At 46.1% G+C, this 72,089-nt stretch overlaps 1 protein-coding gene and 1 long non-coding RNA gene across 2 annotated transcripts; both read left to right on the top strand.

Moving 5' to 3' along the window:
• Nucleotides 1–13,613: 13,613 nt before the first annotated feature.
• On the top strand, nucleotides 13,614–22,429 carry LOC103635743 (uncharacterized). Its single transcript, XM_008658120.4, has 2 exons — nucleotides 13,614–14,640; nucleotides 22,171–22,429. The coding sequence occupies exons 1-2, from the start codon at nucleotides 13,889–13,891 to the stop codon at nucleotides 22,208–22,210; spliced, it is 792 nt and encodes a 263-aa protein (XP_008656342.1). The 5' UTR covers nucleotides 13,614–13,888; the 3' UTR covers nucleotides 22,211–22,429.
• A 1,206-nt stretch (nucleotides 22,430–23,635) lies between these two features.
• Nucleotides 23,636–30,200, top strand: LOC100193899 (uncharacterized). Its single transcript, NR_157245.1, has 7 exons — nucleotides 23,636–24,109; nucleotides 24,355–24,416; nucleotides 26,291–26,357; nucleotides 26,436–26,506; nucleotides 26,627–26,729; nucleotides 28,861–28,984; nucleotides 29,198–30,200. It is a non-coding gene; the product is annotated as an uncharacterized lncRNA (long non-coding RNA).
• The last annotated feature ends 41,889 nt before the right edge of the window (nucleotides 30,201–72,089 follow it).

The raw sequence follows: 72,089 nt of genomic DNA on the forward strand, positions 1-72,089 counted from the left end.
GTTTCCTTGAAAAAGGGTTCACCCCTGCGTGCAGCAGTTACCCTTTCGCATTCTCTTCCAATCGACTGCGCCCTTTCGCCTTCGTGCTCCTTCGTTCCACGCCTGCGCCGCCGGCTGTGCCCTTTTGCCTTCGCGCTCCTTAGTTTCACTCCTGCGCCGCCGCACACGCCATGGCTTCGCTTGGTCACCCCGACCGCTTCCAGTCCGAGGGGGAGCTCAACCTGGTGCGCAGCCTGCTTGGGTGGAGCACGCCAGGGCTCGTCGGAAGGATTCGCGCCGGCGCGGCTCCCCTTGGCGACCTTGCCATCGGGGAGTTCGTGCTATTCCTCTCCTACATCTCCTGCGGGTTGGCGCTGCCGATCTCGCCATTCTTCCTGCTGCTGCTGGAGGAGTTCGGGCTTCAGCTTCAGCACCTTACGCCCCACTCCATCCTCCAAGCGGCCATCTTCGTCCACCTCTGCGAGATGTTCGTAGGGGTGGCCCCCTGTACTTCCCTCTTCCGCCACTTCTTCGTGCTGGTCAAGTCTGGGAAGGCAAGGGACCATCTTGGTGCCTATTACTTTTAGACGAGTATGGATTCGGCTGTAGCCTACATCTCCACCTTCGGCGGCGTGAGGTGGGAAAACTGGCGCGGCGACTGGGTGATCGCTAGCGCCGAGGCCAACGACCGCCTCGTCCTGCCGAGCAACGGGCCAGCCCTCGACCGCAAGCACTGGAGGACCAAGCCATCACTATCGCCAGAGTTCCTGCCCATACTAGACAGGATCAAGACCTTGGCAACCGGTGGTCTGACCTCCATGCATGTGGTCAGCGTCTTCCAGAAGCGCCGGGTCATGCCGCTGCAGAGGAGGTCGCGCCTGTGCTGCTGGTTCACTGGCCCGAATGATATCGGCAGGATCCAGCGCGGGCCAGGTACCGATCTATCCTGGGATGAGCTGGAGCTTCTGGTGAAGGGGATTACTGGTGAGTCCTTTGTCCCTGAATCCTTGATACTCCCCCAGGACACCTCGGCGCTCTGTGATGATCCAGGGCTGTGAACGGCGGTCCTGGCCACGCTGCCGACCTTCAACGACAGCGGTGTGGCGGTTCGTCAGACCGGCGGTCGGGACCCCCTCCGTGGGATCCAGATCTCTGGTGTACCGGCTGGGGGTCCCAAGCCCGTCAGTACGGCCCCTTGTGCCGGTCCTGCCGCGACCCCTAGCCCCTTGGACAAGGGCAAAGGGGCTGCAAGCAGCGCCTCCGCCCCAGGTGGTTCCGGGGGGTCGGAGGAGGAGAGGTGACGCCGACTGCGTCGCGCTGATGGGTCACTCATTTCGGAGCCTCCCTAGAAGTGCCAGAGGACCGCAGGCGAGGCCGAGGAGGCGAGCTCTCAGGCCCATGGCTCAGAGGCGCGTCAGTCCTTCGGTCTCGCCGCCACCACCACCATCGGGTCCGCCACCACCACCACCACCACCATCGGTCCCGCCGCCACCACCGCCATCTAGGGGTGATCTCCCCAGGGGCAGCAGCAACAACAACAATAGCAGCAGCAGCAGCAAGAGCGACGGTCTCGCTTCCAGGGTCACTACAAGGTCCAGGGCCCCAAGTAAGTGTAGCCCCTTTTTCTTTGAGCTTAATCGTCATGCCAACAGTCTTAACCCATCATCTGTTTTCCAGGGCTTCTTCCCCTTCTGCTCCCAAGGCCACACCTCCTTCGCCGATTTCCTGGCCCAGCGACGGGTCTGGCTCTCAGCAGCAGGCTTCTGCTGGGAGTGGTGCCAACGATCCGCCCCCGGCTACTGCCAAGACAACGCCAGCAGCTTCCCATGCCCCAGCCGGGGGTCCGGCAGCAGCGGCGCCAGCGTCGGGCGGCGTCGCGGTGGCGGAGGAGGCCCCAGTTGGGGGGTCTGCGCCCCCTCCGGACACTGGGGGCAACGCAGGAGGCGCATCCAGCTCCAACCCTCCGCCTGCTCCGGAGGAGATGGAGGTGGTGTTCGGACGACGACTCCGGTCTGGTGCCGAGCTAGAAGCTGCGCCAATCCCCCTCTCCTGTATGTTGTCCCGCGTCCACCAGGTCCTTAGCGACACTGGGGCAGCAATCTTGCGGGAGTGGGAGGCGCTTGAAGCGGAGCACCAACGCCTCAATGACTGGCGCACCCAACTGGAGGAGCGCACCAAGTCGGCGTCCCGCCAGTTCATCTTCAAGTGGTCCCAGCTCGAGCGGGACCGTAAGGAGTACAAGAGGGACCTTCAGAAGGTGTGTGCTAGAGAGCTAGAGGCGTCCCGGAGGGAAAAGAAGGTGGCCAGGAGGGAGGAGGTCATGTCTTAGCGGGAGGCCCTCGCAACAGAGTTCCGGGCCAAGCTGAGTGCCCTGGACCAGACCCTGGAAGAGCAGCGGGTTTAGCATACCAAGGCTGTGGAGAGGATGCAAAGGTTGTAGCCAGAGCTCGAGGGCAAGGCCAGTGACGCCGCCCTCGCCGAGGAGAAACTCAAGGCAAAGGAGCAGTCCTTGGACAGGCAGGAGACGGACCTCGCTAGGCGGGAGACGGATCTCTCTAGGCGGGAGACGGATCTCACCTTCCGTGAAGAAATGCTCACCCGGTAGGGCGAGATGCTGGCCGAGCACGAGCTCGAGGCGGAGGAGAAAGAGAAGAAGATGGAGGAGCGGATCCGGCAGTTCCAGGCGGCGCAGGCGGCACCGGGCCCCTAGGTGGTGGAGGCCACCAGGAAGGCCCTTGAAGACCTTCAGGCGGAGCATCGCGCCGGGGTCCAGCGCATCGCCTCATGGGCCGGCGAGGTGAGCACGGCACTGGTGGCGCTAGGGATGAGTCCCATCTCGGTGTCGGAGCTGCCAACGTCTATCTCCGACGCGCTCCCGGTGCTAGACTCCACCGCCGACCGCCTCCGACGCCTGGACCAGATTCTTGGTGCCTGCTTGGAGGCCGAGGGCGGCAGGCTCTGCCGGACGGTGATCGAATATATCTTGACGTGCTTCCGGAGTCATGACCCGACCATATCCTTGGAGCCTGTGATCGCTGGTCTGGTGGCCGCCACTAAATACGCCGCCCAGGAGGGCGTACAAGACGCCGTGGAACTGGTGGCCGAACGCTTCCAGCGAGATCCTGCTGACGACGAGTAGCCGAATCTGCAGAGAGAAGGCAAGGGTCCCGCTGGAGTGCAGCTTGTAATAATTTTTGGTTTTGTAAGATACTTTTAAGAACTATCAATCAAACAACACTTATCTATATACTATTTGTCTTCGATGTGTGTAGTGTTACCAACTTCTTCCTGGTACTTGGACCCCCTGGGATGTAGGCTCGACGTGTCGAGGCTGGATACCAGTATACCTAAGGGAAAATTAGTTGTCTGGTCCCTAGGAGGTAGTCTCTACGGTTTGAGACTACCTGCGTCTGGATTGGGACCTTGACCCGCACACAGCTTCGGCTTTGAAGTGTTAGTAGAACACCCATAGGACCCATCGTCTGGTATCTGCCATCCTTTGATTCATGCAACAGGACCTGCAGGATTTAGCCTGGGAAGCCAAGCCGTATGTCCGGACCCCCTGGATCACAGTTCCAAATACTAGGACACCCATCACAGAGTGGTGGAGCGTGCAGGCTTAGGGTACGGGACCATGCTAAGCGGCTACATAGCTCTGGACCACCCCAGGAGACGAGTGTCCACTCTCGAGAACTGGACCCCAGGTTGCCGGACCCACAAGATCGCAGCTCCAAATACTAGGGTACCCGTTGTAGAGTGGTGAAGGTGCAGTCTTAGGGTACGAGACCAGACTAAGCGGCTACACAGCTCCGGACCACTCCAGGAAACGAGTGCCCATTCTCTAGAACCGGACCCGCAGGTTGCCGGACCCCCTGCAGTAGTATAGGGGTCCCGAACTGCAAGCCTGGCTTACTCAATTCGGATGCCATCATACCAGCAAGGGTGGGAACTGTATGGGTGAGTTAGATAAAAAATAATGCTCATAAACTGAAGTAGAATGAACCATCACAAAAGCTCCTCTAGGGATAAATTATTTCCTTATAACTTGATATACATGGGTGCAAACCAATAGGCCGGGCTTACGAGGGCGGACCTCACCGGATTGACGTACACATATGCACAACCCAGTTACAAAGGAAGAAAACTCAACCCCCCAGTTTCGCTTCTATGGGTAGAACTCACGGAGATGCTCTATGTTCCAGGGATTGGGAAGGGACACTCCTTCAGTTGTGGCAAGACGGACACACCCGGGTCGGCATGTTTCCGTCACCTTGAAGGGTCCTTCCCAACCGGAGGAGAGTTTGTGGAGCCCTTCTCGGTTCAGTACTCGCCTTAGGACTAGGTCCCCGACCCTGAGCTCCCTACTATGCACGAACCGTTGGTGGTAGCGCCTGAGCGCTTGGTTGTACCGTGCATTTAGGATTGCCGCTCGCCATCTGCGTTCGTCGATGAAGTCCACGTCCTCACGCCGTAGCTGTTCCTGCATAGACTCATCGAAAGATTGGACCCGTGGGGAGCACATAATAATTTCCGGGGGAAGACAGGCCTCGGCCCCATAGACCAGGAAGAACGGGGTCTCCTCAGTAGCTCGGCTGGGCGTGGTCTGGTTCCCTCATAGTACGGACGGAAGTTCGTTGACCCAATTTGCACCATGCTTTTTCAAGCAGTCATAGGTGCGTGTCTTGAGCCCCCTGAGGATCTCTATGTTTGCCCTTTCAGCTTGGTCGTTGCTCCTGGGATGAGCCACAGATGCAAAGTAGAGCTGGGTGCCGATGCCCTTGTAATACTCTTAGAAGAGCCGACTTATAAACTGGGTCCCGTTGTCCGTAATGATACGACTTGGGACCCCAAATCTACAGACAATCGACCTAAGGAAAGCAACAGCAGCACCCTGGGTAATATTGACCACAGGGGTGGCCTCTGGCCACTTCGTGAACTTGTCGATGGCGACGAAGAGGAAGCGATACCCGCCGACAGCCCTGGGGAATGGTCCTAGGATATCCACCCCTCATACGGCGAATGGCCAGGAGGGTGGAATCATCTATAGAGCCTAAGCTGGTGTGTGTATCTGCTTTGCATGGAACTGACACGCCTTGCAGGACTTTACCATCTCAGCTGCATCCTGGAGAGCGGTTGGCCAATAGAAGCCGTGCCGGAAGGCCTTACCGACCAGCGTGCGGGATGAAGAATGACTTCCGCACTCTCCTCTATGGATCTCCGTGAGCAACTCATGGCCCTCCTCCTGGGTGATGCACCGCATGAGAATGCCGTTGGCGCCACGGTGGTAGAGATCCCCTTCTACCACCGCGTATCGCTTAGCCAACTGCACTAAGCGCTCTGCGGACATATGATCTTCAGGAAGGATATTTTCCTTCAGGTAGTCCTGGATCTTGGAGATCCATGCATCGGGACCACTCTGAGATACCGGCTGTGGCGCTAAGAGGTTGGTGGAACGCCCTGTAGCACACACAATCCTTGGTGGGTTTTGCAGATGTAACGCCACCGGGACCGCTAGCTTTGAGGTGCTAGTCTCACCCCCTTCGCCTGGCTCGGCAGGCTGGGCGGTAGGTCTCAGCAGCCGTCTTTTGAAGACGCCCTCAAGCACGGGTGCCCAAGTTGATGCCCTCGTGGAGAGTTCATCTGTCGCTGAGTTGTTAGCTCGAGGAACATGTTGCAGTTCCAGGGCCGTGAAGTCCTTTTCCAGCTTCCTTACGTGGAGGAGGTAAGCTGCGAGCCTGGGCTCGTTGCAGCTACATTCCCCGCGGACCTGCTTGATGATCAGCTGGGAGTCCCCCTTCACGAGAAGCTGGCGGATCCCTAGGGATAGGGCCACAGACAAGCCGAAGATCAGTGCTTCGTACTCCGCCAAGTTGTTGGTGGCCTTGAACTCAAGGTGCACCATGTACTTCACTTGATCTCTGCTTGGGTCGACGAGGACCACCCCAGCACCGCCACCCTGTTGGCGGGCGGACCTGTCGAAGAAAAGCGTCCAATGGGGATCGGTGAAGACCGGGACCCTGGGCTCCGCAGGTGTGGGGTCCGAATCGGGATCCGGACCCCCAGGAGCACTCGGGGGAGGGGTCCACTCCACAATGAAGTCAGCCAGAACCTGGCTCTTGACAGCGTGGCGAGGCTGGAAGTCTAGCTGGAACTCAGCGAGCTCCGCAGCCCACTTGGTGATGTTACCTGTGGCGTTAGAGTTGTGGAGGATGGCCCTTAACGGGAAGGAGGTCACCACCACAACCCTGTGTGCTTGGAAATAGTGGTGCAGCTTCCTGGACGCAACAAGCACAACATAGATAAGCTTGTGCGTCTCAAGGTACCTGGCCTTTGCCTCATGGAGGACCTCACTGACGTAGTAGACCGGCTTCTGGATGGTCCGGACCCCTATGGTTGGTCCCGAGCCCTCAAGGTCCATGGTGGTCGGACCACCACCTTCTCCTAGGGGAACTTCCTGACTCCCCTGGGGATGTTGCGTCGTCCTTTCGATGACCAACACCATGCTCACTGCCTCTGCAGCCGCTGCAATGTACAAGTACAGCGACTCACCTGGCTCCGGAGCTACCAGTATCGGTAGGGACACAAGGTGCTGCTTCAACTCTTGGAAGGCACGTTCTGCCTCCTCGGTCCAAGAGAAAGGTCCGGACTTCTGTAAGAGCTTGAAGAAGGGTAACGCCCTCTCAGCCAGCCTTGAGATGAAGCGGCTAAGGGCGGTCAGGGACCCCGTAAGCTTTTGGACGTCCTTGATCCGGGCCGGAGGCCTCATTGCCTCAATTGCCCTGATCTTCTCCGGGTTTGCTTCAATACCCCGGTGCGAAACCAAGAATCCCAACAACTTCCCTGCGGAGACACCAAAGACGCACTTGTCGGGGTTCAACTTCGTGCGCGTTGCCCGCAGCTTGTCAAAGACCAGGGTCAAGACTTCCACTAGAGTCGACCCTTTCTTAGTCGTGACCACGATGTCATCGACGTATATCTCTATCCTGTCCCTAATCAGGTCCCCGAAGGTCTTACTCATCGCCCGTACAAATGTTGGCAAGGCGTTCTTCAGACCGTAGGGCATTACAACATAACAATAAAGCCGATCCACTGTTACAAAAGTGGTATGCTTCCTATCTTCCCTAGACATCTGGATCTGATGGAACCTAAAGTAAGCATCTAAGAAGGACAAGAGGTCGCACCCGGAGGTAGAATCCATGATTTGATCTATGCGTGGAAGTGGATACGGGTCCTTAGGACAAGCCTTATTAAGGCTGGTGTAGTCGATGCACATCCGAAGCTTCCCGTTTGCCTTTGGAACGATGACTGGGTTGGCCAGCCATACGGGGTGATGAACCTCTTCGATGAAGTCGGCGTTTAGCAGCTTTCGGACCTCCTCACTGATGAAGTATTGCCGCTCAACGGACTGTCTCCGAGGCTTCTGACTCACCAATTTGGCGTTAGGGTGGATCTTCAGATGGTGCTCAATCACCTCCCTGGGGATCCCAGGCATCTGCGGCGGTTCCCATGCGAAAACATCGACATTTGCGTGGAGGAAGGTGATGAGCGCGAATTCCTATTTCTCCTCCAGATTGCCCGCGATGCGGGTGGTCTGGGAAGAATTCGTGCCGACCTGGATGGTCTTGATGGGGACGCTGTCTGCCCCGGAAGGTTGTACCTTTGGCAGCTTGGTAGGTGCCTTGGTACCAGAAGTCGAGGGATCCCTCCCTCCGTCGTCCGGGCGAGCAGTTTCTGCCGCCAGGGCGTGCAGCTTCTCGACGGCCGCAAGTGCAGCGGCGCGGTCGCCCCGCACGGTGAGGACCCCAGCTAGGGACGGCATCTTGAGGACCAAATACCCGTAATGGGCAATGGCCATGAACCGATACAGGGCCGGCCTACCAATGATGGCATTGAAGGGGAGGTTAACCTCCGCGACGTCGAACTGGACGTTCTCTGTGCGGAAGTTTTCCTCGGTCCCGAATGTAATCGGGAGTGCGATGCTCCCAAGGGGATACACCGGTTGTGGGCCCACTCCGGAGAATGGACGAGATGGTCCCAGTCGAGACCCTGGGATCTGCAGCTGCTTGAATGCAGCATGGCTGATGACGTTGAGCCCAGCCCCACCGTCAATCAGAACATGGTGCAGCCGCATGTTGCTGATGATAGGGGCGGTGATGAGCGGTAGTATACCGGCACCTGCCATATTGTCGGGGCAGTCGGATGCCCCGAAGGAGATAGTGGTGCTCCTCCACCGCTGGTGTGGAGCAGCCTTCGGGATCCCTGGGACCGCCGAAAGGACCTCTCGGCGTAGGGACTTGACGTTCCTACGAGAGGTGAGCTCCCAGCTCCCGTCGTACATCACGTACAGCTTCTTGCGGCGGTCGTTGTCGTCACTAGAGTCGGAGTCTCCAGTGAAAACGTCCTTGAGGACCCCCTCGGGTGACTGATACCCGAGGTCCCGTTCTCCCACGGCCGCGTCACCTTCATCGACCTTCTCTTTGCCAGGTCGGCGACGAGGCGGCGAGCCATCCTTGGAAGCCTGCTCGCGTCGCTTGTGACGCGCTTCGCGAGCTTGATGATCTCGCGGCATTCCGAGGCGCTGTGGCGACTATTGGGGTGCACAGGGCATGACTCACTATTGCCTCCCTGTGGCCGTGGGCGCTTGTCGCGCTCGTTCTGGCCCCAGTCGCAACTGTGACGACCGGAGCAGCAGACTACGACCTCTCGTGGCCGCGGTTCTTCTTCTTCTTCTTGTTGCCGTTCTGGGTGACGGCACCCGAGCCACCTGTTTGGGTGACTCCGGTCTGTGGCGCCGAGTGCCATGCGCGGCCCTCAGCAGCCCTGGCACATTTGTCAGCCTGAGCGAAGAGCGTGGTGACGGTTTCCACTTCATGTGTCGCCAGTTTCTCCAACATCTTCTCATCATGCACCCCCTGTCGGAAAGCAGTGATGATAGAGGCATCGGAGACGCGAGGTATGGTCCCGCGTACCTTGGTGAAGCGGGCGATGAAAGCCAGAGAGTCTCCCCGGGTTCTTGTCTTACGGCATGGAGATGAGCCTCCACACCGTGCTGCTGATAAGCACTGGCAAAGTTCGTTATGAACCGTGCACAGAGCTCTTCCTAGGAATAGATGGATCCCGGGGTCAGATTCATGAGCCAGGTCCGGGCCAACCCGGTCAAGGCTACATGGAAGTAGCTCGCCATCACAGCAGTGTTTCCACCAGCTACCGTAATGGCGGTGACGTAAACCTGCAAAAATTCCGACAGGTTTGACGTACCGTCGTACTTCTCTGGCAGGTGTGGCCAAAACTTGGGCGGCCAAGTCGTCACGCGGAGGTGGTCCTCTAGCGCGGCACAGCCTACGCCGACCAATGGGACACTCGTATGGGTTCGGGCACCCCTTGGAGTTTGTGGCGCAAGCGGAGCGAAGTCCTGGTCGAGGTTGCGACCCTCGAAGTTTAGCCGGCGCTCACGCGTCCTCTCCAGAGAGACTCGTGCGTCCTCGCCCGCACGCCTGCGGTTGAGTTCTGTCCGCAGGTCATCAGGTCTCTCCAGAGAAATTGAGGCATCCTCGCCTGCACGCCGGCGGTTGAGCTCCGCCCGCAGGTCCTCAGTTGGTGCAGCCTTCACTGAAGGTGAGCGCATCGATGCCGACGCCTCATGTTGATGCCGGAATGACCGAGGCCTGGACCTGGCTGAGCCAGAATGCACCATGCCGAGCAGACGATCGACATCGTCACACCACTGCTTCATGGTCCCCGGCGAGGCCGTGGAGCTAGGAGGGTGGCGTAGCAACTCCCTGGCTGCAGACAGCGCCCCAGGAGCAGCCCTTGACGGAGCTCGGAAAGTCTGTGCAGGCGTGTGCTGTTGCGCAGCGCGCACAGCAGCAGCACCAGGCGCAGGGCGGTTGGAGGCCCGCGGCATGGAAGATGTAGCCTCTTCCTCCATCAGGAAATCCTCGGGGGACAAGCCGCGGTGCTCGACGATCTGAACCATCGTGTCGAGCAAGGAAATAGGGAAAAACCTAAAGCCAAAGCCCCTACCTGCTGCGCCAAATGTCAGTGGGAGAAATCCACCTGTCGGGTGGTGGAATGCACCCGCCCTAATCCTAAGATGAGGAAGGGGCCTTAGCGGTTTGCCTGTCTAGTGGATGATCGATGAACACAAGAGGACACGAGGGATTAGAGTGGTTCAGGCCGCCAGAGCGTAATACCCTACCTCCACTGTGTGTAAGCTATATTGAGTATGTGTAAAACCTGTCCCTTGTATCGTTGTGTGCCTTCCCTTTTATAGTTTAAGGGAGGCACATACAAGTGTCCTGAGCCCCGACATGCGGGCCCTAGAGCGTAATGGAAAGAATACATTATGTGAGTAACAAATGCTAGTAACGCCTGAGCAATCACCGGGAGTCTTGATGACCGCAGTCCATGCAACATTGATAGCCGAAATGTACGAGTAATGGTGAATAACAGCACGGCCCGCGTATCGTGCACTGTGCACGCCACCTGTCAGTGGAATGGACAGGCGCACGTGTTATCCACAATGAATGCTGAGGCGCGCGTAGCCCAGAGGCGTCATGCTACGCTCCGCCCGTTGGCTTAAGCCGCGCGCAGTATGCCACGTGGCTGCAATGGGTCTCCGCCTGAGCAGGGGGCAGGAGTGTATGTGGACAGGTTCGGAGCCCACTAGACTAGGTCCGGACACGTGTCGGCACCGGACCCCCGCCTGAGTATATTCTGTCCTAGGACCTTGGGACCCCATTGTGGGTGGCCAGGACCCCATACCGGGGGGGTTCAGATCCCATTCCAGGGGTCCGGCTTGCACACGTGGAGGTCCTGAACCAACCTTGGAGGTCCAGAATGTATATCAAGGGGTCCGACACTCTCCCATGGGGGTCCGGACTCACTGTTGAGGCCTTGGGGTATATCACTTTCTCTGGACACATGGCGGCTCCGGACCCACCCATGTGGTGGGGTCTGGCGCTGTCGTAGTCACTCGAGGCTGGGGCGAGTCATGGCTCGGTCCCACACACAACACCTTTACCACACGACTAAGAGATAACCGCGTGGGTACTGCGTCTTTATACAGTAGCAAGGGGTACCCTAGTTTCAGGGTATCGATAGTATCCCATCCTATAGTGAAGATAGTGATAGCGACAATGAAGATAAACACTCTGTAGATGAACTTGTGCATGCCGTTAAATTTTTTGAGGATGTATGCACTAAACAAATGGCTAACCAACTAGAATGGAAGAGCTTCACTCGAGTATAAGTATAGAGAAGGTGCACGCCGAAGCCACCAGCTTCAGTGTCGAAGAGTTTCTTGTCCGAAGTAGGGAAGGAGGGAAACCCAGAGACTTGTTCAGCAAGAAAGGAGGCAGAAAGATGACAATGCCCCTGTGATATTTGTAGAACATTTGTGTAAACTTCATGGCATACTTGTAATTCATACGAAGTTGTACCTCTCCCCTATAAATAGAGGAACAATGTCATGCATAAATTCACCTTTTGAATGCCCAAAGCTTCAACTAGCTCAGCCTTCGAAGTACCTTCAAGTTATCATTCATGTAAAGCTTAAGATATGTTTGTACTTGTTTAACACTTAGCAAGGAATAAAATGATAAATATGGAAGCACGAAGATGAGTAACATACTTTACTCTTTATTGTTTCCTTTTCACCTTTACCAGTACTCATATATTTACATCTTGCGACCTCTCTCTTGAGTTATCCTTCACAGAAGGGATAGTTGAAGGTAGAGGCTTATGTTTTAATAACATGTGTTGCCTTGCTTTATAATCATGTAGCAATCAAAAGCAAGTGACCAACATTGGCGCCCACTTCCAGTGAACTCACGACCACAACAAACTACACAATGTCGCTGAAGAAGTCGACGGGAACTGGTGCCGTCCTCATGCCCTTGGATCCCAACCAAGGGGAAGAGGCACTCTTTCGGGAGGCAAGGAACCAAAAGAGGAAGGCCATCAACACTGATCCTCGAGATAACAAACTCGATCGGGAGATCAACAACCTCGAAGCTATTCACCAACAAGTAGAGAAGCACAAGGAAAAGATGCTTCGACTCTCTAAGCTCTAGAAGAAAATTGATGATGCAACTGAGGAAATGCGCAACATCGAGAGCTGAGCTGAAATCACCTAGTAAAGGTGAAAATGCTCCATTATGTAGGGCCTGTCTATGTATAGTTTGGGCCCTGGGGATGTCAGGTCCCGTGGCTCCGGCGAGATCGCCGTCGTGTCCAGTTCTGCGAGCTGGGGAAGAATCTCCCGAGACCTTGATCTATGCGTCAACGGTCATGATTAGACATAGGGTAACGATTCGTCCAACGCTGGTGGCGCCCGTTCGATTTTGATCGGATGAGCCTCGTGATCAACTGAATGTCCACCGTAGATCTCGCGATCAACGATCCCCAAATCCTTCTGGGTCAGCTCTAATCTCACCCGTCGAACGACAATCCAACAGTTTGTGCCGGCCGATACCCTTTTCGGCCGGACTGTTTTGCAAAAGTCCCCGAAGTATTGCAGAATAAACCCGCCGTCCGCTGCCGGTGTAAATTAATTACAGTCGTGCCCTGGTTTTTATAAAACAACCCCTGAACTCTCATGTTTAATAAAATAAATCAGAAAATGATTTTAATATAGAAATTAAACCCTAAAACTTAATAAATCCATAACTTATTTTTTTAACTCTAAATGGCTGCATAGTGCAATATAGGGGGAAAATTTTAGGGAAGAGCCGTGTAGATAGGGGGTGTTTGGTTTAAGGAATCACTACATCCAACTTGAGACGGTGCATCATGGGTTCATTCTTTAAGGGGGTGTTTGGTTTGAGGAATCACTTCATCCAAAATATGGTGTTGCATCATGGGTCCATTTCTCAAATTTGGTGGGATGACTTCATGCTCATATTAGTACTAACTAAATAACTATAAGGAATGAGGTGATGATGGATCAACTTAATCCATTCCACAAACCAAACAAAAAAGTGAGGAGTGAGAAGACGATGGATTAAATCATTCCTCAAACCAAACAACTTATAAATTTGGTGGGATGACCACATTCCTCATATTAGTACTAACTAATTAACTATGATGGATCAACTCATTCCATTTCACAAACCAAACAAAAATAGTGAGGAGTGAGAATATGATGGATTAACTCATTCATCAAACAAAACACCTAGTAGTCTTAGCAGGCGAGCACGAAGCACGATCCAAGGGCTAACGGTGAGTCCTATGCCTTCGCACGAATCACAATGGATTATTATTTCGCGTGTGTGTATATATAAGTGAAGGAGAACGTTACGGAAGCTAGTGACAGTGTAAAGCCAGGGTACCAGATCGAGTACTGCCAAAATAGTTCGTACTGTAATGAAAACTAACGCGTTCTGGTTCCAATGGTAGCAACTGGCAACTGCCACCGTTGTATGGAGTATAACATTACCTTCGTTTCACTATCTTAAAATGCCCTAATTCCGATAAAAATTTCCCTTGAAATCAATATGATGGAGTTGACCAAACTTCTCAACTACCTTAAAATGGGCTAATTCCGATTTGGAACGACACATCGTAGCAAAGTCAAATCCACGCATCCCATTCCAATACAAAAAGGCGCCCCCGGCATTCTTTACCGTTGATTTGATGCGTGACGGGTCCTGATCCACCCCAGTCTCCACCTCACCCCTCTCCACTCGACGGCTCGATCCTTGCTGCCCGACCTTTTTTTTTGATCTGCTATGCTGTAGACTAATCGCGATTAAGGAAATAAGGGGGGAAAAGGAGGAAGGTCCAAGCGGCGGCAGCAGCAAAAACCCGCTCCGAAAGGCAGAAAACCACAATAAACAAGGCACGCAACGAATCCGATCCCGATTTAATTCGCCCAAATCCGTCGATTAATCCCCACGCCGGCCGCGTCATGCTCCGGCCATTCCTCTCCCCTCCCCTCACCGCTCTGCCGCCGCCCCCTGCCTCCACCGCAGCAGCCGCGGGCGCCGCGGCGATGCGACCCGCATCCTCCTCCTCCTCCCGCTCCTCGGCCGGCGGAGGCGGGGCCCACCACCACCAACACAACCACGGCGGCCACAGCATCTCCGTCTCTCCGCCGACGTGCAGGCACGCCCCATCGTCGGCCACGCTCGATCTCCTCATCCTGCTTCTCGTGCTCTTCTCGCTTGCCTTCCTGCTCGCCTCCTCGCTCTCGCACGTCGCGCGCTCGCTCTCCCCGCTGCTCGCCACGCCGCCCGCCGCCGCGGCGCTCGCCTACGCCACCGCCGCACTGCCTTACCTGGCCGCGGCGGCCGTGCTCGTCGCCACCGCGTTCCTCTCCTGTCGCCGGCTCCCGCGGCGCCGGTGCCGCAACCCGCGCTGCCGCGGCCTGCGAAAGGCGCTGGAGTTCGACGTCCAGCTGCAGACCGAGGGGGCCCTTCGCGCCGGCGCCGGAAGCACCGCCGGCGGCGCCGAAGCATCCATGTGGCGCGAGATCGAGGCGCTGCCGTGGAAGGGCGGCCAGGGCGGAAACAACCCAGACTACGAGTGCCTTCGCGCCGAACTCCGCCGGATGGCGCCGCCTAACGGCCGAGCCGTGCTGCTCTTCCGCAACCGGTGTGGCTGCCCTGTTGCTAAACTCGAAGGATGGGGCGCCCCCAAGAGCAAACGGCGCAACAAGAAGTGAGTGATGGTTGACTATATTCCATTTATTTGCAAATTCTACATGATTATTACTTCAGTCCACCAGCTAAACTCAGTCGCACTATTTCCATGGGATGAACGCAATTTCACTGTTGTCTGACACGTGAGTTACCCATGGCGTTCGCTATCAATCTCATTTCTCCATCTCAAATTTTGAGATATTATGCACTGTTATTCTGGATGTGCAAACAATAAAGCATGGTCTCATTGTTATACATCATTAAATAGGTAACAGTGCTGTGTGGCCTTCCTCTAATTCTGACTCACCTAAGCATGCTTGGATACCCTGTTTGTTTGCCTCATGATGGTTATGGAAATTTTATTCCACTTAGCTTCATTTTCTGAATTCAGTGGGCTTCTGTTCATTTTGTGGTTTTCTCAGTTGTTTGTACCATAGCTTATATGTTGTAACATCTTGTTGGTCATGGATTCGAAAGAAAATGAATTAGTCTTCAGATGTGTATGGGCTGTTACCAGAAGTTAGGCAACGAGCAAAATCAATGCCCAAAATTGTCTAGCAAATCTTCCATAGAAATCTCACTACCTTTCTAAGTAGGTGGGCAATGTCAATGATGTTGTGAGTCACCTGGTCTTTAGATAGGTGTTTCTTTCCTCATAGAGGGGGGTTTTCAATTGTAAATGTACTAGTTCCAGGCGAATGTATCTTTTATGTTTAAAGGGTTGCCATTCTTACACCAAATGCCCTTTGGTGATGCCTAATGTGATTATCTTTTGTGTTTATTAGCTGATATGAAACATAAGGCTAGGGGTCAGTGCAGTCTTGAAGGTAAGAAGCTCGAGCTCACTAGAAAACAAGCTCATTTGTAGGGATTGTAACCTGTACGGCTTTTGTAACCCGCTGATTTTATATTTTGATTACGGATCTGAAGAAGTTATAAGAAGGAATACATTATGTTTGGGGTGGTGCAAGTTACCTGGAAGTGAGCATTTTTTATACTGTACATGAGAAAAGTTATGGGCCATGAGAGTAGCATGGAATTGTGCTATATGGTTGTGAGTTATGCCATTATCTTCATTTCTGGGTCTAGAAATTTCTGAAATGAGCACCAAGAGATGCCAGTACAGTGATATGGAAACCATTGAATTGCTGGGTTTGAAGATTTCACATGAACACTTTGTCATCTCATCAAACTTAGTTGTTGGACGTTCATAGTTTGTGTCTGCAAAGCCTCTTTGATATTAGTGATGTGTGTGATCTAACTAGAAAATTTGATCTGGCATGAATGAACTGTTCCTGTGAACCAATCACTTACCTGTCAAGCACGAGAAAGCTTTGCTAGACCTAATCTCAGCAATCTCTTACATTTTGTTCATTGTGGCACAATTTTAGCATGTTCTTACTGTTGTTGAGCAAACCATACGATACGACTATAAAATCCTTGGAAACATGGATGCTTTAGTTGCACCTTTAACTGTTTAAGTTGTGTTTTTATGGCCCCTTTGAAATGAAGGAAAATTTCACCGCTTCCTATGTTTTTCCTATGAAAATGAACTGATCGCTGTGGAATTCGTACACGATTTCTATGAAATTCCTGCGGAGGTGTGTGTGTATAAGTTGTGCTGTTTTCTGTTATTTATACAGGTGTGAATGATTTTATATATAATTCTCTAGTTGATTGTATTGTTTGTTGGAATTTTGTTGAGATTTTATGTTTCATTCGCATTTAAGTTGTCCTGGCCTAGAATGCTTCTTAATTTCTTTTCATTGCCTTGAAATAGTTGGAGAATGGAAACCTAACCCTAACTCAGAGTTGGGAGATGTATTAATAGACCCAGGTTGTTGGGCCTGGTCCATTACGCAGGGGTATAACTGTAATTACAAGGGGCTAACCCCAAAACCCTAAACAGGTACTCTAACACCCCCTTAGTCTCCACTCTACCGTGTACATATGTTGAGACTTGATCAAAAAATTGGTTAATACACTCGACGGTAACCCCTTGGTTAAGATGTCGACGAACTGCAGCGTGGTGGGGACACTGAGAACCCGAATGTCACTGAAAGCGACATGCTCACAGACAAAGTGCAGGTCGATCTCCACGTGCTTCTTGCGCTGATGCTGCACGGGATTGGTGGAGAGGTAGACCGCGATGACGTTGTCGCAGTAGACGAGGGTGGCACGCTGAAGGAGACTTTGGAGGTCCTCGAGAAGCTGGCGCAGCTAGCAGGCCTCTGCCACGCCGTTGGTCACAGCGCGGTACTCAGCCTCCGCGCTGGAGCGGGAGACGACGGGCTACCGCTTGGCGGCCCAGGAGACGAGGTTGGCGCCCAAGAACACGACATAACCAGAAGTGAATCGACGTGTGTCGGGACAGCCAACCCAGTTAGTGTCGGTGTAGACCACGAGCTCCGACGTCGGGGAGGGTTGGAGTAGAAGGCCGTAGTCGAGGGAGCCGCGAAGGTAGCGTAGGATCCGCTTGAGAGCGGTGAGATGGTGCTCCCGCGGGGTGTGCATATGCATGCACACCAGTTGGACGGCGAAGGCGATTTCGGGCCTGGAGAAGGCAGGTACTGGAGTGCGTCGGTCAGGATCCGGTAGGACGTCGTGTCGGCGACAGAGGGCCCTGTCGTCCTCAGAGAGCTTCGCCTGAGTGTCGACAAGCGTGGAGCAGGGCATGCAGTCGCACATGCCAGCCCACTCCTGGATGTCGATGGCGTACTGGCACTGGTGGAGGAAGAGACCCTGAGGCCGGTGCTCGGCGGTGATGCCGAGAAAGTGGTGAAGGGGTCCCAAGTCCTTCATCGCGAACTCCCGCTGAAGGTTGACGATTGTGCGCTGTAGAAGGTCGATGGTGGATGCTGTGAGCTCAATGTCGTCGACATAGAGCAGAAGGTAGACGGTGTCGTCGCCGCGCCGGTAGATGAAGAGGGACTTGTCCATCTTGGCTTCGACGAAGCCGATGGAGGCCAAGTAGGAGGCGAAGCGACTGTACCAAGCCCACGGCGCCAGCTTGAGGCCGTATAGGGAGCGATTCAGCCACCAGACCAGATCCGGACGAGCAGCGTCGACGAAGTCGGTGGGCTGGCTGCAGTAGACAGTCTATGTCAGAGTGCTGTGGAGGAAGGCATTCTTGATGTCGAGTTGATGGATCACCTAGTTCCGGGAGAGGGCGAGGGAGAGGACGGCTTGAACAGTGGCGTACTTGATGACGAGCTAAAGGTCTCGTCGTAGTCCACTCCGAGGCGCTAGGTGAAGCCTCGAAGGACCCAACGAACCTTGTAGCGGTCGAGGGAGCTATCCGAGGTCAGCTTGTGGCGAAAGAGCCACTTGCCAGTGACCACGTTGGTGCCTAGTGGACGCGGCACCATGTCCTAGGTGTGGCTGGCTAGCAGGGCCGCGTACTCCTCCATAGTGTGACGCCAGTGGGGGTCGGCGAGGGCGGCGCGAATGGAGGAGGGGACCGGGGAGGCGTCCGGAGGAGTGTCAGCGGCCAGGATCAGTCGGTTGATAGGGCGGAGAATGCTGATTGCGCGGTGAGTCACCATCGGGTCGCGGTGGATGGTGACCGGGTGGTACACATGAGGTTTGGTGCGGGCCGACGAGGTGTCGGGAGTCGAGGGAGTGGCTTGCTTGCGGCGGTGGTAGACGAAGGCGGGGTCGGTGAAGCGAGCCACGCTCGTCGACGGGGCCGGGTTAGCAGGAGCCGAGGGAGTGGCCCGCTCGCGGAGTGGTAGACCAGGGTGGGGTTGGCGAAGCAGACCGCTCTCATCGACGGGGCCGCGCATGGTGTGGGAGGGGTTGACCGAGCCGCGCACGACGCAGACGTGGTCGATGGGGCCTCGCGGGGCGCAGGTTTGGTCGACGGGGCCACACGGGGTGCAGGCAGGGTGAACGGAACCGCGTGTGATGTGGGTAGAGGCGCGAGCGGAGGCGTCGAGGTCGCGCGTGGCGCGGGCAATGGCGCAAGGTGAGGCGCCTAGGGTGGAGGGGAACAGGATTGGACTCGAGGAGAGTCGAGATCGGTGGGTTGGGAGGAGCTAGCAAGGGGAACACATCTTCGTCGAAAATAACGTGACGAGAGATGAGTATGCGGTGGGAGACGAGGTCAAGACAACGAACCCCTTGTGGTTAGAGGAGTAACCGAGGAAGAGGCAACAAGTAGAGCGGGGAGATAGCTTATGGGGAGCGATGGCGGACGTGTTAGGATAGCAGGCACAACCGAACACACGAAGGTGGTCGTAGGAGGGGGCTGTGCCATATAGAGCGAAGTGGGGAGTGGGGTGGCTCACCGCCTTCGAGGGGAGGCGGTTGAGGACATGTGTGGCGGTGTTCAGGGCCTCTGCCCAGTAGCTGGCAGGGAGAGACGCTTGAAAGAGAACGCAATGGATCATGTTGGTGGTGGTGTGAATGATGCGTTTGGCCCATCCGTTCTGGGGAGAGTTGTAGGGGCACGAGAGACACATCTGAACGCCATGAGTGAGCAAGGAGCGAGAGGCGTTGTTGTTGAACTCGTGACCATTGTCACACTGGAGGGCACGGACCGGGCAACGGAACTGGGTGGAGACCTAGGCAAAGAAGTCTAGAGATCACAATGGACAAGATCAAATGACTGAGCTACCTTGGACGTGGAAGTGGAAAAAGGAAGACGAGAGTGACGGTCGAGCTGACAAGCATGACAGAGGCGCTCAGAGGAGCCCTGGGTATAGGAGATATCTGAGCGACTGGAAACTAGGGCATCGCGTCAGGTCCAGGATGCCTGAGACGACGATGCCAAACGACGGAGGTGGTGGTAGTAGCAAGAGCCTGGGGGTGACTACGCTGGTGGGGGAAGTGGAGGGTAAGTGAATAGAGTAGAGGGGCCCGGAGCTGTCACAACAAGCATGCACGACACACGTCGGAAGGTGGCGTATGGTGAGCCCCCAGGGATCGAACTCCATAGAACAGTTGTTGTCACTCGTGAAGCGACGAACCAAGAGAAGGGGATGAGTCAGACTGGGAGCGACAAGGACGTCGTTAAGGTAGAGTGGTCCTGGAAGAATCGATGCACCTACTAAGGTGATCGGGAGGGTGGAACTGTTTCCACAACGATAGAGGGAGAATGTGAGGGGTATGGAGGGTGGGAGTGGAATAACGAGCTAGTGGTGGGAGTGGTGTGGAAGGAGGCTCCCATTCGGTGGGAGAGCATGAGGGTGGTGAAGCCATGGGGTGCGCGGAAAGAGCCAGGGGAGGTGCTCTAACAAAGTCACGAGTAGGGGAGGGAGACAAGAAGGACGAAGGACAGGGCTCATGGCACGATCGAAGGCCATGAAGGTGCCCCGAACAAGCTGGTTGTCTTGGAGGAGGATGCGCACAGCGATCCCGGCGGAAATGGGCGAAGCCAAGAAAGAGGTGTCACCGGCGGCCAGGGCCAGGGCGGGGCCTGTGGAGGCGGTGCCAGGTGGGAGGGGCGGCACAGCCAGTGTGTCGTTGTACAAGTGGGGGATGAAGGAGCAAGGTGCCTATGTGTGGTAGCTGGCGCTGTCTGGGGTTGCAAGGCGGCCGGAGCGACGGCTGCGCCAGCGACGAAGGTGGGGGCGAACCAAGCTGGGAGGACATCTGCGTGCGCGTGGGGGCGGCCTGGAGCAAGGGTGGTGGCTACGACCAGTGTCATGGAGGAACGATGGGGAAGAGAGCTGGATAGGGGGGTTGGACACAGCCCAGCGACCAGGGGAGGGGCTCCCGCCACTGGCGAAGAAGAGGGCAAGCCGTGGGCGGGTCGGAGATAGCGTCGGGTGACACTCACCGTGGTCGAGCCCGGAGCATGGATCCTGCCGAGGAAGAGGCGCCCGATGCCGGCCATGGGGTGGCAGCGGCGTGACCTGAGGTGGAGGGGAAGGGGTGGCCGGGTGCGGGCGCATGCTTGACCACTGAGGCGGCGGCGACTCCTGTCCAGTGGACTGGTTTGCGCCAGGAGGTGGCCGGCGGCGTGAACTGCTGGTGGTGATAGTAAGAGGGGGGGGGGGTGGCTGGCGGCCAGAGGAGGGAGGCTAGCAGCGTTCAAGGGTGGGAGGGAGGAAAGTAGAGGAAAGAATCTAGACCTAGCTCTTGTACCAAGTTGGAGAATGGAAACCCTAACTCAGGGTTGGGAGATGTATTAACAGGCTCAGGTTGTTGGGCTTGGCCTATTACACAGGGGTATAACTGTAATTATAAGGGGCTAACCCTAAACCCTAAACGAGTACTCTAACAGAAATATCTAGCTATTGGTGTTTGGGCTAATAAAGAGATAAACTGTTTACCTATGATTCATTTATACTCTCTCTGGTTTACTATTGTTTTGGACATGGAATGATCTTTTGAATAGCCTTTTCCAAATTAGCATTTTACCGAAGTTTTACATGTAAAATGATTTAATGTGCTTATGTCTCATGATATATTTACTACTCCCTACGTTCTAAAATATTAGTCGTTGTAGCCCTTAAATTTTATGTCTATATTCAAATGGATGTCAATGTATGTAGACATATATAAGATACATATATTAAATATTGTATGAATCTATCAAAATGTTAAAACGACTAATATTTTGAAACGGAGTGAGTATTTTTCATGTAATGGTAAACAAGAGAATTTTGAATGCCATTTCAACGGAACAAGTAAATTGTGCTTATACCCCATACTACATTGTTGTCGCAACTCTTGAATTAGAGGAATGCATTCTTCTATGTTTGACCGATATTGGCAACCTAGTTCACTTGAAATTATAGAAGTATTTACCTAGGACTGTTAGGTTATGGGGCTCTTGTGTGGCCGTGTTTTATGAGCCTGGAGTTTGTTAGGTTTGACTCAAATCACTCCTTCCATTAGAATGAATGTTTTACTGAGTCAAACTTCTCTAACCTCGATCACACAAGAATGCACCAGCATTAAAACATCAATTAGTTTTGTTAAGTCTCCATGGAACATGTCTTCAACAGCTATCCTATACTATCCCCTATTTCAAACTTCATACTGAATATATAATACATTTTTTTATAACATGGTCTAAGTTAAATGCTAATGTATTGTATAAGTTTGATGATGTGTAAGGTTGTCCGCAGCAGATTGTGTAAAATAGAGGATTTGCACTCTATTTGCAAAGTGAAGTTTGAAATAGAGGATAATATAGGATAGTTGTTGGAGACAGCCTAACTATGTTTCCGGAGGTTGGTTGTTACACACTTTTTCCTTTGTGATGCCAGATAAAATGTTGTGTCTGTACTTTATCTTGCTTCTCAGATGTTAAAGTTATACATGAAAGAATGAAATTTGGCGGGACCATTATTTTTTTCTTTCTCAAAATTGGCCAGTCCTATTTAGGAATTGGTTCCAAACATAATGTTGTACTTCTTCAGTAATGTTTTGAGAGTTCATTCGTGGTCGTAATCGTTTCTCGCCCTTGCCTAGTGTTGTCAATCTTGGGTTACATGTTACAAATTTACATGTAATGTAATGCTCTTCCTTTTAACATTTTGCGGAACTACTAATCATTTCTTTGTTTCTTGCTTTTGAATTATTATTATTGTTGCAGGGGCACGCAAGGTTCGTTCCATGACCGAGGGCTGAGGTGAACGCAAGTCCGGTGTCGCCAGTTGCAAACTTGCAACACTGTTGCTTTAGACTGCCATGTTGAATAATACTTCTAGCAAAAGATACGCCAATCACAGTTTACATGTGGGTTGCGCCATGATTGTATTGTTACGGGTGTTCGGTGAACCCCAACAGTTATGCCGATACAAAGACGAGACGCAACAATAGAACTGTTAATAAAGGACAATGGGCTTGTTTCAGCTTGGCTTCTCACTCTGTTTTTTGATAATCGTTTCTATAAAAATCGTCCAAATCACTTCTCAGTCGTTAGACGGGAGGAATTTATCGTTTTTTATACACTAAATCGTGTAGACGTTTTCACCATCATATGGTTTGCGATATTTAGATTCTTATGGTAGCTAGATTATTCAGAAATCTAGATTTTTAGAAGTCTTCAGAAAAAAACTGCCCCAATCACACAATAAAGCATAGACATTGGCGACGTGCACATGTTTCAAAACCGTTTCCTTTGCCCTTCATTTTTGGACTAGGTAGGTGCCCATGCGATGCCACGGAACATAAATCTCGATTTGTATATCAGCTATGCTCCCTGTGGAGCAAGGAAGCGAACGCAAGCCAGCCTTTTGTATTAGTGCATTCTGTTCAGTTCTTACTTGATCATCCCGTGTTTTGTGTGTGCCATGGCCGAGTGGCAAGCTCAACACTGGTATTGTTGTCTTGTCTCAAATGAAGTCTGGTTCCATAAGTTAACCGGAAATCTTTATGGGTGATAGCTGTGTCAGATTCTTCCGCGCATAGGGCAAGTAATGCAAGTGATAGCTGTGTCAGTTTACCCCCATTTTCTTAGGCATCACTTGTCTCAAATGAAGTCCATTGGAGGTTCGCAATTTATGTTCCGTGGCATCGCACGGGCACCTACCTAAGTGTGCAAGATTCCCATAGATATGTCAAAATCTGGCGAAGAATTTGAGCGCTAAATCTTAGGCAAGTGTAGTAGAAAAAATGTGGCAATTTTTGGCACTTTAGGTATACAACCAAAGAGGCTATTTGTTTTCTCATGCTATTTGTTTTGTCATGGTCATTTGATGCTCCTCGACAGCAGCAGCTGGACGCACGAAGGTAGCTGGTAACCCAGATAATTATGCATGGCTGGAGGCCATAAACACTCCAGTGAATATCAACATGCACACTGGCATGTATACCGGTCGAACTGTACAGGTATAGCCATATCTAAACTCTTAAAACCTGACCCGGTTTCAGCGCCTGCCCGCACTTCGCGCGTACTCGGGTCCACGTCTTGTCGACGCGTGGAAGCGGCTCCCGGACCCGAAATTTTTATTGAATTCGACGGAATCCGACGCTTGCGTCCGTGGCCCTCATCGCCTGGACCTCCCCTTCCACCACCGCCTCCTTCTCCGCCCTCTCCTCCTCGCCCGCGTCCGTCCCCAGTCTCCGGCAGGCTCCTTACCCCCACCGTCGGCCCTGCTTCTTCCTTCTCCCCTACGCGTGATGCCCTCAACACCGTCGCCCTCTCTTCTTCACCATCGCCTCGCTCGCCTCCTCCGTCGTCGAGCCAGCCCTTCTCCGTATCTGTCGCCATCACACCCGGATCTGCCTCCGCCATGACCGACGACCAACGAGAGCGGCGTGAGACGGCTTTAGGCGACGAAGGCGGCCCACACCATGTCAGCCAACGACGCACAGCGGTGGAAGCACGCGATGGGAGCTGACGACGCCCTTCCTCGGACGGTATGCCTACCCCCAATCAGGTCATCGTCGGCCTCCTGCAGCTGTCCCTCCATCACCTCCTTCAAGGTTTAGGCGCTCCACCACCTCAGTCCGGGTGCACTGTCTTGCCCTCGACTCCAGTGCCTGTCACCTCCTCCTGGGCCTTGGCGTTACCGTGGCCCCTCGCACAGGTATGCCACCACCTCCTCGGCAGAGCATTGAACCATGCCACCCTCTGCTCAATTGTCGTGCTACCCTGTGAGTTAAGCAGTAGGATAATGTGTGCTATTTGTAGATTCTATTGTCTTAGAAAATGATAGCAGATTAGCAATTTAAAACAGCCTTGTGTTTTTGTTGTCAAAATCACTAATTGTTGGCGATGTTGATTGTGTATTCCAAAGTTAACGTATTTTAAATTGTTTGCTTCTTCAATCAGAGAACCCTCGGTCCAACAAGCATCTAGGCGTCTTTGGTAGTGGTCTGTCAACAACTTACAAGGTTTGCACTCTTTGGTTTCTTTCCTTACTAAAGTTCTATATGGAGGGAGTCCCAGGCTATAAACCATATGTTGATGTCTGTTTGATTGACCCAGTTAGTCGTTGTTTGATACTTATATTCTGCAACAGGATAGTTCCACATCTATTGCACATCTGATTTTTGCATATATTCAACGTGCTGACATTAAGGATCCATTTACTTAGGTATGATTAAAAGCTGAATATGCAGGTTTTGGGATGTCAATACCTAAATATGCAGGGTTTGGGATGTCAAGAAAAGCCTATGACTACGAACTGACCTGTCCCAAAAATATCCACGTTGTATAGGGTTAAAGCTATAGCATTTCTGGTAGTTTAATTGGTCTGATAGTGCCATTTTTTAGACCAAGATTTCCATTCTGGCAGACATTGTTATGCTATTTCTTATAATTTATTCGATGATTTGCTTCACATCCCTGCAATGATAGAGCTGCAATTTTGTTCTGGTGTCTACAATTGATGTCTCATGTGAAGTGCTATATGTGCTTCCCCTCTTTCTGACCCTATTGATGGTTATATTGTATGTGAATCTTATTATTGTCTTACAGTTGGGCCATCCAAAGGACTTGGCTTATTGATATTCGCAAAGTACTTATACTGTACCTTTATTAGCAGAAGTGTCCCTTTATTTAACTATCGTTCTTGCTTAACACGAGAGTCAGTTCAATTCATTGTTTTCATTATTTGGCCCAGATTTTTTTTGGGTTTGGCACACCCAATTATTTGGACTACCAAGTAACTACCTAATGGTCTAATTTCGTATACACATTAATGTGGATGGGGCATGTTGCGCTGCAAACCTTTGGGAAAGATGATTTTGTGATAGAGTTAGTTGAAGTTCCTAGGGATCTTCAGGTTTTCCTTTTGTTAGCTACTACATTTGCTTGCATGTACTTAACATTAGGACCATTTATGTGACTTTTTCTTTCACATGAAACACACAAGTTTGGATATATAGGAAGTGTAGGTGGTTGTTCAGACTTAATAATGTTTTCTTCTTAAGTGGTGTTGTTCCTTAATCATCTTATTTTTTGTATACATTGTAAGGTACATAAAAAAACTTGGATTCATCATTTAAGTTAACCACCAACCATGTTGAAGTTCAGCTTTTGCCTTAAGCAGTGGTTACAGAAGATAATATATGTAATATCCAATGAATTCTTTCTCTAATGTGTTTTTTGCATATTATGACTATCTTATGTCTTTCAAACTTATGAATGACTTTTTAGGATATATTGTATTGAGGTTCCTTTTATAGTACCAAAACTGTCTTACATACTAAGTTTTCCTTTATGTGGCTCTTGCAATCTGTTTGCTATCGAGTTTCTCCTAACTCCTGGGATTTTCTGATGGTACAGGTTGATTACTGAAATATTTTCTTTAATATTCTACTCCATACCTTCCAAATTATAAATTGTTTTAGATACACAGATCTTGTTATGCACCTAGATATATATAATATATTTACAATTTCGAATGGAGGTAGTAAAACATTGAATATTTCCTCATTTCCTAAACAAGACCGGAGAGCTGTCATATGTTAGAAGTAAAAGTTATGTCTTATCCACGTGTGCACAATTGAAATGGTATGCTTTACGTAGTTGGTTTACATGAAAAAATTGTATTAATGACAAGGCTAGATTTGTGATCAAGTTATATTTCCTTTTTAATGTCATTGTTTATTATAATCCACATCATATTTCGTATTTTACCGTTAACATCTCTCTTCAGTTACAGATGATGCAATATGTAAAGATAGGCTTCAGCATATGAGACAACATAGAGATTAGAATTTCTACATGTGTAAAGTCAGCAAGGACTTTGTAATTGATGCAGCTTTTACAGAACACGCTTCTCGCTTTTTTAACCACAGTTGTCAACCTAACTGTCGGCTGGAGAAATGGTAAGAATGTACTTTTCCATCTTTAGTATGCTATGGTTGCTTTTCCATCTGGACATGTCACTTCAATTCTCTCCGTAGGAATCAGAGGGTCTGCTTTGGGCCCTCAATTTGTTGCTAAACCACTTGCACCTGATAACCCTCCACTGAAGGTATGCCCCTAAGTCAAAATCCTAGGAATGCACAGAAATGCATTTGTCTATCTTTTGTATTTAATATGCCTTGACATTTCCAAGATATAGTCCTAAACATTTATCATGCTTGATTTCTAGGTAAGATTTATTGACAACATCGATCCTGGTGGGATTGATCATCAAATTGCTCAACTAGGATCTCAACTGGCAACTAGCTACTCTTGTAATTGTCATTTCTAAGGTACATAAAGATCCCAAACTTTCTTATTTTGTTGATATTCTCCCAGCTGCAGCATGAGCTTATAAGTAGCTGCGATTCTTGGTTTTGCATTGCTTTACCAGGGACAAAATTATGTAGCCCTTTGTTACTGGTTGAGTTAGTGTCTCTCTGTATGTAGCCTAAGAAAAAGACCAAAACTGTTGTTGAGAAGTATTGGGATTGGGAGCTTTCAAATGAGACACAACCTATTTGGCTAAGATCCATCTTTGTTCTTTTTATTGATATAATCATGGTTGTCTAAGCATGTATTTTTGGAAATGTCAATGCCTGAGGCTTATGTGGTAATCATGCCTTTTTTTGGTGTTGTATCAAACCTGGAAATGTACCCTTGTGAATTGGAAACTCTAGGTAATAGAGTTCTGTTCTATTTTTTTATGGGCAGTACAACACTGCAATCTCTACAGCTTTGATGCACCTTCTTGCTAAGAGCTAGCACTGACGAATGCTTCTGTTAGTACACCAGTCAGATCTTTTTGGATCTTGTATGCTTGATTGTGCAAATTTATTGACTGTATAGCTTGTCAGTCGTTGTAACATTGCCTTCAAATATGCCCCAGTGATTTTGAAATTTTAGGCAACAAAGAATATAGTTACATTGAAATGCGACAAACTTGTTTGCATCATGGCTAGAAATTGGAGGGAAAGCATTATCGGACAATCATTTAATTTGGCTTAGTTACAGGTGCTTTTTAAGTGGTAACGCAAGTTGCAGTTCACACAAATAACACCTTTGAATGTAATGTATTATCACACAAGGCTCCAGTGAGTTGTGTTCTATTTGTTTCTTTTCTATTTGGCAGTATAATACTTAATCTTTATGTTTTTGATGCACCTGCTAAGCGCTACCAGTACCAAAAAGGGGTTACATTAAAATGTGATGTATCATGTATATATTGTTGGGTCTGCATGTTGTGATCTTCAAGGGCACAACAACTTAGATGAACCCAAGTCGAATATGATTATGTATCCTCTTTTACTGTTCTATATTAGATTACTTCACAATTGTTGAATGATATTTCGATGGTCATATTTGAATGTTGTTTGTTATGGAAGAAAGATGATATTTTGGCACTATATGGTACCAAGTTTTTATTATCTTGCAAAAAAATATCTAAATGTTACTGACAGATTTCCCATCAGTCTGTTTTGGATCACTTTTCCCTTTCTTTGATTGTGTGCCAAAAGAGGTGCCATCTTTCACCATGAGGCCTTACATTTTCTGATGGTGACAAACTGACAATCCATTCCAAGTCTATATGCTCATATTATTTTTAGTATCTTTGTATTTTACTTCCGAAGGGGCGTGTTTATATGATAGAAAAAGTATTACAACACTAAGTCTTTGCCACCAGAGTTTAGCAGCAAATTATTTTTTGCCATCATACATGCTTAGATTTTGGAGGCCCAAGTGAGCAGGCCTTCCTGTTATCTAGAACACAAAGGCCATTTACTCCATTGCAGTGGATGGAGTTGGAGCACCAGGCTCTCATGTACAATCTCAATGCAATGGCCCCGGTACCGTACCTTCCAGCCTGCTCATTTCAATCAGCAAGAACTTCATATCATCCAATAGAGATATGCATATTCTGAATCATAAGGCTAAGGTTCTCTACTTCAAAACTACTAGCATTTGCAATAAAACAAAAATAGAAGATAAAAATATTATTTGCACAAATGAATGCCTTTGTAATGTTACATGGTAAATAATAATGTTGGCAGCTTTGTAGTATCAGAAACTACATGAGCCATTTGCTCATTGTATTGGATGTTTCTATATCTGGAGTTGTGCTGTTAGAGTATTAAAGTTCTACACTTTACGATGTAATAGTTTGTAGATTCCTCTATTCATATTTTTTGAGTTTAGGTAATTAACTTTATGGATCATCTTAAGTCCTCATGGTTGGGGAGTATGTACTAACAACTAAAGTCAAGACTAGGCAAAATGAATCAAACAAGTAAAGCGTGTGGCTGCCTGTAGCTTACTGACAAATAAAAACGAATCAAGTTGGCACCATAGTAACACAAGAGAAGCTGTCATTCTCCTTTTATTCCATATGATTATGTGTTATTTCACAGTTTATGATGGTAACAGAACACTTGAGGGAGGGGGAACTGCTGAAGCGTGTTTCATCAAGATCCAAGCAGCACATGAGCTATTGATTCATGATGAAAGGAGAAGGGCATATGATAGAGAGGATCATGTGAACCCAATGAAGGTCTTATAATTTTCTTAGCCACTCAGGTTATCATTTCATTTTGTGCAAGATGCAGTTCCACTCCAGTTTTATTCTTATTTGTAGTTAACTTTTGTTGGTTTCTAAGTTTAGGATTTAATCCATGTGGAATAAACGAATAAACATAGCTGCTTGGATTGCTTAGGTTATTTTGCTACATAATTGCTCTGATAGTGTCCCTCTATTGTGTTTCAGATTACCACCGTATCATGATTCATCAACTCTAACATGCGTGAGCCAACACTATGCTTCTCCACTTCAGGACATGGATATGACTCTTCTATGTTTAAGCCACTACAACTTGGTGTATTTATGCCAAAGATTTTTTGAGCACTAACACACCAAACCAGCGCCTATGAAGTGCTTTTGTATGATCACCTTCTTCTTGCACCATCCATGGATAATCTACGTAGCTGCAAACAGTCTTAGTTACATATTACTGTACTGAACATCCTTTCATAGACTACTTGTACACTGCCTTTTTAGAACCGTTGTAAAACCTCATGCGATACGTCTGCGCCTTTGAAACAGAGATCAACTGAACAACCTGTTCAATGTTTCCTTCTATTGCATATGTATTCTGTTGTCATACTATGTCCAACAATGCATTTATATTGCTACAATATGTTTATACTTGATGCATGTGATACAAATCCGTTATTTATACATACAAAGACAAGCTCTTCTGACACCATAGGGCGCCGCGGAGCGCACCCCTTTTTTCTAGTAAGTTTAACGTTGCAGTTGCTGAAGGTGATTGAATAGAACTCCTGATTTTTTTGTGTTCTATCTAGGAACTTCAGACATGATGTAAAGATGAACCGGAGCATCAAGCAGCAGCTGGGTGCCTCTTCACTGATAGTAGATCTCTAATATAGTGATGTATGTTCTATACTTTGAGGTTAGCTTTTCCCCTCTGGTCCCCTTTGTTGGAGAAACTGTTGTACTTCAGTTAAGAGATAAGTTTTCAGAGTAATTTCTCCTAATCAGTTTAGTAGAGGTTTCAGGTTCACTAACCTGAGCAGTGATCAGGCTTTTAGCTTATTTATTTATGTTGTGCAACGCTGGAATGGTTTCGAATGCAAAATTGTCGCTGCTGTTGCCGCATTGCCGTCTTAACTCGCAGGGGCTGCATGCTGATATCGGTGTTTGAACGGAAAGAGGACTCACAACAAGAAATGAATGAACGATGTTCCATTGATCGATCTTGCACATTTATGCATATATGATTAAACAGACAGTTAGTTCTAATGCCTAGTTCCTAATCTGTCAGCTGAGACTACTAACTCTAATCTAATTGGTTCTTAACACTCAACTTGTCAAATCCAGTTTTGAAATGTTAGCATACCAATGTAGTACATGTTTTTTTGTTTAATTTGTTTATGTTTCTCACCGTTAGCCAAAGCCTCGGCGTGTATGAACTTGTTCAGTTGTTCCTCCCTGCGTTACCTGCCCATCAACATGGTCGTCCACACTTCGTTTCACAGTTTCCCTAAAAAAACAGAGCACAAGAACAGAAGGCGAGGCAGCATCCGCCTGAACTTCTCAGTTTGAACTTGATATGTTTGTTGCCATTCATCTAGTCAGAAGAGTCAGGGTGGAGGGTGCTGAGCCTCCAGCTTCCTGATAACGGCATTGGTCACAGCCCAGTTAAACCCTCGGTACTGAAGCCACCTCACCATGCACGCACGTCGGCTCTCCAGGGTCAAGCTTTGCCCACACTGCCACTGTTTGGACGCCTGAGCAAACAGACGATCCATGGAAGCTTCGGACATGCCGAACGTTGCCTTTCCATAGTCATCGCCATCCTGTCCTGGAACACTCTTCTCGTTGCCTGGTCTACTTCTGCCTCTAGGACACCTTTTTGGTGAAGTGCCTGATTCGAGAGTGAGTGATGTCATTTATTTATGAATTAAACAAGGGGACACCAAGCACATAATCAAATAATGGCAAGAGCAAAAACAGGCATAAAAAATTTACTATCGGAAGGCATAAGAATATAAAGTTCCCTTGCAAAGTAAATTTTCTTTCACCTCATTGGACAGACTTTAGATATGGAGTTTGTCAAATCTTACGATAGGAAATATAAAGTTTTTTTACAAAAGTATTCATGATGGAAATAGTGAAAACTGGACGACGGTAGAAATAGTGGAACAAGTGCTAACTCTTAAACTCGGCTTTATAATGTATGTTGATTTGGACACGTGATATTGAGAAGTTTAAATTTGGCTATAACATATGAACAATAACCATGACTATTGACTAACCAAATGAAAGTAACACTGCGACACAAGACCAATATCTGTCTCACAGGTCCTTTTAATATTTTATGTGCTTTGAAGTGATATCATGAATCACATACATGTAATAAAAGTGAAGAAATTATGTCTTACACCATAGACACTACCATATAAACTGTCATTTCGATCTAGTAGTATAGCAAGCAGTAAATCAATCTTTTGATCCCTCGGCTTATTCTTCGCTTCCTGATAGCACCTACGTATACCATCTTCAACTCGATCTGGACGTGCTATGAATATTGGGAGCTTCAAATTGGCAAAGTCCTGAAATTAAAGTAAAAAGGGGTACAAGACAGTATGGACCTAGAGCCAGTAAAAATGTATGATGAAAATGCATATTACCAATACAGTAATACGAGAAATTTCAGCCAGCTTAAAGCAAAACTCCTTAATATCTTCCTTGATAAATCTTCACAAAAATAAATACATGTCCAATTGCTGACCTTGGCACCGTTTATTATTTTCTGCAAACAAAAGGGCGATGAGCCAATAAGTAGATACAGTAATCCAATACAAATCTAGGTACACACTTTAGAAAAAAGGAACCGCAACAAAAGGGCAATGTGCCAATAACCCTAATAGCTGAGAAAATTCCCATATTCACCAATGGATCTACATATACTGGCGTGCTGGGCTTCTATTATGTCTCTGGAGCACCAGTCTCACAGTCCTATTTCTATTTGTGACTCCCTCTTCCACTTTCCTTTTCATGGATAAGCCACTAAACCAGCGACCACCAGATTCTTACAAGTTATAAAGGAAGCTTTATTGAATTTTCACATATATGGTTTGATTCGCTCATGCAAACAAACAAATGAGATATGACTCAGGTACACATTGCATAAGGGGCAAAGAAATGGTCCTAGTTTTACTACACCCGTAGTGAATCTTTTCCTTTTTCAGTAAACATGCCTATATGACAATCCAGTAGGTACTATAGCATCAACACAATATACCCAAGAAATGAGTATCACAATGATGATCTAAAAGAAACACCAAGAATCACAGTACATAAATCCAAAAGAAAACTGAAGATAACTTACCTACTAACCAGTTGACACATCTGGCTTCCATCACAAGAACAGTTGCTTTCTGCTACCAATGTCGAAGTGTATCAGAAATGGTTCTATCAGGAGAGCTAGACGTGACTGCAGCCAAATAGTTGCATGATGGGGTATGCTTTATGGTAAGCAGGTTAAAAAATGGAAGCAACTAAAAGAAACAGTAAAATACTAAAGAATTGAACATTATTGTTCTCGTGGACCAAGACGTGGTAGCAAGAATAATTAAGCAAAACAAAAATAATAAAAAATCTTGTTGCATACATGCATGATAAGATAATAAATGCTGCTGGGAAAAGCAGACTAAGAAAATAACATGACTAACCACCAAAAGCAACACTAATTGGATCATTGTGGCCTCCTCCAAATGTTTCAAGTGAGCTGGCAAATGCAATATCTCCATCGTATGCTTCCCCTAGCCCTTCACTGAAACAAAAGGGCATATGGCGCAGGGGAGTGAATTGCAGCTCAACGCCTCAACCATACTCCCAGTTACAAAATAAATGGTCACTTACGCGTACTTACGACAACCTTTATGGAACTTCAAACATCTCTCTCAACAATTCAGCACTCTCCTCAAGTGACTGTATCTGTATCTAACAGAACAGAAAGGTGCATACAATTAATCATCAATCAAAGAAGCAAAGTTTCATTCATGACTGCAACCAGTAAGGGTTTGTTTGGGAAGCTAATTCCGGACCACTCATCGTGGTGCCATGGAAACATCAAAGTAATGGCAAAGAAAGAAAGAAACCAACCTGACTAACGAGCAATTCAACGACATGCAAGTGCAGCGCAGACGCACAACATACAGTAGGATAAGCTAACTTGGAGGAAACATTGTCACATGAAAGCTTTAAAGAATAAAAACACATGGTATGTTATTTCGAAAGGCTAACGAGATATAATCCATTAAAAAGACTCGCAGATGTTAGTTAGAGAAATGATAAGCTATATGTAATGATGTACATTTCACTGAACAACGAAGAGGTATATATACAATGAGGTTGTGAGAAGCTCAAATCCCAACGAAACAAATAAAACAAAACATGGTGGATTTGAAACATGAAGCCTGAGCTTCTGAGAGGGTGGCAGAAAACTGCTCTCAAGTATGTTCATTAGTTAAGAAATTAGCAACTTGAAGTTCTAAGAGCGTACATAAGAGGGTTTAGGGTTAATCAACTGTTCAAAGTGAGGGCGAATACATGATGTGAACTGTTGCTTAAAAATATGAGATGCGTAATTGTTAACTTGAATATGCAAGAGAGCTGTGAGTCATTCCATTAAAGAAGAATGGTTAAAAGGATAAAACAAGAATCCAGTGGCCACGCAGTTCTCAGAATGGGTGACCAGCAGCTGACTGACTCCTACCTTTTAGTAGAGAAGTAATCTTCTGTACACCACCATAGTAGCTGAATACTCTACAGTTATGCAAGGAGCGAGTCAGAATTAACATATTTAAAAGCACCAAGAGGAAATGAACATATTTAAAATCATGGTACCAAATTAACATGTTAATTTAACTGAAAATCGAATGAGACTATGTACAGTTTAGTACTATGAGTAGCATCAGACACTGAAATTAGCTGGAGCATGAGCAAAGAGCAGGCAACAATAAGCGTGTGATGTTACCAGGCTGTCCGCTGTACATAAGCCCAACAGTTTGCCAGTCAAAATATGATGAACATTCGATAGAGAAAAGGGTGTGTATTTTTGGATATTCATTGTTTGCCTTGGACAATGCAACATGTTGCATGGTCATTATGCTGTCAACCTGTTCGCCCTTCCAGTATTTTGATTTTGTAAGCTCTGAAAACATCCTGCTTTTAAGAAAACTCAGGTATTTTGACCACTGTGGTTTAGGGCATCCAGCAGATGCATGATGCAACAAGAGTCCTTCATTCAAGGTGTTAATGCACTCTATGCTTAGAAATAAGCCATGTTTTATATTTGGGGTCAGATTCCATCATCTCAACCTACAAAGTTTAGAGCATAAAAAATCTTCATCATAAGTAGATATAAATGAGCACACCCAATTACCCAAACAATGATTGGAAGATTGTTTACCTCTCTAGGAAAAGGAGGTGGATCGAACAAGTGGTTGCAATCATAAATTATTCCATCTTCATGGTGTTCTAATTTACTGAATGGCCAGTTTCCAACTTTAAATGGCAAACCATAGTGCAAGATAAGTGGCTCAATGCCAGGTCTAGGAGTATAACCTGGGTAGATCATTATGTCATCATTTATCTTGTGCCATAGACCTACCTGTTCATATGACCAGATAATGAAGCTTAAGGTAGAAATTTACAGTCCATAATGAGAATGTTTTACTTTAGCAAAGACACATAGCAAGGAGAGTGTAAGTCAGCTTACTTCTGCAGCACCAAATGAATACCCGTACATCTCACTGATCCAACCCATGCCATATATATCGCCAGTAATATTGGTTGACCAATTGGACTTATCTTGCCTCACTTCTTCAATTTTTGAGAGCCACAGAGGTGCTAAAGCCCTTAAGTCATCAATATGCATGGCTAGAATTCCTCCAAATTTGTCACAAAATTCTGGATGTGCAGTGTGAAGCTGTGCTAGGATGTTATCACAACCCTTCAAATATCTAGTTAAGAATAAATATAAATTGAAACCAGTTAGATGCTTGGTGTACATCAGACATTATAATGACCTACTCAGATAGCGCCTGGCATCCAACAGGTAGTGTTTAAACATAGAATGCAGATGCAAATTTTAGCAGATAAAAATTATATGGAGGGTTCCAAACAGGGCCACAATATTTCCCTTGGTATACCAAAACACAACGAAAATTATAAAATGTAAATCTGTCCACCTATGAAATTCAAACAATTTTGAATTACCAACCAATTAGAAACCACTCACCACCTACATTCCAGGACCAACCGACAGAGCAAAAAGTGCAATGAACTAAAGTTTCAGTTGGTATACCCAAACAGAACAACAATTATAAAATTTAAATATGTCCACCCATGAAATTATGAACAATTCTGAGTTACCAACCAATTAGAAACCCCTCACTACCTACATTCCAAGACCAACTGACAGAGAGCAAAACTATGCAAAGGACTAAACTTTCAGTATTTCACTAAACATTATAGTACTTTCTCAAGGTATAAGACCAACTGACAGAGAGCAAAAATATCAGTGTACAAAGATGGAGCTGAGCTATACCCCAATAAACTTGATTGAAGGTTTAACGGAGATGCTCCTATGACTTAAGGAATAAAAACTAATCAAGTTTTAGCGTTATTTACTACACGCCATACCACATATCTAATGTACACTGAGACATTGGGGTTGTGCTTGGGACTCTGCAGCACTGTTAAACTGTAGATACCTAGACAACTTGTGTATATCACTTAGAAGACACGACCATGCTAACTCTGCAATAGATAAGAAGCGCTACTCCTTTTCAAGGTACCTGCAACATGTAGTGGATGTTGTCAATGTTGTGCATAGTACAGTAGGTCACTTGCCATATTTTGGAATATTAGATTAGTGTACTGGGAGGGAGATCTGGGCGACCACATGCATTAGGAGTGGACGACGTGGGGACTGGGGACTGGGGACTTTTATGTACTATCAAAGTGGTCATCTAAATTATTAAAATTTTCTAGCATTTTTATCTATATCTATGAACTCTCAAAGTAGTCATCTAGGTCCTTCGCTTTTTAGCTAATTGAGGTGTACAGTGATTAAGTGTGCCAGACTGCCAGTGCTACTGCTACCAGTTAAATTTGTTTCTCCAGTTACTGGTACCAGTGAATAAGGGCTACTGCTATCATATAATTAGGCACAAATAATAAAGTGTAGTGAGTGCACGATCCAAAAGAGATTATGCTCTAAATTAGCTTTCTACGTGCAGTGACCTTTAAACATGCAAGCCACTTTCAAGAAAATTAATGCTCGGCATAGAGGCTGGTCTACTTTTGCATAACTTTTAAAAAATGGCATGTGACCTAGAGCTGTGCAGTGATTCAGTGTTTTGTAGTCAATCAGCTTGACAACGTTGTGGAGGCCATGGGCCAGAGTGTCTATTTTGAAGATATGAGCAAGAAACATGTCCTCAACATTAGTACTTTCCCTTCGCCTGTTACCACAAAAGAATCCTATGTTGGTTCAATTTCATTTTTTCACAGAACAAGAAACATTTGACAATAGTACTCACAATTGCAAAAAAACTTCTCTAGCGGTGCAGGCGTGTCCTTGAGCTCCATCCCTTGGTAATGGATGTCCTGCGAAATGTATAAAGCAAACATAGAGCATTGAATTTATGGTCCTTTTAACACCAGTAATTTTAATATTCATAACAAGGAAAAGATAGTTTGGGAGTGTAGAAGCTATCAGATGAGAAGTGGTGATGACAGTTTAATACCAGACAACCCTTTGAATGCACAATTATGAAAAAATGTGTGTTGTTTTTTCTCAAAGTGATCAAATTGGTTAAACTACATTATGCGCTAATTTAGTAAATTTGGTCTATTCTGTTTTAGCGTTTAACTTGTTATCAGTGGGCATGCCTCACTTAACATACTTATCGAGTCTGCTGTTATGACAAAAGGATCAGCCCATTCAAGACGTCCCATGTTAGGTTTAGGTTCTACAGAAGTAAAAATAGTCGCTAGTTTATCAAGTTGAGCAAAAAGCATAAATACTGAACAACTTAGAGCTAGTCTTCAGATTGTACCTTCACCATTCCAAATATAGACCTTTGGATGTCAAGCAAATTCTTTAAATACAACATCAGCGACCTGCAAACAGATAGTTAAACTATCAAGCCTACCAACTTGTACTATAGAATAAACTATCAAATTCCATATCTTCCATGGTGTTCTCAGAAAGAATGAGATTCTGACACTCCCACAACTATCTAGCACATAAAAATTTCTATGTTCCATTTTCTAGCCAAGGCCCTAAATCCTGAAAGGTGGAATTGGAATACCTGGTTTCTGATAGAAATCGCTTTTGTGAAGTCAAATTCAAGTGGGTTAATCACCCAGAGTTAGAGGTGGTGGAATCGTATTCGATTCAAAATGGCTTCCAGTTTTCCCCTACATGATTTATAAACAGAACAAATTCAAAGGAGATGAGAAAGATCGTAGATGTACCAACCTAAAAAATCATATGATATTTGCAATGACCAGTTTAAAAACTCTTAATCCAATAGAGCATGATTAATTTAGTTGCAAGTAAAAGGTACACTAAAATATCAAACAAACAGAACTATTAGAGGTTGCTGTCATGTGAACCCATGTAGCAAATCTTCACTGCAGAATGGTTAAGAGGGTGTGGATCTTGTGCACTTACAGAGACGGTTCCATCCCCAACTTTGTCGTCGAAGAGAACTCCCCACCCATGGATGTCGTCCATCAGGCTCTTGGTCATCCATAGGATAATGAGATCCTATAAGAATTGTCCAATTGTTCTAGTGAGATTCATGTTATCCAAAACCTGAATTGGCAAGAAAATCACTAATGCATGCGACACCCCGAAGATGGCCAAAACCATCTTCCCTGTAAATGTCATCGAACATGTCAGTCTGTCACAAATCAATCAAGATGGAGACCCCATCAGAAAACTGGAATAAATGACATGCGCTAGACTTTTGTGCTTTAGAATAACTATCAAAGGAACAATTCAAGCCATTGTGGCGTTTATTTTTAGAATATTCCAGAGATCGCCAAAAGGGGAAAACCTACCCATCAAACTAAACTCTGAGGTGGTTCCTGTCGAGGTAAGCGGACATCACCCTTCCCATGTTATTGGTGCAGACTCGAGGTAGAGCACCAGAAACAGGAAGAGCGTCATTGGGAGCCTAAAGGACATCAACGAGCTGAAGGTGATGGGGCACTGCTCCGGGACGTAGGTGGACCACATCCCCACCAAGATGATGATCACTCTCGGACTTTTAAGTCATCCAACAAGGAGCCAAGTGAGGACAAGGACTTGGAGTGTCACACCCGGTTCCAGGGGGTAGAACCGAGCGCATAGCATATGTGTGCCAGGATCCATTTCCACACATATGTTGACGTCACAAGTGTAATATATCAAAAGAACAATGCATAAAAGCGTAAATAACGATTATATTAACATATTACACTTCGAACAGACATAATGTCTTAACCTTTATTCATCAAAGTACAGCGAAACAAGGACATCCATCCACAGGAAGATGACCGGGGGTATCACTAGACTAGCATCCATGGAGTTCAGCATCATATCTTCATCTGCAACTTCTGATCAAAATTAAGCAAGGGTGAGCTCACTTATGGTCGGGGCTCAGCAAGTGGGGGGAAAACTAATGCAAGTCTAACAAGGTGAGGCTAAGGTTGAGCAGTAAGCATTTTAGTTGGTCAACATTTTATTAACAACACCTGTCTTACTAATAAGTGTGAATCCCAAGTATTCCCATTAAACAAAGGTATAAGAGTATATATAAAAAAACACTTGAGTGAAACCACTTAAGCAAACCATTGGCAGATCATCGGATCTCGATTTATTTTCATCTTCAAGTTCAATTATCATGTGAGGAGTCCAGGCTGCTCATAACCGTGAGCACGGCTGATATATCAGTTTTACACTCTGCAGAGGTGGCGCATATTTACCCATGAGTCATGATTCTGAAAGTCGCCTAGAGGGGGGGTGAATAGGGCGAAACTGAAATTCTCAAAAATAAACACAACTACAAGCCGGGTTAGCGTTAGAAATATAATCAAGTCCGCGAGAGAGGGCGCAAAACAAATCGCAAGCGAATAATGAAGTGAGACACGCGTATTTGTTTTACCGAGGTTCGGTTCTCTCAAACCTACTCCCCGTTGAGGAGGCCACAAAGGCCGGGTCTCTTTCAACCCTTCCCTCTCTCAAACGGTCCCTCGGACCGAGTGAGCTTTCTCTTCTCAATCACTTGGAACACAAAGTTCCCGCAAGGACCACCACACGATTGGTGTCTCTTGCCTCAATTACAAGTGAGTGTTTTGGTCACAAGAAAGAAAGCCAAAGAAAAAGAAGCGATCCAAGCGCAAGAGCTCAAAAGAACACTACAAATCACTCTCTCTAGTCACTAGGGCTTTGTGTGGAATTGGGAGAGGATTTGATCTCTTTTTGGTGTGCTTTGCAATGAATGCTAGCTCTTGTATAGTAGTTGGAAGCTGGAAAACTTGGATCCAATGAATGGTGGGGTGGTTGGGGTATTTATAGCCCCAACCACCAAACTTGACTGTTGGTGGAGCTGTCTGTCGTATGGTGCACCGGACAGTCCGGTGCACACCGGACATGTCCGGTGCGACAGCCACGTCACCAAGTAGCCGTTGGATCGACCGTTGGAGTTCTGACTTCTGGGCCCGCCTTGATGTCCGGTGGCGCACCGGACATGTACTGTAGGGTGTCCGGTGTGCCAGCATGGGCGTGCCTGACCTCTGCGCGCGCTGGCGCGCAATAAATGCGCTGCAGGTAGCCGTTGGCGCCTGAAGTAGCCGTTGCTCCGCAGATGCACCGGACAGTCTGGTGCACACCGGACAGTCCGGTGAATTATAGCGGAGCGGCTGGAGTGAAAACCCGAGGCTGGCGAGTTCCTGAGGCCGCCCTTCCTTGGAGCACCGGACATGTCCGGTGCACACCGGACAGTCCGGTGAATTATAGCGGAGTGGCCTCCGGAAATTCCCGAGAGCGAAGACTTTTAAGTCGGAGTCCTCTGGTGCACCGGACATGTCCGGTGGCACACCGGACAGTCCGGTGCGCCAGACCAGAGGAGCCTTCGGTTGCTCCTTTGCACTTTTGTTGAACCCAACACTTGGTCTTTTTATTGGCTAAGTGTGAACCTTTGGCACCTGTATAACTTATACACTAGAGCAAACTAGTTAGTCCAAAGATTTGTGTTGGACAATTCAACCACCAAAATTATTTAGGAACTAGGTGTAATCCTAATTCCCTTTCAATCTCCCCCTTTTTGGTGATTGATGCCAACACAAACCAAAGCAAATATAAAAGTGCATAATTTGAACTAGTTTGCATAATGTAAGTGTAAAGGTTGCTTGGAATTGAGCCAATATAAATACTTACATGATGCGCATGGATTGTTTCTTTGTTTTTGACATATTGGACCACATTTGCACCAAAAGTTTTGTTTTGCAAAATCTTTTGTAAATTCTTTTCAAGAACTTTTTGCAAGATAGTCAAAGATAAATGAATAAGAATTTTGAGAAGCATTGTCAAGATTTGAAATTTTCTCCTTTTGTTTGAAATGCTTTTCCTTTGACTAAACAAAACTCCCCCTCAAATAAATTCTCCTCTTAGTGTTCAAGAGGGTTTTAAGATATCAAGTTTTGAAAATACTACTTGCTCCCCCTTTAGAACACAAGGAGATACCAATTTTGAAATTTTCCATCCAATTGAAAATCATATTTTAAAATTAGGTGGTGGTGCGGTCCTTTTGCTTTGGGCTCATGTTTTCTCCCCCTTTGGCATGAATCGCCAAAAATGGAATCATTAGAGCCCTACGAAATACTTTCTCCTCCTTTGGCCATAAAATAAATGAGTGAAGATTATACCAAGGTTGGAGAGATGCTCGGAGTGACGGCGAAGGATGAGTAGTAGAGTGGAGTGGAAGCCTTTGTCTTCGCCGAAGACTCCAATTCCCTTTCAATATACCTATGACTTGGTTTGAAATACACTTGAAAACACATTAGTCATAGCATATAAAAGAGACATGATCAAAGGTATACTTATGAGCTATGTGTGCAAGTTTAGCAAAAGAAATTCCTAGAATCAAGAATATTAAGCTCATGCCTAAGTCTGGTAAAAGTTTGTTCATCAAGAGGCTTGGTAAAGATATCGGCTAATTGATCTTTAGTGTTAATGTATGAAATCTCGATCTCCCCCTTTTGTTGGTGATCCCGAAGAAAATGATACCGAATGGCTATGTGTTTAGTGCGGCTATGCTCGACGGGATTGTCGGCCATTTTGATTGCACTCTCATTATCACATAGAAGAGGAACTTTGGTTAGTTTGTAACCGTAGTCCCGCAGGGTTTGCCTCATCCAAAGCAATTGCGCGCAACAATGGCCTGCGGCAATATACTCGGCTTCGGCGGTAGAAAGAGCGACCGAATTTTGCTTCTTTGAAGCCCATGACACCAAGGATCTTCCCAAGAACTGGCAAGTCCCCGATGTGCTCTTCCTGTTAATCTTACACCCCGCCCAATCGGCATCGGAATAACCAATTAAATCAAAAGTGGATCCCCGAGGGTACCAAAGCCCAAATTTAGGAGTATAAGCCAAATATCTCAAGATTCGTTTTACGGCCGTAAGGTGTGATTCCTTAGGGTCGGCTTGGAATCTTGCACACATGCATACGGAAAGCATAATGTCCGGTCGAGATGCACATAAATAAAGCAATGAACCAATCATCGACCGGTATACCTTTTGATCCACGGACTTACCTCCTGTGTCGAGGTCGAGATGCCCATTTGTTCCCATGGGTGTCTTGATGGGCTTGGCATCCTTCATTCCAAACTTGCTTAGGATGTCTTGAGTATACTTGGTTTGGCTAATGAAGGTGCCCTCTTGGAGTTGCTTGACTTGGAATCCTAGAAAATACTTCAACTCCCCCATCATAGACATCTCGAATTCCTGTGTCATGATCCTACTAAATTCTTCACATGTAGATTTGTTAGTAGACCCAAATATAATATCATCAACATAAATTTGGCATACAAACAAATCATTGTCAAGTGTTTTGGTGAATAAAGTAGGATCGACTTTGCCGACTTTGAAGCCATTTGAAATAAGGAAATCTCTAAGGCATTCATACCATGCTCTTGGGGCCTGCTTGAGCCCATAAAGCGCCTTAGAGAGCCTATAGACATGATTAGGATACTTACTGTCTTCAAAGCCGGGAGGTTGCTCAACATAGACCTCCTCCTTGATCGGTCCATTGAGGAAGGCACTCTTCACGTCCATTTGATAAAGCTTGAAGCCATGGTAAGTAGCATAGGCTAATAATATGCGAATTGACTCAAGCCTAGCTACCGGTGCATAGGTTTCACCGAAATCCAAACCTTCGACTTGTGAATACCCCTTGGCCACGAGTCGAGCTTTGTTCCTTGTCACCACACCATGCTCGTCTTGTTTGTTGCGGAAGACCCACTTGGTTCCTACAACATTTTGGTTAGGACGTGGAACTAAGTGCCATACCTCGTTCCTTGTGAAATTGTTGAGCTCCTCTTGCATCGCCATCACCCAATCCGCATCTTGGAGTGCTTCCTCTACCCTGTGTGGCTCAATAGAGGAAACAAAAGAGTAATGCTCACAAAAATGTGCAACACGAGATCGAGTGGTTACCCCCTTATGAATGTCGCCGAGAATGGTGTCGACGGGGTGATCTCGTTGGATTGCTTGGTGGACTCTTGGGTGTGGCGTCCTTGGTTGTTCATCCTCCTTGTCTTCATCATTTGCATCTCCCCCTTGATCGTTGCCGTCATCTTGAGGTGGCTCATCCTTTTGATCCTCTCCTTCATCAACTTGAGCTTCGTCCTCATCTTGGGTTGGTGGAGATGCTTGCGTGGAGAAGGATGGTTGATCTTGTGCATGTGGAGGCTCTTCGGATTCCTTAGGACACACATCCCCAATAGACATGTTCCTTAGCGCTATGCATGGAGCCTGTTCTTCACCTATCTCATCAAGATCAACTTGCTCTACTTGAGAGCCATTAGTTTCATCAAACACAACGTCACAAGAAACTTCAACAAGTCCTGAGGACTTGTTAAAGACTCTATATGCCCTTGTGTTTGAGTCATATCCTAGTAAAAAGCCTTCTACAGTTTTAGGAGCAAATTTAGATTTTCTACCTCTTTTAACAAGAATAAAGCATTTGCTACCAAAAACTCTAAAATAGGAAATATTGGGCTTTTTACCGGTTAGGAGTTCATAGGATGTCTTCTTGAGGATTCGGTGAAGATATAATCGGTTGATGGCGTAGCAGGCGGTGTTGACCGCCTCGGCCCAAAACCGATCCGGTGTCTTGTACTCATCAAGCATGGTTCTTGCCATGTCTAATAGAGTTCGATTCTTCCTCTCCACCACACCATTTTGTTGTGGGGTGTAGGGAGAAGAGAACTCATGCTTGATGCCCTCCTCCTCAAGGAAGCCTTCAATTTGAGAGTTCTTGAACTCCGTCCCATTGTCGCTTCTAATTTTCTTGATCCTTAAGCCGAACTCATTTTGAGCCCGTCTCAAGAATCCCTTTAAGGTCTCTTGGGTATGAGATTTGTCCTGCAAAAAGAACACCCAAGTGAAGCGAGAATAATCATCCACAATAACTAGACAGTACTTACTTCCGCCGATACTTATGTAAGCGATCGGGCCGAATAGGTCTATGTGAAGGAGCTCCAGTGGCCTGTCACTAGTCATGATGTTCTTGTGTGGATGATGAACACCAACTTGCTTCCCGGCTTGGCATGCGCTACAAATCCCAATCCTTTGACCAAACCTTGATTTCCATCCCCAAATGTGATAGCTCGTTGGGGATCTTGGTTTTTCTCATATGAGGAGAACATCTTCTTCTCCCCAGTCATGTGGTTTGTGCACCCGCTATCGAGTATCCAACTTGAGCCCCCGGATGCATAAACCTACAAAACAATTTTAGTTCTTGACTTTAGGTACCCAAACGGTTTTGGGTCCTTTGGCATTAGACACAAGAACTTTGGGTACCCAAACACAAGTCTTTGACCCCTTGTGTTTGCCCCCAACAAATTTGGCAACTACCTTGCCGGATTTACTAGTAAGCACATATGATGCATCAAAAGTTTTAAATGAAATAGCATGATCATTTGATGCATTAGGAGTCTTCTTTCTAGGCAACTTGGCATGGGTTGGTTGCCTAGAGCTAGATGTCTCACCCTTATACATAAAAGCATGATTAGGGCCAGAGTGAGACTTCCTAGAATGAATTTTCCTAATTTTGCTCTCAGGATAACCGGCAGGGTATAAAATGTAACCCTCGTTATTTTGAGGCATGGGAGCCTTGCCCTTAACAAAGTTAGACAAGTTCTTAGGGGGAGCATTAAGTTTGACATTGTCTCCCCTTTGGAAGCCAATGCCATCCTTAATGCCAGGGTGTCTCCCATTATAGAGCATACTTCTAGCAAATTTAAACTTTTCATTTTCTAAGTTATGCTCGGCAATTTTAGCATCTAATAATGCTATATGATCATTTTGTTGTTTAATTAAAGACATGTGATCATGAATAGCATTGATATCAACATCTCTACATCTAGTACAAATAGAAACATGCTCAACATTAGATGTAGAGGGTTTGCAAGATTTTAATTCAACAACCTTAGCATGTAACATATCATTCTTAGTTCTAAGGTCGGAAATAATAGAATTGCAAACATCAAAATCTTTAGCCTTAGCAATCAAATTTTCATTTTCTACTCTAAGGCTAGCAAGAGAATCATTCAATTCCTTAATCTTAGCAAGCAAATCATCATTATCATTTCTCAGATTGGGAATTGAGGCATCACAAACATGAGAATCAACCTTAGCAATTAATCTAGCATTTTCATTTCTAATGTTGTCAATAGTGTCATGGCATGTGCTTAGCTCACTAGATAATTTGTTACATTTTTCTACTTCTAGAGCATAAGCATTTTTAACCTTAACATGCTTCTTATTTTCCTTGATTAGGAAGTCCTCTTGGGAGTCCAAGAGGTCATCCTTTTCATGGATGGCACTAATTAGCTCATTTAGTTTTTCTTTTTGTTCCATGTTAAGGTTGGCAAAAAGAACGCGCAAGTTATCCTCCTCATTGCTAGCATTATCCTCATCACTAGAGGTTTCATATTTAGTGGGGGATCTTGATTTTACCTTCTTCCTTTTGCCGTCCTTTGCCATGAGGCACTTGTGGCCGACGTTTGGGAAGAGGAGTCCCTTGGTGACGGCGATGTTGGCGGCGTCCTCGTCGGAGGAGGAGTCGGTGGAGCTCTCGTCGGAGTCCCACTCCCGGCAAACATGGGCATCGCCGCCCTTCTTCTTGTAGTACTTCTTCTTTTCTCTCCTCTTTCCCTTCTTGTCGTCGCCCCTGTCACTGTCACTAGACATAGGACATTTTGCAATGAAATGACCGGGCTTACCACATTTGTAGCATACTTTCTTGGAGCGGGGTTTGTAGTCCTTCCCCCTCCGTTGCTTGAGGATTTGGCGAAAGCTTTTGATGATTAAAGCCATCTCCTCATTGTCGAGCTTGGAGGCGTCAATTGGTTGTCTACTTGGTGTAGACTCCTCCTTCTTCTCCTCCGTTGCCTTAAATGCCACCGGTTGCGCCTCGGACGTGGAGGGTTCGTCAAGCTCGTTGATCTTCTTTGAGCCCTTGATCATACATTCAAAGCTCACAAAATTCCCGATAACTTCCTCAGGGGTCATTAGTGGATATCTAGGATTACCACGAATTAATTGAACTTGAGTGGGGTTAAGAAAAATAAGAGCTCTTAGAATAACCTTAACCACCTCGTGGTCATCCCACTTTTTGCTCCCGAGGTTGCGCACTTGGTTCACCAAGGTTTTGAGCCGGTTGTACATGTCTTGTGGCTCCTCCCCTTGGCGAAGACGGAAGCGACCGAGCTCCCCCTCGATCGTTTCCCGCTTGGTGATCTTGGTGAGTTCATCACCCTCATGCGCCGTCTTGAGTAGGTCCCAAATCTCCTTTGCATTCTTCAACCCTTGCACTTTGTTGTATTCCTCCTTGCTTAGAGAGGCGAGGAGAATGGTTGTGGCTTGGGAGTTGAAGTGCTCGATTTGGGCCACTTCGCCCGAATCATAATCCTCATCCCCTATTGATGGTACCTGTGCTCCAAACTCAACAACATTCCATATACTTTTGTGGAGTGAGGTTAGATGAAATTTCATTAAATCACTCCACCTAGCATAATCTTCGCCATCAAAAGTTGGCGGTTTGCCTAATGGAACGGAAAGTAATGGAGTATGTCTAGGTGTACGGGGATAGTGTAAGGGGATCTTACTAAACTTCTTGCGCTCTTGGCGCTTAGAAGTTACGGACGGTGCATCGGAGTCGGAGGTCGATGTTGATGAAGTGTCGGTCTCGTAGTAGACCACCTTCCTCATTCTCTTGTGCTTGTCACCTTTCCGATGCGACTTGTGAGAAGAAGATTTTTCCTTCTTCTCTTTGTGGTGAGAAGAGGAAGATCTTTTCTCCTTCCGCTTGGAGGAGTCCTTCTTCTTCTCCTTCCTCTTGGTGCGGGATTCTTCCGATGAAGTGCTCCCTTGGCTCGTAGTGGGCTTGTCGCCGGTCTCCATCTCCCTCTTGGTGTGATCTCCCGACATCACTTCGAGCGGTTAGGCTCTAATGAAGCACCGGGCTCTGATACCAATTGAAAGTCGCCTAGAGAGGGGGGTGAATAGGGCGAAACTGAAATTCTCAAAAATAAACACAACTACAAGCCGGGTTAGCGTTAGAAATATAATCAAGTCCGCGAGAGAGGGCGCAAAACAAATCGCAAGCGAATAATGAAGTGAGACACGCGGATTTGTTTTACCGAGGTTCGGTTCTCTCAAACCTACTCCCCGTTGAGGAGGCCACAAAGGCCGGGTCTCTTTCAACCCTTCCCTCTCTCAAACGGTCCCTCGGACCGAGTGAGCTTTCTCTTCTCAATCACTTGGAACACAAAGTTCCCGCAAGGACCACCACACGATTGGTGTCTCTTGCCTCAATTACAAGTGAGTGTTTTGGTCACAAGAAAGAAAGCCAAAGAAAAAGAAGCGATCCAAGCGCAAGAGCTCAAAAGAACACTACAAATCACTCTCTCTAGTCACTAGGGCTTTGTGTGGAATTGGGAGAGGATTTGATCTCTTTTTGGTGTGCTTTGCAATGAATGCTAGCTCTTGTATAGTAGTTGGAAGCTGGAAAACTTGGATCCAATGAATGGTGGGGTGGTTGGGGTATTTATAGCCCCAACCACCAAACTTGACTGTTGGTGGAGCTGTCTGTCGTATGGTGCACCGGACAGTCCGGTGCACACCGGACATGTCCGGTGCGACAGCCACGTCACCAAGTAGCCGTTGGATCGACCGTTGGAGTTCTGACTTCTGGGCCCGCCTTGATGTCCGGTGGTGCACCGGACATGTACTGTAGGGTGTCCGGTGTGCCAGCATGGGCGTGCCTGACCTCTGCGCGCGCTGGCGCGCAATAAATGCGCTGCAGGTAGCCGTTGGCGCCTGAAGTAGCCGTTGCTCCGCAGATGCACCGGACAGTCCGGTGCACACCGGACAGTCCGGTGAATTATAGCGGAGCGGCTGGAGTGAAAACCCGAGGCTGGCGAGTTCCTGAGGCCGCCCTTCCTTGGAGCACCGGACATGTCCGGTGCACACCGGACAGTCCGGTGAATTATAGCGGAGTGGCCTCCGGAAATTCCCGAGAGCGAAGACTTTGAAGTCGGAGTCCTCTGGTGCACCGGACATGTCCGGTGGCACACCGGACAGTCCGGTGCGCCAGACCAGAGGAGCCTTCGGTTGCTCCTTTGCACTTTTGTTGAACCCAACACTTGGTCTTTTTATTGGCTAAGTGTGAACCTTTGGCACCTGTATAACTTATACACTAGAGCAAACTAGTTAGTCCAAAGATTTGTGTTGGACAATTCAACCACCAAAATTATTTAGGAACTAGGTGTAATCCTAATTCCCTTTCAGATTCCCTTTTTGCCCGGGTTAGCTAGACCCGTATTCACTTCCGAGGTGAATGGCCAGGGTCTCACTACGAGGCTTCTCCCTAGAGTCCTCATTACGCAAATGCTGGAAATGGTCAAACCGCATAAGGCACACCTACCGTAACCAACTTATAGTCCAGACTACAGGGTAAAGCTTTGGGAACTATGCCCGTATCCAATCTGCCTGAGCCGGAACTATAAGAGCTTGCCAGATGCCCCCGTTCCTGTCGACCACGACCAGCACCCAACATAAGACTTCCCTAGTTATTTAGCCAAGACCAGAGCCATGATAGTTCTCATGGTAGCACTGTTTTCCCGGGTGATCACTCCATGTTCCAATTAATATGCAATAATCTTGTTTAACCATCGGGTTAACAACAATAATGTAAACTTACCATCTTGGAACATTAATATCATAAGCGGGAGTGACTGCATAAAGTTAAGTTGTAGCAATAGCATAGCTACTTGATTAAATCATAATCCCAAACAAGGAGTAAGGTTGGAAAGGTTATCTAAATAGGTAACCCGTCAAATTATGCATATATATCCAAAAGAATAAACTTTATTAAATGTATTGTTTGGGATCAAACAGAGTATGCAGAGGGAGAAGTCCACTTGCCTTGCTTATTGAAAACTTGAGGTTCTTCCACGGATAGGAATAGATCTTGATTCTTAACTACTAGATCAACCACTGAATATCACACAAACAAACAAGAAGAACAAACACCACTCAATAACATACCACATTCACCATACGTAAAGCTAAAAGAGAGCCTAACGAAAAGAGCGTTCGCTTTTAAAGAACGTCGTAAGTAATGGTTATAATAAGAAGGTATTCCTTTCAAAAATGTGTGATCTATAATTTATAAAACAAAACATGAGCTTAAAAATATCTTAATTAAAATATACAAATATTGGGTTCCTCAATTTTAATCTTTTATAAAACGTCATACGTGATACGTCTAAGATAAAGGGTTTATAAGATGATAAAACACGTAATAACGATATTAAACCTTTTTAACCTTTTAGAACACATATAAGTTATATCTAAGGTTAATGGGCTACGAAACATGTTATTAATCTTAGAAGCATTATGGAACGTCTTATAAATAGGTTTTATGTGAAAGAGTCATTATTATTATTAAACACCTATTTATGGAAAGTTATGATATATGCCTTAATGAACTTTTATGTAAAAGACAACGAACAACAATTATATTTTATTTTTATTAGAAAGTACATGCCCTATATTTTATTAAGAAAGCTATATACAAGACAATATACAAACTAACATTATTATTAAAGAACATGAACACTAATTTCCTTAGTTTATTCTTTAGGAAAAACTAAGTGACACATATATAAATAATATGAACTAACTTTGATTAAATGATTAATTAAGCCTATATAACCAGTTGTAAACAAATATAAATCTAATTAATTAGGTTATGAGAGGACATAATTACTCTATTATTTATCTTTACATTTAGTTTAGAAACATATGACCTAGATATTATATTTATTGGTATGTTATTAACTATTGTTTTAGTTATGACAGTGCGAGCATTTAATTAAGCCATTATATCATTATTAGAAAAGTTATATGACATATTACTTTTAAGTTTCTATTTAATACGGCTATACTTAAACATCTATAATGAATCTTATTAAATCAAAAACATGATATCTACTAAAAAGGTCATTTTAAAGTTAGAAACAAATTATCTACTTCTTTAGTAAAAAACCTATGTTTATCAACATACTATCAATTTCTTTATTAGAAAAATATGAGCGCCTAATTAAGTCATTTTAACATTATTATAAATTCTACTATTTTAGTTTTCTCCTTTCTTTTCTAAATAGAATTTATACATGTAACTAAAAATTGTTTATTTAATTCTTCTAGCATTAATATACTAAGAATTAATTATAAATTACTAAATGGGACTTTTAATAACCTATTCATGGTTATTATGACATAAATAAGCATTTTACTATTCTAAGTAATTGAGTGCTTTACTTATGAATATTTATTATGAATAATAAAATCTATATATTTTCATTCGACTAGAAAATACGTAACTTAGTGCCTATTTCAATTTCTTCATGCAAATAAGTTTATACTTAAACTACTACTAACAATTATCGTTCCCCACACAAAAGTGAAATTAATTATAAACATTTCTAGTATGAAAACCACGGAAGTAGTGAATAGTGATCGTGTTCATTTTTAGAACTATAAAATCATACGCATATTTAAAATATTGTCGCGGGGTTCGATTTTGGCTACCCGTGTATATCAAATCTCTAAAGTCATACACGTGAATCGCCAAATCGCATCATCTCAATATAAAACAATAATTCATAAATTGATTTTAAACGTGTTTTAGAACATAAATCAACATTTGGGGTTGTTTTCAACCTTGTGGTGAATGGAGGGATTCGGTCGCGGTGAGGCGAGGCACGACCAAGGACGAGCGAAGACGGCGCGGACGAGGCTCGACGTTGGGTGCGGATGATCCAGTTTGGTGTGCTGCGCGATCGCGTCGACAACGAACGGCGTAACTCCGGTGATGCGTTTGGATGGCAGGCACGAATTCTGGTGAGGTTCCACGGATGGCCAACGGCGTGGACGAACTCCGGCGAGGCACGACGGTGAGCGGTGCTGCTGCTGCGCGCGCGAGCAAGGGTTTGACAGCGGGTGCGCATGAGCAGAGCGACGGCGCGGTGGCGTCGACTCCGGCGAGGTTCCGGCGAGGAGGGAGTGAGAGAGGGAGATCGGGCAGGGAGAGGGAGAAGGCTCAGCTTCCAATTTATAGAGAAAGGGGAGGGAGAGAGAGAGCCAGGGAGAGGGAAGAAACAGCCAACATTATCAAGCACCATTAATGACATTCATCAACGAAAGGATTAATGGGAGAGGAGTAACGACTCCATTGAAGTGTCTTGAACGCAGAGGAAACGGTCGGGGCTGCTCGGCTTCTGCTGTGCTCGCGGTCGTCGCGCGGTCGGGTTGGGCGCTCGCTGTGTGGTGCAGGGGCTCGGTCGGCGGCTTCGCGTCGTGGATGCAGGGCGCGGGTGGCCTTGGGCGCTAGTCGCTCGGCGGGTCGAGCTCGGCTGCTCGACCGCAGGGCAGGGCGCTGAGCAGCCGGTTCGGCGAGCGGCTGGGCGCGCGGTGCACGGTCCCGGCGCTGGACGTCGCACGGTCGCTGGCGCGCGGCTGCAGGGCGGGTCCGAGTGGCGAGGCCTGGCGCGCGGGCTCCTGGGCGAGCAGCTGGGCGCGTCGGCTGCAGGGGCGCCTGGCGTCCAGCGGCTCGGTGACGTCGGACGCGCATGGAAGAAGCAGGGGAGGGGAGAGAGAATCGAGAGGAGGGCGCGGGTGACATGCAGAGGAAGAAGGCCAGGGGACGGCCGCTGGTGGGGCCCGCTCGGCAGGACAGGGAGGAAATCCCTCCCCTGGCGGCGGCGGCTGGGAGATAGAGCAGGGGGCGGCGGCTAGGTCAGGGAGGAGAAGAGCGCGACCGACTTAATGGGCATTGGGCCAAATTCGTTAGGGTTTTTTTTTCTCGAATTTCTCTTTTCTAATTTAAAATACACTTTGAAATAACTCTAAAATTTATAGTAATCACAACAAAACTATTTATAAATAAAATATTTATTTTTACACTAATAATTATATTATTAATTTACTAGGATTTTTATTTAACAAGAAATGTTATTCAATGAACAAAATTAATCATGAGCATCCAAAAATTATTCCAAATGAAATAAGTAACAAACACTTAAAAGAAAATTAATTACCATAAATATCATTAATAAACTAAATGCATTATTTTTATTTAATGATTTTCATAGTGTCACATGGAGGGGAAGAGGAAGAGGCAGATCTAAGAGGTGCGTGAGGATCCGCCGTCGTAGGAGGTCACAACAATGTAGTCATACTCGTCGACGAGGTTGTCATGGTCCTTGTCCGTAGAGACTGAGATAAGGGAGTCAAGTTCCTAGTGGGTAGCTGATACTTGAGCATGACAGGTCAACCGCCCAGCAGCAACCGCGAGAGGCAAGCGTGGATGTCGGCGCGTGATGATCCGGCCTCCGAAGCTACACATCAGGCGGAGCTGGCCCATGCCGCCCGCAGCCGCGACCGTCACCGTCACAGAGGACGGGAAGGGCTCATCCCATAGAAAGGAGGGAGATGGCGAGCCGATGATGGCCTCGTCCTTGTGCGGGGCGTAGGCCGCGACGGCGTAGAAGCGGTCGGGGTAGGTGAGTCTGGAGCTCTCCATGGCCGATGTCGCGCCCTAGATCTTCGCCCGGGCAGTTGAGGGATAGATTGGGGGAGATCTGGGTCGAGGCCGAGGCTCAGACCCCGTCCCCAGCAAGTTCATCTCGCCAAGCGTGGGATCTGGGCGCTGGTACATGGAGCAACCTCGAGGTTAGACTCACCCATGGCGCGGAGGAGCTCGTCGCGGCGGGAGGCCAGGAAGGCCGCGAGCGTGGGGAGCAGGTGCGAGGAGATGGCGAGCACCAGCGCCTGCGCGGCGGGGGAGAGGAAGGAGTGCGGCGGCGGCGGCGTCTGGTGCGACCGCGCCGCGCGCGGTGAGGTGGAGCAGGAGCGAGTCGAGCGGGACCAAGGAGCGGTTGCCAGCGTGCGGAGAACTGCGAACGGGAGGGGGCAGAGGGAGCTAGGTTGCTCGCGCGGACGGGGAAGGGGCGGACGGGAGGCGACGCACGTACGACGCACGAAAAACATAGATGTGGGATGGATGGTGGAGATTGAGGGATGGCAGAACGGCAGAACGTAAGGGAGGCAGACTACTCTTACCTTCTTAATAAGTAGTATAAATTGACCCTAACTAGACATGCAAAAAGAGGTGCATAATCATTTTGCCTCGTGGGTGTTACTATAGTCGCAACACAAAAACCTCCAACAAGCTATGCACACATTTTGCGTGTCCTGACTGAGGAGAGCCAAAAATGTATACTCTCTCCTCGATGCATCTAGCACGACTGCACACCAGAGCCACGGGCGCACAACATACATGTTCGTTTCGGATTAAAGCTTTTTGTTGGTTAAACTTTCTTAAATTTAGTTTGATTTATAAAAATATTAGTAATATTTATATCTTTAAATAATTTAGTATAAAAAAGATTTTAAAATGTATGTAATGGTACTAAATATGTATTATAATATTAATACTTTTATATATTTTTATTAAAGTTAAAAAATAATATATTTTTTTTGGAAAAACGAGAACGAATGGAGAAAGTACTTCGTAACACCTTATTTTTACATCTAACGTTTTACCATTCTACCTTACCATAAATTAGGCTAAGCAACTTACTCATTTACACATCTATATTTAAACTTCACTATATTGCAAAACAATGTATTGTGTGACCATATAAGTAAACTGCTGGACACGGTCTTATATAAATCAAGGAGGGAGCAAAGGGGTATTAAAGGCCTAAACAATGTAATTTAACGATAGCTTTATTTTTGAAAATTATTCTAATGTTCAGTTGTTCTTATTAAATTATATGATGTAAAAAATAAATAGTACTACCTCTTTTCATAAATATATGACGATGTTGACTTTTTTCAAAAACTTTGACCACTCGTCTTATTCGAAAAATATGAGTTATTATTTATTTTGTTGTGCTTTGTTTTATCACTCAAGATCGTTTGAAAGTGACTTAAAATATGCGCCCGGATGCGCGAAGAAGTGAAGGAGAAATTCTTATCACACTTCACCGTGGATCGACACTAGAAGATTATCAAGTAAGGGAAGATCAAGCTTGACTCCCTTGTACCTTCGCTCCATGATAGCAATGTAAGTAATTCCAATGATAACCAATCAATTAAGTATTTTGTGGAATTACAACGGGCTCAATTAGAACAACGCATGGGGAAAATAGAAGAAGCACTCAAAAAACTCACACATGCATTCAAAAATCTACTATTCCTAGTTTTCCATGATGTGATGTCGCAATAGAGGAGACCTCGCTAGATGCATCAGCAACATATGGGCTCACACAATCCCCAACCATTATATGGTAATACCGATGTAATCATTCCTAGGGCAGCTGCTACCCTTGCAACACCTAATTGATGCAGAAGTGCCTCTAACCATGGCCGGACAGTCCGAGTATAATCTCGGATCATCCAGTAACCCACCATGGATCGTCCGGTAACATATCACGGATCGTCCGGAGTACAATACGCAGAATGGCACAATATTGAAAATATGCATTCCCGCACCTATCACCGAGTACTGTCCAACACATACGGAAGTAGAAGGGTTCCTGAAAGGATCACGATGCCCAAGAGGGGGTGAATTGGGCTTCTTTAAAGTTCTTGCAAAAGATTAAACCCTAAACAAGAGCCCAACTTCACCCAACTACTTAGTTAAATCACAAATACTAGGAATTGGTAAGCAAACCCTAAGTCATCATGGAAAATACTAGGAATGCAAATACACAAGGTAAATTGCTCAAAGTAAATGCAGAATGTAAAGTAAGGGCAAGAAGACTCGTCTAAGTTTTTTCCCGAGGTATCAAAGAGTCGTCACTCACAACTAGTCCTCGTTGGAGCACCCGCTCAAGGGTATCATTCCCCCTTATCCTCGCAAGGACCAAGTGCGCACTATGAAATGATCATTTGCCTCTCTAGTGCAGTGGATCTCTCACGACCGCGTACAATCATTGAGTCCGGTCACCAACAAATTCTCCGGGGTGATCACCAAGCTCCAATCGCCACCGAGACGTCTAGGTGATGCCGATCACCAAGAATAATAAGCCATAGACTTTCACTTGACCAAGAGAAGCCTAATACATGTGTTGTGTGCTCTAGGTGGCTCTCAAGTGCACTAATGAGGTTCTAACACGAGATAACGTCTTTGCTAATCACCTCACTTGGCTTTGTGGACTTGCAATGCTCTAGCAATGGTTGCTTGTTGGTTGGGGTAGCAAGACAATGAATATGGCTAGTGGAGGGGGTATAAATAGCCTAACCACTCCAAACTAGCCGTTATTGTAGTGTTCTGCTCGTGGTCGCACTAGACAGTCCAGTGTGTCACCAGTGTGCTTTCAATAGCTAGTTCTGACAACTAGCCGTTGCACAAGGGCGCACCGGACACTGCACAGTGACTGTCCGGTGGACACCAAATAGTCCTGTGCCTCTCTGAAATCTTTCTGGTGCCCTCTATGTGCTCTTTGGTCTCTGGCGCTCTCTGTCTGCTCTCAGGAACGACTGTCCATGGTACCGCCAGTCAGTATGGTGCCCCCAGAGCAGCAACACTACTATTTCTTCCTTGGGTTTTTCTAAATCATTTTCGACTCCAATTTTGCGTGAAACATACGATGACACCTAGCACTAGTTTTAAGTGTGTGAATGCACCAACACTACATTAGATATCTCTTGGTCAAACTACTCATCCACAACCCTTCTTTATAGTACAGCTAAAGTAAAAATAAAAGTCCAAACTCTATACCAAGTGTCCCACAACTCCTTCGAAACTTAGGATATGAAGACCTTCATCTTTTGATTCACCTTTTTCAGCCGTCACTTCAAGTTTCATCTGAGGATTGTTTTCACCTATTGGAGCTCAACTTCCTGCATTGTGACTTAACTTACCTGTTGGAGTGAAGGCTGCCCGCCCCCTCGGTTAGAGTTCTTTAACATCAATTGAACATGTTTTGTCGCATATATATGAAGCGAAGGGTACCATGATCGGTATCAGAATCGAGGTCTTCGACCGGAGCTGCTGGAGACGACACAACGAAGGGCCACATTGTTTAAAAGGGGGCTCGTTGTAGCCTCGCAAAGGTGCTCCCGTCGTCTCGGACTGCTGAACGACGATAGTCCTAGCAAGGTCAAAGACCCCGCTTCATAGGGCGAAGGGTGTCGCGTGTGGGCGAAGGCCGCGCTGCCTAATGGCGAGGCCCAGGCTGCTTTACGTCGTCATTTGGGCCCATTTGTAAGCCCTCCTTGGGGTAGGATCCGTAGTATGTTTAATCAGATTGTACTTAACATCGCTATAAGGACCCCGTAAAGGGGAATATTCTGGAGCTGTAGCAGGTAACTGGGGGCATAACAGTACTTAGGAGGGCACGTCCACCTACTTGGTTACCTATAAATACCTCTGCACGGTACATTGATGGGACACGCTTAACAGGACGCTACAATTCCCTGCTTACTATTTTGTTGAGCACATATGTCGCCTCTTTCTCGAGTGATTGGGCCCACATGACTACGTGTCAGTTGATCCCAACATTACCATTTGTTCTTCAAAACACATGTTAGTCACAAATAATCTTACATTGTCATTAATCACTAAAACCAACTAGGGGCCTAGGTGATTTCTCCCCCGTTTTGGTGATTGATGACAACCCTACAAGAGTGTGAGAGAATTTTGTTTAAGTTGTGTCAACATTTGAATATTTTTAGTGATATTCCACAAGTTGAAAATAGATAGTCATGTATAAGATGTAAGTATAAGCACATACATGACATAAAACTCTGTTCAGGGAATAAGAGTGAAGTTCATGAACAAGTATCATCTGACAGGTGAAATTAGCGAGTGAAAACATATAATAAAAAACACAGTCATCAAAAGATCATGAGAGCATATCATTAAGTTTTGTGGCACAAAAGCTGAGAATAACAGGAGAGAGTAACATGTATCCTCGAGCATGAGATGCAATATAATTTTTTATTTTTTATTTATTAATTATTCTATCTATTGAAATGAATGCTTTTAAATACATAATCTGTAAAAGAATAGTCCCCTAAATTAAATCATTGAGAATCTTTCTTTTTCATGTTTAAAATGTGAGTTTAATTTAATATTTTTAACTCTAAGTTGGATTTACGCCTCTACAAATTATGTGCATCACAAGAAATCCAGGATGTAATGCATAAACCTATTTTTCTCATACTTTGTTAATCAATTGAATCAATTAAACATGATGTTCTTATATAAAAAATGTACATAATTAATGATCCTCTCCCCTTTTATTAAATCTAGAATTTGGGATATTACAAATCATACCCCCTAAAGATAATCTCGTCGTCGAGATTAGTAAGAAAAGGGATGCAGAAAGTTTGCTTGGAATTTAGCTTCTAGTTTTCAATTGGTTAAAAAAACAAAAATAGTTTTTTATCCTTATTATTAATAATTAGGAAATTATGGGTATCTTCTATGTCTAGCCATCTTATTAGGTAAGATGAGATACTGTTATGGCAAGGATAGGTTGTGGCAAGAAAGACTAGGCAAAGAAAGACTCCATCCCAGATGGTGAATCTTGATACATCTCGAGATCAAATTTGACTCCTATCCTTCTTCAACGAGGTTGATTTATCCCTCTCTGGTCTTAGTGTCATCGAGTCAAAGTTAGTGTATACCATCGGAGTTAGGGCATATAGTTAAGATAGAGGTGGGTAGGATAGACTACATGAGGTAGGTCAAAATCTGGTTCGATGTTAGGTTGGGATGGATGGATTATGCAACCCATCAGGTAGGTTAGGTAGTTGTTTTATGGCCAAGTTAGTCTAGGTACCAATTTTAGGGTAAACTGAATTAGGTTAGAAAAAATTAGGAGTAGAGATCAAAATGCCTTACCAATCTAGTTTTTTATCAGTATTAACTAATTTTGTATTAAAGATTTATAACTTTTTAGTTAGGTGCAAAAAAGATGAACCAATTAGACTTGGTCTTATTAGATTAGATATGATTAGTTTGGATTAGATCTGACTAGATCAACTAGATAAGATTGGATTTGGTTAGATTAGATGAGATTGGATGAGATTAGATTAAATCAGATTAACCACATTAGATTAGATCACATTAGTTCACATTTAGATTAGATTGGAGTACACGAGATTAGATCTAATTAGATTAGATTGGATATGACTAGATTAGACTATTTTAGATTAGATGAATCTATTAGGGTAGGATGGATCTATTAGGATAAGGTAGATCCATTAAGATATGGCATATTCTTTTTTATTGATCTATTATCCTTTTTAAGGGGAATAATCTAAGTTGAGTAGTCATCTTATTTATAAACATATTTTTATATACCTACATAGATGCAATTATGGACATTACTCCACAACTCATCGTACTAAATCAAAGAACCAAATCAAGCAGATGTCATAAGAATAAGCATTCGAGTGCATAGATACTATATAAAAATTAGTTTTTTGCCTAGGATTACGACTCCTATTTCTTAGGTTCACTTTATGTGCATGATTTCAAAGTGTGAAATCCTCTGTTGTCTTTAGAAGAGAAGAGAATAATCAGAGTGAAGCTGCAAAAGATGAGAAACGATCAAGGGAAGTTTAGAAAGAATCAGAGTAGCATAGGAAAGTAGGGTAAGGGTTTATGCAGTTATATCTAGGTTACGTCCTACAATCAACATGGCTCTGATACCACTTCTGTCACATCCGGATTTAAGGACAAATCTAGATGCATCTCAAATGTGTGCTAGGATGAAGTCTCACACATATGATGACTCAGTGTATAGAAAACAATGTCACATCTTTATTACTTAATACAACTTCTGTACAGAATAACTAAATAAATATGCACCATATGGCAACAACGATCCTCCACCATCATAGTTGATTGGTAGACGACGACCTAGACCTCTCCAGACTCATCTTCATCACTCTTCTCTGGCGATACTTGTTCTTAACCTAGTGTGATTATAGCGAGGGTGGGCTCCCATACGGTCATCGCTCAGCAAGTGTGGAGAAAAGTGTAGTGTAAGGCTTAACAAGGATAATGGTTAAGGTCGAGGATTGCTTTTAAATAAGTTGGTCAAAATTTTATTAACAATTATAAGTATAAGTAAATACCATCTAATTAAATAATAGATCATAATGGATAAAATCCCATAATGCAATGCAATGTATGACATGCTAAATTAATTCCATAATTTACTCATGTGAGGGTCCGAGCCGCTCATGACCGTGAGCATGGTTGATATATAAGTTTTATACTCTGTAGAAGTTGCGCATCTTTACCCAGAAGTCGTGTTACCCATTTGCCAAGGTATCGTGACTTCCCATTCATCTCTACCGAGGAGGCGAGGCAGGATAGCACTATGAGGTCTTTCGAAAGTTCCACTAGCATGAGAGAACCCACTACGATTTCAAGCAGAAGGTGCGATATAGGAATCCCTCGTCCGAAAAGTAATCATAGATAGATCAACCCGAGAACCTCCCTATACCAGCAGCTCCCCACACCCCACTTTCCCCTTTCGGGAAAGAATTAACTCACACTAGCTTTCCTAATTAATTAGCCAAGGGCATCCCATTCCACCCTTGTGGTAGAACTATTGTCTCGGGTGGCTGTCACACCTGGTTTTGTAAGGCGAACCGAGTGCGAACCATGTATGTGTCAGGATCAGAAATTCACGTACACAACGATTACATAACTGAACATCATCGCACAGTGCTCGAATAATAACATAAAGAGGCAATACTTTATTGTATCACGATGTCAGAGATATCCGCATAGTCATTAACTTAAACAATAATCAAAGTGCTAAAGCGAAACACAGTAATGATGAGGCCTTCACATGTAGCTGACTGCGGGTTTGCCGCTAATCTAATCTAGAACTCCTCGAAATCCTAGAACTCATGAAAGTCCCCCACGTGGCCTTCATCTTCTCTTGAGAAGAGGTTGCAATGGGGACAACCTGGTGTTTTGTGTTTAAGAAAAGATGAGTACACATCAACGTACTCAGCAAATGTCCCGTTTGGCTAAAGTGGACTAGCTTTATGTGGGGTAAAGCTCAAAGCAGTTGCTTTTAGTTCGTCAGGTATTTATTGTTAGTAGAAGACAATTTTTAGCAATAACCACAAGTTATTATCCCAAAAGGTACCTCCTCAGAGAGGATATACAAGAATCCATAATTATAATCATCATCATTAAACCGCCATCTTAAATGTATCCAGAGTATCTCTAATCAAAGGAGCTCCCAAGGCTGCTCATAATCATGAGAACGACTGATATACCAGTTTCTAACCCTTTGTAGAGGTCGCATACTTTACCCATGAGTTGTGATCCCTTTTTGCCTCGGGTTGTACAGACCCTTAAACACTCCCAAGGTGAGTCAGCAAGGTTTCACTACGTAGCTTTTACAAAGATTCCCTAGAGGTCATAGCCGCCTATTAGGTTTCTCCAGTTTGATAAACACAGTACCTCTCTCCACAGGAGGGGTGACTAACAAAAGCAAAATGAAAGAACATCGGCACCTAGCCTCGGTAGAGCAAGTATTGTGCCCGGACCCCATTGATGGCACAACAGCGAAGCAGACTACACCTTAAGTTCCTCTAATTAATCAGCTAAGGGCATCCCATACCACCCTCATGGTTGTACTGTTTTCCAGAGTGGTCATCCAAAGAACAGGTCCTTACGAAGAGGTACTTGAGAAACAGCCTGAGTCCACTTTAGTGTCACAAGTTCATCATCATATCTAGAATAAAACATCGTATCATAAAGTAATCTCATCATGTTCATTGATTAAAGTAAACACACTAGCATGATATTGATCATAATAGCCAAATCCCAAAAAGGTAAATAAGGACATGATAAGCAGAAACAAGTAAATCCTTGGGTTGATCATAGTATGCGGGAGCATGAATTATAAAGTGAATAGGACATAATAGATCAGAGGACACTTGTCTTCACTAAGTTGTTTCTTGGGGACTTCTCCTGCAACTCCCTCGAAAAACACGGATGACTCGTTGTCTACGCAAAGCAATCATTCATTCAACACACTTGGGGAAATAACAAAAGAACAATACACCAAATAGTTGCAACAGAATAATCATAGGTTCAACAGAAAGGTATAGACAAAGAGGTGTTCCCTAAGCCTAGGGTAGATCACTAAACAAAGTGGTTCATTATCCACTAACCAAGTTTATGTTGTTATAACACTTGCTCAAATATAATAAGTTCAGTGATGGGATTACTCATTAGATAGTGTTAAGCCTATAAACTTGAGTATTTGAACATTTGTTAGGGTTTCCTATCCTCATTTTATTTCTATTAAGGCTCCAATAGCATCATCTTTAAACTAGGGATCCACTATAAATTGAGATATCAAAACAGCGGATGACTATACTTTCAATAGATATACAAAAACAAAATGAACAAATGCAGTTTGAAGCACCTAATTTGGAGTTCATATGACCAAATTATGAATTTTACAAGTTTTGGGAATTAAAACACTAATTTGAATACATTTTCATGGTTAAGTAAAGATCTGAGGACCTAACTGCAAGGTTCCACGGGCTCTGGTGAAAGGAAAGAGGACGACATTATTAATTCCAAGAACCTGGGGGGCTCTTTAGTTAAGAACGCAGGCAAAGGGGTACTAGTGAAAGGGAAATGTGCCTTGGGCCATTTCTAGTATATTTTGGTGATTAAGTGTCCAACACCTATTAAGTGAGTTATTATATGCCGAATGATGAATGAAGTGCAAATCAACAAGAAGGTATGATCTAGACTTAGTACATTGGTTTTTGTGTACTAATATATTTGTCTAAGTGCTGGAATCAGAGAAAAGAAAAGAAGAGGAGAACTTGGCTCGAAGCAGCCAAGACTCAGCTCAGTCTGGGTGCACCGGACTGTCCGATGGTGCACCGGACAGTGTCCAGTGCGCCAGGCTGGACCCCGGCGAACTGGCCACTCTTGGGAAACTATGGTGGCGTACGACTATAATTCACCGGACTGTCCGGTGAGCCAACGGCCGCCAGCGCAACGGTCGGTCGTGCAATCCGCGCGCGACGCGTGGCCCACGCCAACGGTCGGCTGGGGGCACCGGACAGTGTCCGGTGCGCCAACCAGCCCGAAAGATCCAACGGTCGGCCGTGCCAGGAATGGAAGGAGATCCGCATCGGACATGATACAGTGGTTGTCCGGTGGTGCACCGGACTGTCCGGTGCGCCACCCGACAGAAGGCGAGAATTGCCTTCCTTGTTGGGTTCCAACGGCTCGTAGCTGCCTTGGGGCTATAAAAGGGACCCCTAGGCGCATGGAGGAGTCAACCAAGCATTCCTTGATCATTCCTAAGCACCAAGACTCCACTCTCGCGCATTCGATTCTTTGAGATAGTGACTTGAGCCTCATATGAGTAGAGAACTCCTCGAGTTGTGTTGTGATCTCAAGTTGTGGCTTTGTGTGCGTGATTGTGCTCTTGTTTTGAGTCTTGTGTGTGTTGCTCTCCCCTCCCTTACTTCCATGCTTCTTTGTGATCATCAATTGTAAGGGCGAGAGGCTCCAAGTTGTGGAGATTCCTCGCGAACGGGAGAAAGTATAAGAAAGGAAAACACCATGGTATTCAAGTAGATCATTGGATCACTTGAAAGGGGTTGAGTGCAACCCTCGTCCATTGGGACGCCACAACGTGGAGTAGGCAAGTGTTACTTGGCCGAACCACGGGATAAATCACCGTGTCTTTTGTGTTGTCTCTCTTGTGATCATTGTGTTTCACAAAAGCTCGGTCCTTAGCCACTTAGTCATATTGCACTAACACTTAACCAAGTTTTTGTGGCTACAAGTATTTGATTTTTATAGGATCACCTATTCACCCCCCTATAGATGCTCTCAATTGGTATCAGAGCCGTTCTCTTCACGAAAGGGACTAATCGCCCGAAGGGATGGATCCTAAGGGAAAGGGGATGGTGGTCAACGACAAGGAAAAGGAGTCCTTCCTCAACGACTCAAGGGACGACAAGCCCACTGACTCTGGCTCAAGTCATAAGAAGAAGGACGGGAAGAAGAAGAGGCAAATCAAGAAGATAGTCTACTACGACAACGACAAGTCTTCTTCTTCCCCAAGAGATGATGACTACGACGAGAAAAAGAAACCGGTTAACTCAAAATTTTCTTTTGATTATTCTTGTATTCCGTATAATTCCAATGCTCATTTGCTTTTAATTTCTCTTGGTAAACCTCCACACTTTGATGGAGAGGACTACGCTTTTTGGAGTCACAAAATGCGTAGTCATCTTTTCTCTCTTCATCCTAGTATTTGGGAGGTAGTTGAAAACGGAATGCATTTTGATAGTACTGACAACCCTGTTTTCATTAATGAGCAAATCCATAAAAATGCACAAGCTACCACTGTTTTGCTAGCATCCTTGTGCAGGGACGAGTACAATAAGGTGAGCGGCTTGGACAACGCCAAGCAAATCTGGGAAACCCTCAAGATTTCTCATGAGGGGAACGATGCCACCATGATCGCCAAGATGGAGTTGGTGGAAGGCGAGCTAGGAAGGTTTGCCATGATTAGGGGAGAGGAGTCAACGCAAAAGTACAACAGGCTCAAGACCCTGGTCAACAAGATCAGGAGCTATGGAAGCACGAGATGGATGGACCACGACGTCGTCCGACTTATGCTCAGGTCTTTTACTGTCATTGATCCTCATCTTGTGAACCTCATCTTGTGAACCTCATCCGAGGAGATTCTTGGGAATATTGTGAGCAGGCGGATGATGGTGAAGGAAGCGGGATATGTTGATGATGCTCTCAATGGCCCTCTACCCGTCTACGAGCCTCAACCGGTTGCTCTCAAAGCAACAAGCAGCAGGGAGGCGCTACCTAGCAAGGTGGCACAAGTTGAGGTGGCCGAGCTAAATGAGGATGAGATGGCCCTAATCATGAAGCGCTTCAAGACCGCATTGAAAGGACGCAAGGAGTACCCTAACAAGAACAAGGCAAAGGGAAAGCGCTCCTGCTTCAAGTGCGGTAAGACTGGCCATTTTATAGCAAATTGTCCCGATAACTCTAGTGACCAGGAACAAGGAAAGGGCGAGAAGAAAGAGAAGAAAAAGAGCTATAGGAAGGCGAAAGGCGAGGCGCATCTAGGCAAAGAATGGGATTCGGATTGCTCCTCTTCCGACTCCGACGACGAAGGACTCGCCGCCTCGGCCTTCAACAAGTCATCTCTCTTCCCCAACGAGCGCCACACTTGCCTCATGGCAAAGGAGAAAAAGGTAAGCGCTCGAGATACCCCTAAGTATACTACTTCAAGTGATGATGACTCTAGTGATGATGAAGTAGATTACACAAGTCTATTCAAAGGTTTAGATAGAACTAAGGTAGATAAAATCAATGAATTGATTGATGCTTTGAATGAAAAGAATAGATTGTTAGAAAATCAAGAAGATATTTTATATGAAGAGCATGACAAGTTTATTAGTGTGCAAAAATCTCTTGCTTTAGAAGTTAAAAGGAATGAAATACTTTCTTCGGAATTATCTGCTTGTCATGAAACTGTGTCTAGCTTAAAGAGTATTATTGATGATTTGAATGCTAAGCTAGAAGTAGTTAATAAATCTAGTTCTTGTGTAGAACATGTTGTCATTTGCAATAGGTGTTAGGATTTTAATGTTGATGCTTGTGATGAACATCTAATTTCCATTTCTAAATTAAATGATGAAGTAGCAAGTCTTAATGCTCAACTTAAGACTTGCAAAAGTGACTTTGATAAATTAAAATTTGCTAGGGATGCCTACACTATTGGTAGACACCCCTCAATTAAGGATGGACTTGGTTTTCGCAAGGAAGCCAAGAACTTAACAAGCCAAAGGGCTCCCATTCCCGCCAAGGAGAAAGGGAAGGCCCCTATGGCTAGTAGTAGTCTAAAGAATCATGCATTCATTTATGATAGAAAATTTTCTAGGAATGCTCATTATAATAGGAGTTATGATGCTTATGATTCTCATGATATGATTGCTTCAAGTTCTACTTTTGTGCATGGTAGAAGTAGGCCTAGGAAGGGAAATGTTGTTCATCATGTGCCTAGGAAAATGCATAATGAATCTGCTACTGTTTTTCATGCCTGCAACACTGATTTTGTACTTTCATATAAAAATAAGAAAGTGGTTGCTAGGAAATTAGGGGCCAAATGCAAGGGAGACAAGACTTGCATTTGGGTCCCAAAGGATATTGTAACTAACCTTGTAGGACCCAACAAGAGTTGGGTACCTAAGACCCAAGCCTAAAATTGCCTTGCAGGTTTATGCATCCGGGGGCTCAAGCTGGATTATCGACAGCGGATGCACAAACCACATGAAGGAGGAGAAGAAGATGTTCACCTCCTACGTCAAGAGCAAAGATTCCCAAGATTCCATCATCTTTGGAGATGGGAACCAAGGCAAGGTTAAAGGTCTAGGAAAGATAGCTATTTCATCCGAGCATTCCATATCTAATGTGTTTTTAGTTGAATCGCTCGGATACAACTTATTGTCTGTTAGTCAACTATGTAATATGGGATATAATTGTCTATTTACCAATGTAGATGTGTCTGTCGTTAGAAGGAGTGATGGTTCATTAGCGTTTAAGGGTGTACTAGACGACAAACTCTATTTAGTTGATTTTTTGAAAGAGGAGGCCGATCTAGATGCATGCTTAATTGCTAAGACTAGCATGGGCTGGTTGTGGCATCGCCGTCTAGCACATGTTGGGATGAAGAACCTTCATAAACTTCTAAAGGGAGAACATGTGTTAGGTCTAACCAATGTATCTTTCGAAAAAGATAGACCTTGTGCAGCTTGTCAAACAGGTAAACAAGTGGGAAGTACTCATCACAGCAAGAATGTGATGACCATGTCAAGACCTCTGGAGCTACTTCATATGACCTCTTCGGACCCGTCGCCTATCTTAGCATCGGGGGAAGTAAGTATGGTCTTGTTATTGTTGATGATTTTTCCCGCTTCACTTGGGTATTCTTCTTGCAGGATAAATCAGAAACCCAAGGGACCCTAAAGCGCTTTCTAAGGAGAGCCCAAAATGAATTTGAGCTCAAGGTGAAAAAGATAAGAAGCGACAATGGGTCCAAGTTCAAGAACTTACAAGTGGAGGAGTACCTTGAGGAGGAAGGAATCAAGCACGAGTTCTCCGCTCCCTACACACCACAGCAAAACGGTGTGGTAGAGAGGAAGAACAGGACACTTATAGACATGGCGAGGACGATGCTTGGAGAATTCAAGACACCTGAGCGGTTTTGGTCGGAAGCTGTGAACACAGCTTGCCACGCCATAAACCGGGTCTACCTTCATCGCCTCCTCAAGAAGACCTCGTATGAACTTCTGACTGGTAACAAACCCAATGTGTCATACTTTCGTGTATTTGGGAGTAAATGTTATATTCTAGTGAAGAAAGGTAGAAATTCTAAATTTGCTCCCAAAGCTGTAGAAGGGTTTTTGCTAGGTTATGACTCAAATACAAAGGCGTATAGAGTCTTCAACAAATCATTGGGTTTGGTTGAAGTCTCTAGCGATGTTGTATTTGATGAAACTAATGGCTCTACAAGAGAGCAAGTTGATTTTGATGATGTAGATGAAGATGATGTTCCAACGGACGCAATTCGCACCATGGCGGTTGGAGATGTGCGACCACAGGAACAACAAGAGCGAGATCAACCTTCTTCCTCAACGATGGTGCATCCCCCAACTCAAGAAGATGAACAGGTTCATCAAGAAGAGGCGTGTGATCAAGGGGAGCACAAGATGATCAAGTTATGGAGGAAGAGGCACCACGGGCCCCTCCAACTCAAATCCGAGCGACGATTCAAAGGAATCACCCCGTCGACCAGATTCTAGGTGATATAAGCAAGGGAGTAACCACTCGCTCAAGACTAGCTAACTTTTGTGAGCATTACTCGTTTGTCTCTTTTATTGAGCCTTTTAGGGTAGAAGAGGCCTTGCAAGATCTGGATTGGGTGTTGGCCATGCAGGAAGAGCTCAACAACTTCAAGAGAAATGAAGTTTGGAGCCTGGTGCCACGTCCCAAGCAAAACGTTGTGGGAACCAAGTGGGTGTTCCGCAACAAGCAAGACGAGCACGGGGTGGTGACAAGAAACAAGGCTCGACTTGTGGCAAAAGGTTATGCCCAAGTTGCAGGTTTGGATTTTGAGGAGACTTTTGCTCCTGTGGCTAGGCTAGAGTCTATTCGCATTTTGTTAGCCTATGCCGCTCACCATTCTTTCAGGTTGTTTCAAATGGACGTGAAGAGTGCTTTCCTCAATGGGCCAATCAAGAAGGAGGTGTACGTGGAGCAACCCCCTGGCTTTGAGGATGAACGGTACCCCGACCACGTGTGTAAGCTCTCTAAGGCGCTCTATGGACTTAAGCAAGCCCCAAGAACATGGTATGAATGCCTTAGAGATTTCCTAATTGCTAATGCTTTCAAGGTTGGGAAAGCCGATCCAACTCTTTTCACTAAGACTTGTGATGGTGACCTATTTGTGTGCCAAATTTATGTCGATGACATAATATTTGGTTCTACTAACCAAAAGTCTTGTGAGGAGTTTAGCAGGGTAATGACACAGAAATTTGAGATGTCGATGATGGGCGAGTTGAACTACTTCCTTGGGTTCCAAGTGAAGCAACTCAAGGACGACACCTTCATCTCCCAAATTAAGTACACACAAGACTTGCTCAAGCGGTTCGGAATGAAGGACGCCAAGCCCGCAAAGACACCAATGGGCACCGACGGACATGTGGACCTCAACAAAGGAGGTAAGTCTGTTGATCAAAAGGCATACCGGTCTATGATAGGATCCTTGCTTTATTTATGTGCTAGTAGACCGGATATCATGCTTAGCGTATGCATGTGTGCTAGATTTCAATCCGATCCAAGGGAGTGTCACCTTGTGGCCGTTAAGCGAATTCTTAGATATTTAGTTGCTACGCCTTGCTTCGGGATCTGGTATCCAAAGGGGTCAACCTTTGACTTGATTGGATACTCAGACTCCGATTATGCTGGATGCAAGGTTGATAGGAAGAGCACATCAGGGACGTGCCAATTCCTAGGAAGGTCCCTGGTGTCTTAGAGTTCTAAGAAACAAACTTCCGTTGCCCTATCCACCGCTGAGACCGAGTACGTTGCCGCAAGACAGTGTTGCGCGCAACTACTTTGGATGAGGCAAACCCCCGGGACTTTGGCTACAATCTGAGCAAAGTCCCACTCCTATGTGATAATGAGAGTGCAATCCGCATGGCGGATAATCCTGTTGAACACAGTCGCACTAAGCACATAGACATCCGGCATTACTTTTTGAGAGACCACCAGCAAAAGGGAGATATCGAAGTGTTTTATGTTAGCACCGAGAACCAGCTAGCCGATATCTTTACCAAGCCTTTAGATGAGAAGACCTTTTGCAAGCTGCGTAGTGAGCTAAATATCTTAGATTCGCGTAACTTGGATTGATTCATAGCATACATGTGTTTTATGCCTTTGATCAAGTTACTTTATGCATTTATGAGATTTATATGGTGCTCAAGTTGTGCAAGGGATCCCCGGACCTCACAAGTTCATATGTGAATGATGCACATATTTAGGGGGAGAAGTGCTACAACTTGACCCTTTGAGACTAACAAATGTGCTTGAGTTTACTTGTTGTAGTCTCAAAGGTGAATTGAAAGGGAAAGGTGAACTTGGACCATGCAAAGACTTCCACTGCACTCCGGTATTCACTCCAAGTTCATCTCTATGGTCTTATTGCCTTTTTGCTCTTAATTGACAATTTTGGTGAGGCAATGGGGTTTAGGGGCCAATAATGATCCCGTTTTGGTGCTTAATGCCAAAGGGGGAGAAATTAAGGCCAAAGCAAATGGATCAGCTACCACTTGAGAATTTTGAAAATAGTAGAGTTAGAACTTTTGATTTGTCAAAATATCTCTAATTGTCAAAATTTGGTCTCTTGTGGGGAGAATGTTTGATTATGGGAAAAAGGGGGAGTTTTTGGCTCTTAATCATTTTTACTCTTGGATTATCTCTCCTTGTGCCTAAACACGTGTGTCTGACTTAGAGATAAGAAAATGAATTTGATTTACAAAAACAAACCAAGTGGTGGCAAAGAACGATCCAAATATGTCAAATCTTGTCAAAGACTATTTTTGTTCTCAATTGCATTGATGTTGCACTTCTATTTGTTGCTTTTTGATGTGTTGGCATAAATCACCAAAAAGGGCGAGATTGAAAGGGAAATGTGCCTTGGGCCATTTCTAGTATATTTTGGTGATTAAGTGTCCAACACCTATTAAGTGAGTTATTATATGCCAAATGATGAATGAAGTGCAAATCAACAAGAAGGTATGATTCTAGACTTAGTACATTGGTTTTTGTGTACTAATATATTTGTCTAAGTGCTGGAATCAGAGAAAAGAAAATAAGAGAACTTGGCTCGAAGCAGCCAAGACTCAGCTCAGTGTGGGTGCACCGGACAGTGTCCGGTGCGCCAGGCTGGACTCCGGCAAACTGGCCACTCTCGGGAAACTATGGCGGCGTACGTCTATAATTCACCGGACTGTCCGGTGGTGCACCGGACTGTCCGGTGAGCCAACGGCCGCCAGCGCAACGGTCGGCCGCGCAATCCGCGCGCGACGCGTGGCCCACGCCAACGGTCGGCTAGGGGCACCGGACTGTCCGATGTGCACCGGACAGTGTCCGGTGCGCCAACCAGCCCGAAGATCCAACGGTCGGCCGCGCTAGGAATGGAAGGAGATCCGCACCGGACATGCTACAGTGGCTGTCCGGTGGTGCACCGGACTGTCCGGTGCGCCACCCGACAGAAAGCAAGAATTGCCTTCCTTGTTGGGTTCCAACGGCTCCTAGCTGTCTTGGGGCTATAAAAGGGACCCGTAGGCGCATGGAGGAGTCAACCAAGCATTCCTTGATCATTCCTAAGCACCAAGACTCCACTCTCGCGCGTTCGATTCTTTGAGATAGTGACTTGAGCCTCATTTGAGTAGAGAACTCCTCGAGTTGTGTTGTGAGCTCAAGTTGTGGCTTTGTGTGCGTGATTGTGCTCTTGTTTTGAGTCTTGTGTGTGTTGCTCTCCCCTCCCTTACTTCCGTGCTTCTTTGTGATCATCAATTGTAAGGGCGAGAGGCTCCAAGTTGTGGAGATTCCTCGCGAACGGGAGAAAGTATAAGAAAGGAAAACACCATGTTATTCAAGTAGATCATTGGATCACTTGAAAGGGGTTGAGTGCAACCCTCGTCCATTGGGACGCCACAACGTGGAGTAGGCAAGTGTTACTTGGCCGAACCACGGGATAAATCACCGTGTCTTTTGTGTTGTCTCTCTTGTGATCATTGTGTTTCACAAAAGCTCGGTCCTTAGCCACTTAGTCATATTGCACTAACACTTAACCAAGTTTTTGTGGCTACAAGTATTTGATTTTTACAGGATCACCTATTCACCCCCCTCTAGGTGCTCTCAACTAGGCTCCCTCAGCCATCGGATCTCGGATCCACAACCGAGATTAGAACCGGTGGAAGTGGGCGCACGGGCGCGGAGCGCGCTTGCGGCTAATAGGTGGGGGCCAGGGGTCAGTGGCTCAGGTGCTGGCACGGGGACTGCTCGGTCGGGCCCAGCGGCAAGTGGCTCAGGCGGGGCTGCGTTGAAGGGCAGGGTCCGCCGGTTAGCGACCTAGAAAAGGATACGGGAGGGGGCTAGCTCGGTTGCCGAGTGGGACCGGGATTCAGCGACTAAAAGAGGGGGAAGCAAGGCCCAGTGTGAGGAGGCTTCCAGGCGGGGTCTAGCCGTTAGGGTCTCCTTCCTCCTTTGGCCATGCTTGCATGGGAACGAGGAGGAACTTGATGGCTCTCTAGTGGCACTCCGGGGAAACGGGGAACGTGGGGCGGCGACGGTCGATCGAAGGACAACGGCGCGACAGGGCAATGCCGCCCGTCGGTCATCATCAGTGACTACATGATGGAGAAGGGAGAACGGGGGAGAGCTAAAAGAAAGATCGGTCGGCGAGCTTACCTCGGGTAAAGCTCGACCGAGGCAGAGCTTTGGGTGGCGGTGACGTTCCACGCTCATGAACGGTGGGGCGACCTCGCCTTGGGGAATCAGGGGCATGAGCGTCTTGGTGGGGGGATCTCAGGCGAGCTCGGGGTGAGGGCGAGGGCGGTTTGGGCGAGAGAAATGAGGCGAGGGGAGGAGTGGGCGTGCGCAAAGGCTCCAAAAGGGGTTATGAGCGATGGTTTTGCTGGGGGCACGGCATGGGGCACCGTTCTAGGGTGAGGCAAGTATGGGCGCACACGGAGGCGCTGGCGGTTGGGGCCCGCCGAGCAGAGAGAGGGATCGGGTGCACGGGCGAGTGGGCCGGCGCCGATAGGCGGGACCCATAGTGCAGAGAGAGAGAGGGGAGAATGGGTGCGCGAGCGAGCGGGGCAACGTTCACAGGGCGGGCCCAGCTGCCAGCGAGAGAGTGGGACGGTCGTACCGAAAGGCTAAGGGGGAGGGGTTTCTGGGCTCCTTTCCTTTTTCTTTTATTTCTGAATTTCATTCTCTTTTTCCTTTTTCCTTTGAATCCAAACTCAAACACACCACTAATTCAAAAGAGATCATCACAAGCATATGCATCACACATGAGACAAATTTGGGGTTCAACATGATGCAACACCACATAGGTACTTTAAGGTTTTATATATTAAAAAGGAAAATAAGTACAACTCCAATCGAGACACTAACCCTCCCTCTAAAAGAAAGAAAATTATGGGTTTAAGGGAGAGAAGAAAAGAGGAGTAACACCTAAATTTGTGGATACAAGCAAAGAAATTTTATAACCCCAAATTCAGGGTGTTACAAACCTATCCCACTTAAAAGACTCTCGCCCTCTAGATTCAGGGTTGGTTAGCAAAGAGTTTGGGATTCTTGGTTTTCAGGTCATCCTCTTTCTCCCATGTGGCTTCTTCATCAGAGTGATGGCCCCATTTGACTTTGCACATTTTGATGGTGCTCCTTTGAGTGACTCTGTCCGCTGTCTCTAAAATCTGAGTTGGCTTCACTATGTACGTTAAGTCTTCTTGGATTTCGAGATCCTTGGTTGGCAACTGCTCCTCTAGCACTCGCAAACATTACTTCAACTGAGATACATGAAACACATCATGCATATCTGACAGACTTTCTAGTAGGCAGAGGCAGTTGGTAGGCCAGTTC

This window comes from Zea mays, chromosome 8 (assembly GCF_902167145.1).
Source record: "Zea mays cultivar B73 chromosome 8, Zm-B73-REFERENCE-NAM-5.0, whole genome shotgun sequence".
NCBI classification, from domain to species: Eukaryota; Viridiplantae; Streptophyta; class Magnoliopsida; order Poales; family Poaceae; genus Zea; species Zea mays.

Excerpts from the sequence above, each read along its gene's own strand:
- LOC103635743 (XM_008658120.4), top strand. The coding sequence starts at position 13,889 with ATGCTCCGGCCATTCCTCTCCCCTCCCCTCACCGCTCTGCCGCCGCCC. Across the intron at positions 14,641-22,170 it reads AGCAAACGGCGCAACAAGAA|GGGCACGCAAGGTTCGTTCC; the intron begins GTGAGTGATGGT and ends TTATTGTTGCAG.